General features: G+C 40.3%; 2 protein-coding genes across 3 annotated transcripts in view; both read left to right on the plus strand.

The window, feature by feature from the left end:
- Positions 1-3,712: 3,712 nt before the first annotated feature.
- On the plus strand, positions 3,713-48,784 carry nesd (nessun dorma). 2 transcript variants are annotated; one of them, XM_070104651.1, is made up of 14 exons: positions 3,713-3,759; positions 6,532-6,710; positions 9,241-9,389; positions 10,910-11,023; positions 15,184-15,278; positions 16,673-16,762; positions 28,843-29,076; positions 31,104-31,266; positions 34,129-34,273; positions 36,619-36,786; positions 40,297-40,469; positions 41,442-41,560; positions 44,424-44,584; positions 46,306-48,784. In XM_070104651.1, coding segments are annotated over exons 2-14 (1,761 nt in total). In that variant the 5' UTR covers positions 3,713-3,759; positions 6,532-6,562; the 3' UTR covers positions 46,308-48,784. The 2 variants fall into 2 exon arrangements, with proteins under 2 accessions (XP_069960752.1, XP_069960751.1); XM_070104650.1 differs by having other exon boundaries at positions 44,424-48,784.
- Positions 48,785-67,805: 19,021 nt separating this feature from the next.
- The window catches only part of l(1)10Bb (BUD31-like protein), a 5,349-nt gene continuing 1,065 nt past the window's right edge, over positions 67,806-72,089 (plus strand). The window contains exons 1-3 of the mRNA XM_070104652.1: positions 67,806-68,055; positions 68,681-68,803; positions 70,616-70,782. Of these exons, the coding sequence (XP_069960753.1) occupies positions 67,962-68,055; positions 68,681-68,803; positions 70,616-70,782 (384 nt within the window). The 5' untranslated portion in view covers positions 67,806-67,961. The remainder of the gene's footprint in view (positions 68,056-68,680; positions 68,804-70,615; positions 70,783-72,089) is intronic.

Genomic DNA, 72,089 nt, shown 5'->3' on the forward strand with positions numbered 1-72,089 from the left:
TCATTGTCTTTGATTCATGTTAATGTGGGATTTGCGAATTGTACCTGAGACTAGGTTAAGTCCTGTAATTATTTGCTGGCATTGTACAGGAAAGTGCTAGGTTAAGCTTTCACATCGATACTCATTTTGATTGGGATTTGAGAGCTAACAGTGTACATTTTAAGTCAGAGTAGAGTCAATATAACAAAGGGAATTGTTAAGCTTGTTGAGAAGCCTTGAGACTCGTTCATTCTTACCTAACACCGTGACGTGCTGTGGGATGGACTGGGTAAAGTACGATTAGTGTCACACTCCTCATTAAACTTCGACAATGGCAGATGGGAGTTCAGGAGAGTCTGGTTCAGTGTTAGCAAAATTAAAACGATCAGTAGCGGCATACAAAGGGCATCTGAACAGAACGCGTAACAGGTGCAAGGCTACTTGCCAACGCAGTAACGTAGACTGCGATGATTTGCAAGACTGCTTGAAGAGTTTGGGGGAAAAATGGGAAGCCTATGAACAAGCATTCTCAGCATATGAGCTACAGGCTATTGAGGATAATGAATCCCAGGGTAGTCTTCAGCAGGCTCTGGACGAATTCACTAAGGATGATGTAGATTGTCATCAGGAAATGAATATGTACAAAGATAAGTTAAGTACATTAAAGGCTAGTATTCCAAGGGTGGTGTCGAACACCGCAGGCACCCCAAACAGCCACACACCTGTCAATATGTTGCCCAGGTTGCCCCAGTTGAATTTATCGACATTTGATGGAACCCTAACTGAGTACATTGCTTTCTTGGATCAGTTTAAAGCCCAGATAGATGACAGGAACGATTTGTCAGATGCCGTCAAGTTGCAGTATTTGCGGTCGCAGCTCAAGAGTAAAGCCTTAGACCTGGTCCGGCACTACCAGATTACTGACACTAATTACCAACATGCCAAAGACCAATTAGAAGACATGTTTGGCAACACTGAAGAGATAAAGGTAGCTATACTTTATCGGTTGCTGGATCTAGAGGCTTGCCGACATGACCGTCAAAGCCTAGAGAAGTTCCGTATTGAAATTATGAGCTTGACAAATAGTTTCAGAGATTTGCATGATGAGGATGATTCAGAATGGGTCTTTAGCCAGGTGATTCAAAGGAAACTGGCTAGCACTACAGTGCATGAGTTACACTTAAAATATCAGACGAATAGGTTCACGATAAAACAAATTGTTGAGGGGTTGGGAGATCTCGTTTCTCATTTGAGTATAGGTGTGAGAGAAGAGTCACCACCATCGCCACATAAAAACCCAGAAAGTTGCTCAAAGATCTCGAGAGATCAGTCTAAAGCTCATACGACTAATGTTGGAGTGTACTATGGTAAAGAGGTGTCTAAGGTAAGAACCTCTAAGGCGAACCTCAGAGGCACTCATGCCAGAATATGCATGTTCTGCGAAGGCGAACACGCTAGCACGAGTTGCTGGGAGTATATAACACTGAGCAGTAGGCAACACAGACTAAGGGAGTTGAGACACTGCTTTAAGTGATGTGGGGAAAACTTTGCGAGAGACTGTGGTACCCAGCTCAGTGAGTGTTGAGTCTGTTGAAAAGGTAAGCACCATACCGCACTATGTCCCAATAATTTAAGGGAACCCCAGGCTAGTAGGGATATCTCTCAGGTAGAGATAGAAAGTGAGTCTGAGCCTGAAATGGTAGCCAGCGTGATTAGTGGGAGTGAAGTCTTTAATCCGAGTGAGAATCACGGAGGTGCTGCCCTACCTACAGTCATGGCAAAGGTTGTGAATGGGCACAGGTCCGAAACAACCCGATTATTCTTTGACCCAGGAGCACAAGTATCCTTGATAACAAAGAAGTTGGTGGCTAAATTAAAGTTGAAGGCCACAAGGAAAGTTACTATGATGTTGGGTGGGGCTATAAGTCAGGTCCCACCCAAATCTTATGATGTGGTGGATGTCACAGTCAAATTAGGTGGACATCGCAGAGACATTACAGCCTTGGTGGTAGAGACATTACCCACGGCAATTACAGCGAGAGGTCTTGCTGCAGCAGCTAAGCAATTTAAAGACCTTGACGTGAAGCTGGCAGACCAGGGAATTACCACTGACACAGTCAGAAATGTAGGTATCCTGGTGGGAGCCAATCATATAGATGACTTCCTGTCTACACGACGGACATTTAAGGAAGGAATTGGTTTATACAGATCCCCAGTAGGATACATCATAGGCGGCAGGATTCCACCTGAATTCCCTGCCACGCCAGATAGAGGAGAAGCTGTCCCCATGATAGCTGGGGGAGTAGTGATAATGAATACCAGTATACACGATGAAGCACCAGGGAAGCTGAACCAGGTAGGTAGTGACGAACACTCGGCCACCTTGGGAAAACACTTGTTCAGGGTACATAAAGAGGGAGATAGATTGCCATTAAATCCAGGGAACCTCGTAACAGTGAGAGGAAAGGCTACCAAGGTGTGTGGGCCACTGGGTGGGAAAGTACGGAGCCACTCAGTCAAGGCTAGACATACAAAAGACGTTAAAGTTAAAGGAAAGGGTGCTAAGACCACCGGAACCAACAAGTTTACACCCCCAGAGGTCCACGCAAGGGAAACTGGATGGTTGAAGTTAGACCGGAGTCTGCTCGATGAGAGTTGCCGGATGGCACTCGTGTCCAGGGTCCGCCATGGGGGCTTGCGGAAGGTGAACTTGATTTAGACTTAGAGCCTACCTTCGCCAGCAGGAGGATGTGGAAATTTATTTGGTCCCTAAAGTTCCACAGGACAGATCCAGCACGGCCGTAATGGAATGGCTCAGCTGTGTGGCCCTTAAACTCACCCAAACAAAGCATTCTTTTGAGTTGGCATGGATTGTTGGTAAGCTTATTTATTTATAGATTTACCCTTCAGGGAAGGAGTAGGTAGTTTTACTGTTAGTATATTAATATTAGGTTTACTAAGGCAACTGTAGATAATAATAATGTAGACCTAAGACCTTAACATAGGTAGTAATAGGCCGATAATGTAGGCAAACACTAGGATAAGTTAGCCCTAGTTTGAACGAAGAGACAAGGGTCTGGAAGAGAGACCAGCTCGTTCTTTTTAAGACAGACACCAACTGGACAAGACATACCGTGATCAGCAGACGGCGCCCCCCCCCACATGTCTTCACATTCGAGACCTGGGGAAATCTGGTAGAGGCACCTCGATGTACTGTAGATGACCTCTGTCAGGCCCATACAGTAAGACAAGACCTCCACTTTATATCGTAGATTTCTGGCCAGTGTCTGGGGAGAATTGTGAGTGAGTTTGATCTGTGGACCTGTGTTGCAGCTGGCAGTGCATGTCCAGTAAGTACCAGTGTCTCTTGGCAGTCTGGAAGCTAGTGTCTGTGTCTGCATAGTTATACTAGGGGATACATACTCTCTTGGATATAGGAATTTCTGAGGTGCAGGCAGGTCACTAATAACGATTTAATATTGCAGGAATTAAGGCTCCCTGAGGGGAAGTCCAAAGGGGCTAAGGCTAAGCTTAGGGAAGTTGAAGATCAGGATATATGCTGCAACATCAAGTAAGTTAGTCCTTTATATGTGCATGCAGGCGAGTGTCTTGCAACATCAATCATTTGTGAAAATCTGTCCTATAAGCCACTTGTGAGGCTGAGGTACCCACCTCAGAGCTCGGTGTCAACAGAGTTTGCCAGGGTAGGCGACTCACTTGGAGGCAGTCCACATGGTGGTGGGAGAGGTTATAACTGGCGTTTCGTCTTCATATAACCTTGTAAACATTATTACCTGACTATTGTTTATTTTCTACTTGTGTTGTTTACATCTAGCTGTGTTTACACTTGTATTTGGTGATGTAAACTAAGTAAAGTAGGATCAAGTTACTTCATGACCGCTGTGATAACACTGACGGTTCATATTTGAAGTTAGTAGGTTTATTTAGGTGTATGTGGGGGGTGTTCTAGGGGGGTTAGCGCCCCCGTGGCTTCGTCCATGACCAGGGCTAGTGGTGGGTCAGGGTCTGATCAACCAGGGTGTTAGTGCTGGCCGCATGTAAACCGACATACGAGTCACAGCCTGGTTGGTCAGGTACTGACTACGTGGCCTGGTGGCTAAAGCTCCCGCTTCACACACGGAGGGCCCGGGTTCGATTCCCGGTGGGTGGAAACATTTCGACACGTTTCCTTGCACCTGTTGTCCTGTTCACCTAGCAGCAAATAGGTACCTGGGTGTTAGTCGACTGGTGTGGGTCGCATCCTGGGGGACAAGATTAAGGACCCCAATGGAAATAAGTTAGACAGTCCTCGATGACGCACTGACTTTCTTGGGTTATCCTGGGTGGCTAACCCTCCGGGGTTAAAAATCCGAACGAAATCTTATCTTATCTAGTGCCTTATTGAAGACAGTCAGGGGTCTTGAAGACAACCAGGGGTCTTGAAGACAACCAGGGGTCTTGAAGACAACCAGGGGTCTTGAAGACAGCGAGGGGTCTTGAAGACAGCGAGGGGTCTTGAAGACAGCGAGGGGTCTTGAAGACAACCAGGGGTCTTGAAGACAGCGAGGGGTCTTGAAGACAACCAGGGGTCTTGAAGACAACCAGGGGTCTTGAAGACAACCAGGGGTCTTGAAGACAACCAGGGGTCTTGAAGACAGCCAGGGGTCTTGAAGACAACCAGGGGTCTTGAAGACAGCCAGGGGTCTTGAAGACAACCAGGGGTCTTGAAGACAGCCAGGGGTCTTGAAGACAACCAGGGGTCTTGAAGACAGTCAGGGGTCTTGAAGACAACCAGGGGTCTTGAAGACAGTCAGGGGTCTTGAAGACAGTCAGGGGTCTTGAAGACAGTCAGGGGTCTTGAAGACAGCCAGGTGTCTTGAAGACAGTCAGGAGTCTTGAAGACAGCAAGGGGTCTTGAAGACAACCAGGGGTCTTGAAGACAGGGGTCTTGAAGACAGTCAGGGGTCTTGAAGACAGTCAGGGGTCTTGAAGACAGCCAGGGGTCTTGAAGACAGTCAGGTGTCTTGAAGACAGTCAGGTGTCTTGAAGACAGCGAGAGGTCTTGAAGACAGCCAGGTGTCTTGAAGACAGTCAGGAGTCTTGAAGACAGCAAGGGGTCTTGAAGACAACCAGGGGTCTTGAAGACAGTCAGGGGTCTTGAAGACAGCCAGGGATCTTGAAGACAGCAAGGGGTCTTGAAGACAACCAGGGGTCTTGAAGACAGTCAGGGGTCTTGGAGACAGTCAGGGGTCTTGAAGACAGCCAGGGGTCTTGAAGACAACCAGGGGTCTTGAAGACAGGGGTCTTGAAGACAGCCAGGGGTCTGGAAGACAGTCAGGGGTCTTGAAGACAGCCAGGGGTCTTGAAGACAGCCAGGGGTCTGGAAGTTAGCCAGGGGTCTTGAAGACAGCCAGGGGTCTTAAAGACAGCTAGGGGTCTGGAAGACTGCCAGGGGTCTTGAAGACAGCCAGGGATCTTGAAGACAGCCAGGGGTCTTGAAGACAGGGGTCTTGAAGACAGTCAGGGGTCTTGAAGGCAGCCAGGGGTCTTAAAGACAGCTAGGGGTCTTGAAGACTGCCAGGGGTCTTGAAGACTGCCAGGGGTCTTGAAGACAGCCAGGGGTCTTGACAGCCAGGGGTCTTGAAGACAATGAAGGGTCTTGAAGACAGCCAGGGGTCTTGAAGACAGCCAGGGGTCTTGACAGTCAGTTGTCTTGAATACAATCAGGGGTCTTGAAGACAACCAGGGATCTTGAAGACAGGGGTCTTCAAGACAACCAGGGGGTCTTGAAGACAGCCAGGGGTCTTGAAGACAACCAGGGGTCTTGAAGACAGCCAAGGGTCTTGAAGTCAGCCAAGGGTCTTGAAGACAGCCAGGGGTCCTGAAGACAGCCTGTGGTCTTGAAGACAACCAGGGGTCTTGAAGACAACCAGGGGTCTTGAAGAAAACCATGGGCTTTTAAGACAGCCAGGGGTCTTAAAGACAGCCAGGGGCTTTGAAGACAGCCAGGGACCTTGAAGACAACCAGGAGTCTTGAAGACAACCAGGGGTCTATTGGTAATCCCTCTTATGTATGCTGGGAGGCAGTTGAATAGTCTTGGGCCCCTGACACTTATTGTGTTGTCTCTTATCATGCTAGTGGCGCCTATGCTTTTCATACGGGGAATGAGAAGAGCTTTTGATATGAGGAACAGGAGCTCCCCTGAACTTTCTTGGATCAAACCCCTCCAGGTTACCTCACACAAATTCTTAGAATCAAAACCCCTGCCAGTAGCATGTGAGACTCCCCAGGGTAGTATTATGAGCCCATTAGTGTCAAGTGAATGACTTGTCCATTAGTGTCATTCTGCCTGGGTGGGAAACGGCCTATAGGTTGAAAAAAAATGATAAAATATAGTTACTTTATTTTTATACATAGGCCTGGTCACAGACCGGGCCGCGGGGGCGTTGACCCCCGGAACTCTCTCCAGGTAAACTCCAGGTATGCCTGGTTGAGAAATAATATTATTGTTTAAAATTTATAATTGCTGAGTATTATTTGAATTATTCCAGGAAAAGGTGTTGCAGTAACAATAACCGAGTCATGGAGAGAGTTGGTGAGCAAACGAAGGAGTGTCGGAGTACGACAAGTACACCTCGAAGTGTAGACACCAGAGAGCAGCTGCCAGATGTATACCGTGCTACCTGGAAGCTAGAAGATCATGTCGCTGAGCTGGAGAGCATTCTTCAGGGTAATATTCTAATTTAATTGTGAAAAATTTTTATTATAATTATTTCTATGCTTGTGGAAATTTAATTTTTTTTTATTGCCCTTCTTTCACCTATTTTTCTATGATTTGTAGATTGAATTGCCAGGAATAAATAATCCTCTTTACCAGTAAATTTGCACCACCGTAATTCTGTAAGTATTCCATCACATTTCATACTTTTGGTGTCATTACCTTTGGAAAAAGATTCTCTGCTATTTCATAATATATTTTTTTTTTGACATTGAGAACAAGTTTGAGATCAGGAGTCTGGATGATGAAGGGTTAAACTGACTTATGCCTGGCTGTGTTGCAGTTTTTGAAAACAAAAGATCTTACTGTAGAGAATATATTCCTACGGTAATAACACCAAAATCAACGAAATCTTTTTGACACTTAGGAATTAATGGTACAGTGAAGTTGAAGGTCATGGAGCATTTAATGACAATAGTGGATAGTGTTGCTGGGTTCAGTGTTTCCTCTTTTGTTTTTTTAATTGATTTTCAGTATTATATCTTTTTGGTTTGGTTTCAATTTTTGAACTATGGACACTGATTGTGTTATTTGTTTTAGTACTCAGATTTTGTCACAAAAAAATTCACAGTGCAATTTATACATAAACATTAAACAGAATGTTTCTCTTCTTTGGTTGTCGACTGTTTCTGATATACATACACTATGTACCATCACTCTAGATGCTGTTAGAATTTTTGCAGTGTCTGGAACTCCTCAAAAAAAGGGCTAAGGCACAATGGTGTCTCATATCTATGTACTGTGGGAGTCTTTTCATGGTGTGAGCGCACACACTAGTACGTATCTTCTTTTCCATAAAAGTCTGCAGATTAGATGGAATTTATTTTTCATTGTGATGAGGGGAATGGGTGCTGCAGTTGTGGGTTGGCTGGGTTTGAGGTGGTATTATGGCCTTTTCCTTCACTGACATTTGTCTTAAATCTCTGGAACTCCACATCACAATCACTGTTCTCACTGTTAATGCCTGAAGGTGGTTAATTGTGATGGTAGTGAGGGATTTATATCTGGAAGCCATAGTTAGAAAAGGCTGAGAGGGTAGCTGTTCCTCTCATGCTCTGCATGGGGCAGGAATTTATATATACAGAGCACATCCAGCACACAGACCCATTCTCTCATTTTTAGTCCTAAATTTACCATTTGGGGCAAATTTGTGGCCGCTATGAATTATACATACTAGTACGTTACATACATAAGTCCCCTGGATGTACTTGTACATGAGAGACTAAAATTCGCTATTAGTAACTTCAACCTGTTATATGTAAGAAATAGTGATAGGATGGTAGACAGCATTCATCCTAGGAGCTACAGTAATACTTTCTGCTATACAAATGTGAAATGGTAGCCTGTTAATTATTTTTACATGCTGGTAGTAGGACAAGTGTAGAAGTCTTCAAGAGGAAACTGGACAAGTATCTTCACTAGGTGCCATGTCAACCAGGCTTTGATGGATATGTGGGGCTGTGGGCCACCGACAGCAACAGCCTGGTTGACCAGGCAAGCATCAGACAAGCCTGGCCCATGGCCGGGCTCCGGGAGTAGAAAAACTCTCGGAACTCATCAGAGGTATATCAGAGGTAAGGTATAAGGTTGGCAGACAGTTACAACATGGGAGTTAAAGTAGAACAGTTTTTTCATGTAAGTATGAAATGGAAGCCTGTTAAATATTGTGTATGGTTGTAGGTTGGTAGACAGCAAACATCTAGCCTCATATTTGTGTCTGTTCTCATTAACATTTCCTATTTGTTATTGTCTTTTTTTTTTTTTCAACACACCGGCCGTATCCCACCAAGGCAGGGTGGCCCAAAAAGAAAAATGAAAGTTTCTCTTTTTAAATTTAGTAATTTATACAGGAGAAGGGGTTACTAGGCCCTTGCTCCCGGCATTTTAGTCGCCTCTTACAACACTCATGGCTTACAGAGGAAGAATTCTGTTCCACTTCCCCATGGAGATCTTTCTTCTTTCTTTCAACACACCGGCCGTATCCCACCGAGGCAGGGTGGCCCAAAAGGAAAAACGAAAGTTTCTCCTTTTACATTTAGTAATATATACAGGAGAAGAGGTTACTAGCCCCTTGCTCCCGGCATTTTAGTCGCCTCTTACAACACGCATGGCTTACGGAGGAAGAATTCTGTTCCACTTCCCCATGGAGATAAGAGGAAATAAACAAGAATAAGAACTAGAAAGAAAATAGAAGAAAACCCTGAGGGGTGTGTATATATATGCTTGTACATGTATGTGTAGTGTGACCTAAGTGTAAGTAGAAGTAGCAAGACATACCTGAAATCTTGCATGTTTATGAGACAGAAAAAAGACACCAGTAATCCTACCATCATGTAAAACAATTACAGGTTTCCATTTTACACTTGCAAGGACGGTAGTACCTCTTTGTGTGGTTGCTGTCTACCAGCCTACTACCAACAGTTATTGTTATGTAAATATTTCTACTTTTATAATAGTTGTGGAACTTTTTATTTATGCTCAGGTGTAACAGCAGATCAAGTTGAAAATCGTTTGGTTCAGTATGTGGAAAACAGTATCGAGCCTACTGGATGGAGAGCAATATGGAGGCCCTCTTCTGATCTCTCTGAATCTGTTCTGAACTTTCAGAAACCTTCTGATATATATGTGGATGTGAGTGCTGAAGGGTATTTATAAATTTAATTAACCATATAACTATATTATTTTCTCCATGGGGAAGTGGAACAGAATTCTTCCTCCGTAAGCCATGCGTGTCATAAGAGGTGACTAAAATGCCAGGAGCAAGGGTCTGGTAACCCCTTCTCCTGTATGCATTACCATGTTTAAAAAGAGAAACTTTTGTTTTTCTTTTTGGGCCACCGCGCTTCAGTGGGATACGGCCAGTTTGTTGAAAGAAGAAGAACTATATTATTTGTGCATGGCTTATGGAGAAAGAATTCTGATCCATTTTCCCATGGAGAACTCAGTAAGCATATTCCCCTATAATTTTTACAATTTTTTTTCCCCCTTCCCATTATATAAAGGAATTATACATGCTCTGCCAATTCCTAGGTACCTTTCCTTCTTTCATACATTTATTGAACAAAAGTACCAACCATTCCCAAAAAAATGTCTCCCTCCCCCTCCCCTGCTTTTAACATTTGTCATGATCCCATCAGTTCCAGCTGCTTTACCCCCTTTCATTCTACCTAATGCCTCCTGCACCCTCTACACTGGAATGTAAAGTAATTAATTCTGATTATTAACATGGATTATTAGTATAAAGTATAATACACTGTTTAAACTAAATTAGATTCACTTTAGCACATGATTGAGTTGTTAACAGTACAGTTTTCCATCAATAATATCAATAAACTAATATTATTAGAAAACATTTAATAATCCATTCATGGAAAATAATCTTTGGTGAGGTACTGAAATTACCCAAAAATAAAAACTTACTGCAATGAGAGATATTGGATGAATTATAGAATATACCCACTGTAGCACATCTAAGGATTAGTGCTCAGTTTGATAATATATTATTACAAATAGGACTATACAGCCTCTCCTCACTTAATGATGGAATTCTGTTCCTAAGATTGTGTCAGTAAACAAATTCATCGCTAAGTGAGGAGCATACTATAATGGTAGTGGGTTTGTGCCAACCATCTTTGATAATGTTTTAATGTCACCTTTGCACCATTTATAACATTTTTAGTATATTTTTAAATGTTTACACAGTAGTGTACTGTATATTGTAATAAAACAGAATAGAGGAAAAGGGCTCCAATATAAATTATTTAGGTATGCATACTTGTCAGAGAGCCCATCGTAAGCCCGAGTCGTCGGTAAATGAGTACAGTGGACCCCCGCATAACGATTACCTCCAAATGCGACCAATTATGTAAGTGTATTTATGTAAGTGCGTTTGTATGTGTATGTTTGGGGGTCTGAAATGGACTAATCTACTTCACAATATTCCTTATGGGAATAAATTCGGTCAGTACTGGCACCTGAACATACTTATGGAGTGAAAAAATATCGTTAACCGGGGGTCCACTGTATGTAGCTAAATGAGGAGAGGCTGTATTATGAACTCAGAAGTGTAGTTATATCATGAGTATTGTGAAGTAATAACACTGGTTTAACATAAAGTACACAGCACTCTGCTCGTTGTTTTCTTTTTGCAGGTCATTAATGTGAGTCGTGAAAAACTACTGGCAGAGGTAAAAATTTTGAAACCAGTCGAAAATGATCTTGCAGCAGATGATTTAAAACTAATAGAAGAGAACAAGAACACTCAGGTAAAAAAGTTCCCTTGCTTCCTGTTAAGTTATCTTTTTCCTATTATCTTTTTTTATTTCTCCCAAAAGTTGATAGATACATTATTACCTGATGCTGACTCGACTTACTGTGGCAGCGGACTTTGGAGTGGCCTGAGTGACTTAATAAAAATCAATAGAAAGGAGATTTTCTCACAAATTTGGCTGCAACTTTAATTTATGACTTTCACAACAAATTATGGATTTTGTTTCAGTGCCAGTAATAAATTGTAGAAAAAGACTTATGTATGGTTCATGACATTTATTAGAGAAAATGTCTTGCCACCAGTGGCTTCTTCAGTCCTTACTGCATGATGGGCAGAGTAATACTCTGCCATTGTATATGGTACAAAATATCTACTTTGAGGTGTTTCCTAGAATAGTTTTTATGGTTTTGTTGGCTTTCTTGGTATTATTTGATAGAATAGAAAATACTACTGAAATAGAGATGATTTTTGTTGGTTCCAAGACTAGAAGTAGTTTGAAACTGAAGGAAATATTCAATTTTTGCTGATATTCCTGAGGACGGATGAGGCCTTTCCTACACCCCGGCCTGTTTTATGGATTTTTACTAGGTCTGATCAATTATTGAGATGCTGTAAACCATGCTGAATCATTCTTGGTGACTTCACTATTAACCCTTTGAGGGTTTTTGTCGTACTAGTACGTCTTACGCGTAGGGGTTTTTGACGTACTAGTACTCATAAATTCTAGCGGCCTCAAATCTAGTGGGAGAAAGCTGGTAGGCCTTCATATGAAAGAATGGGTCTATGTGGTCAGTGTGCACAGTCTAAAAAAAATCCTGCAGCACACAGTGCATAATGAGAAAAAAAAAACTTTGACCATTTTTTTTTAATAAATCAGCGACTTTGCAGTGTATTTTCGTATGGTATTTATTGTTGTATTCTAGTTTTCTTGATCTCATTTTATAGAATGGAAGACATATTACAGAAATTGAGATGATTTTGACTGGTTTTACAAAGAAAGGTGCCTTGAAATTGAGCTCAAAGTAGCAGAAATGTTCGATTTTTACCAAACTTCAAAAGTAAACAAATCGTTCCAAGCGTGCAATACACGTCAACTGGTGAGTCTAATATTCTTTCACAAGTGCACCAATAATATTTATACCATTTTTTACACTAATGCAGTAGTCTGCATAACAGTAAATCTTATATTTTTTGTGAAAATAAAAATTCAAAGTGGAAAGCAAAAGAATATAAGAGGGGCCTTGAGACGTGACTAATGACTAGAGGAAATGTCATTTTAGTGCCAGGAATGTCTTTCTTGTTTATTCTGAACCCTATTCGGAAATTGGCATCTTTTGAAATTTGTGTGAAATTGGCAAAATTGCTAAATTCTGACCACTGTACTGGATAGTTGAATTTCATAAATGAGTGGTTTCTTGCACCCATTCGATAGAAAAAATGGAGTTCTAGCGAAATATTCATGTTTTTTGTCGACTAGTACAGTGAAATTGGCCGAAAATGGGGCTCAAAGTGGGCAAAATCGCCGATGCGTAAACATCGCCGAGACCGCTAACTTTGCGAGAGCATAATTCCGTAAGTTTTCTATCAAATTTCAAACTTTTGGTGTCTTTGTGATCGGGAAAAGATTCTCTATCTTTTCATAAGAGAAAATAATTTTTTTTTTTTTTTAAATTTGGCCGACCCTGAGAACGAGTTTCGGAGAGGGCCTGTCGACCCTCAAAGGGTTAACCTTGGTAAAGCTGAAGACTCACCAGTAACTGACTTTATCAGTAGTATGAACAATTTATTGCTCAAAGCAGCCATACTCAGTATGACAGCTGTGAACATTTTTTTTTTATACCAACCATACTTGGTAGGCAGCACACATGCCTTGCTCTTCACTTTGTGTGTAACTACAGCACTACTCTGATAACATCTCAAGATGATCACGTGCTAAACTCCTGAACTGACTTGTTTAAATGGTTTTTTACCCTCATTGTCTGGCCTAAGGCTAGGCTTTCATACTGACTGGTGAAGCAGGCTATTGCTGCTAGCATCCCATGTGGGCTTTCTTATTGACTGCTTGGTCAAGCAGGCAACAACCATCAGATGTACTTAGTCATCAAAACCTAGCTAATCAGACACTTGTGATGTAATGCTTTAGAAAACTGACAACTTGAAGAATGAAATGTTTTTGCAACATTTTAATCTTTATTGAAGAAATGCTTCACCAGCCAGTGGCTTCCTCAGTCCAGTACAGACAAAAATGGTAGAAGATGAGGAGAATGAGGTAATCAGTCCCCTCAGCCTGGAGCCGACTAACCACATTGACTCCAGATTGAGAGACTGATTATCTCATTCTCTTCCTTATCTTTCACCATTTATCTCTGTATTTAATTGAAGAAGCTACTGCCTGGCAAGACATTTCCTTGGTAAGAATATCCAAATGTTGCACAAATGCCCCATTCTTGAATCAGACAGTTGATGCAGGCAATAGTCCAGATCCCAGTTGAAGACTACCAGTGTTCTGTTAACACAGAATGAAGAATAAAATGGCACAATACTGTGACTGGAACAATACATAGATAACCAGCACATAGGAGACTAGTAATTGGTCCAAGGCAGACAGAAGCATCAGCAGAAGTTTATCTCCTGTGTGTGGATTATTTGTGTATGGAACATAGCTTGAGTTTCTGAGAGCTGTTGTTGCTATTATAATGCAAGGTTCCCTGAAGACTTCACTGTCATAGTCAATACTGCACTTATGAGTTACTGACAACTTCACTGTCATATTCATGCCTCCACTCTAAAGTTACTGAAGTCTTGGCTGTCATATTCACTCCTCCAGTCTGGAGTTACTGAAGTTGTGGCTGTCATATTCACTCCAGTCTGGAGTTACTGAAGACTTCACTGTCATATTTATGCCTCCAGTCTGGAGTTACTGAAAACTTCACTGTCATATTTATGCCTCCAGTCTGGAGTTACTGAAGACTTCACTGTCATATTTATGCCTCCAGTCTGGAGTTACTGAAAACTTCACTGTCATATTCACTACTTCTTCTTTCAACACACCGGCCGTATCCCACCGAGGCGGGGTGGCCCAAAAGGAGAAACAAAAGTTTCTCCTTTTACATTTAGTAATATTTACAGGAGAAGGGGTTATTAGCCCCTTGCTCCCGGCATTTTAGTCGCCACTTGTAACACGCATGGCTTATGGAGGAAGAATTCAGTTCCACTTCCCCATGGAGGTAAGAGGAAATAAACAAGAACAAGAACTAGTAAGAAAATAGAAGAAAACCCTGAGGGGTGTGTATATATATGCTTGTACATGTACGTGTAGTGTGACCTAAGTGTAAGTAGAAGTAGCAATACGTACCTGAAATCTTGCATGTGTATGAGACAGAAAAAAGACACCAGCAATCCTACCATCATGTAAAACAATTATAGGCTTCCGTTTTACGCTCACGTGGCAGGACGGTAGTACCTCCCTGGGCAGTTGCTGTCTACCAACCTACTACCTAAGATATTCACTACTATAGTAGTGAAATATAGAGACATCTGGAGACATTGTAATAATGAGTAAAGCTTTCTCTATTTCTTCTCAGAATTTAGAGAAAACAAAACATAACACTGCATGATGATATATTTATTTCATGGACAGGAGTGAAGAACATTTAGTCTGATGTAGTACCCATGATGCTTGTGTAGTGTCTGGAACTCTTGTATGAAAGTGAGTTAGGCTTCCCACATAGTTCTAGTGAGCACACTGGGTGTCTGTATAATGTTGGAACTACCCACCTGGTTCTAGTGAGCACATTACTTGTATAAATAACAAAAAGGCACAATACCGTGACTGGAACGATACACAAATAACCCACACATAAAAGAGAGAAGCTTACGACGACGTTTCGGTCCGACTTGTATAATGATGGAACTACCCACCTGGTTCTAGTGAGCATGCTGGTTGTCTGTATAATGCTAGAATTACCCATGTAGTTCTAGTGACCACCCTGGTTGTCTGTATAGTGTTGTGACTACTGGTTCAGTTTGCAGTATATATTACACATGTTGCAGAAAGCAAGTCACAAAAAAATTAAGCATTGATAATATGGAAATGTTAAATACTGTACTGCACTTGTATATTGTGATTGTAACATTTATTATTTAATTCTTTAGATTATGGTGCCTTTAATGGAGTTGTACCCTCTAGTGGAACAAGAAAATGACGTCTTAGATATTGCTACTACTACAGAGGTTGTAGATCAAATCAGGTAAGGATTCCCAAGTTGCTAGCAATAAGTTGGAATAAATAGCAATAAATTGGCTACATCTTGACAACTTACTAGGGTATGCAACCATTCATAACTGCAGATCAGAGCAAAAGAGAGGTGGCGCTACCCTTCATTATACCACTGAGATGCAATGCATGACATCAACGTTTACCAGAGATAAACACAGGGAATAAATATTTGCTTAATTTACAGCTAAAAGCTTGTTTGTCCCAATAATAATAATAATAATAATAATAGTAAACTTTATTTCTAAAAATACATGATACAACTTATATAGATCTAGCTGACATCAGTGACATACTATATAGAAAGCCCCTGGTTATGCAGAACATCTCGGGCAACTACTCTTGTCCCATAGGATATGACCCCCCCTCCAGTCAGCTAATACCCAGGTACCTGCTTACTGCTAGGTGAACAGGGACAGCAGGTGTGAGGAAACATGCCCAGTGTTTGCACCCTAACTGGGGATCGAACCATGGACACTCAGTGTGTGAGCTGAGTGTGCTACCAACTGAGCTATGGGACACGACAGGTGTTGTCTACAGATCTCTGCATACAATCCTAAGCATCAAATCATACATTAAGCATCAAATCATACATTATTTTTACTACTCAAGCACTTAATTAATTCCATCCTAAGCATCAAACCATGCATTAATTATTGCCATCTAAAGCATCAGATCTTACATTAATTATTGCCATCTTAAGCATCAAATCTTAAATTAATTATTGCCATCCTAAGCATCAAATAATACATTATTTTTACGAAACAAGCACTTAATTATTTCTGTATTTCTTTGCAAAGGTTACAGTGTGTGTTTACATTTCATAATTTCATTGGTACAAAGAAAGCCACTATCATGCTGGGGCATTTCAGGCAGACTTAACCTAATACTTGTAGACTACTTAACTCTAGACAGGTAAAGAGCGGTAAATTTCAAATATTCAATATTTTGCTCTATTATTAATGTGAGGTAGTACAATTTATGATACAAACATACATTTTTAGGTTGGTACGGTTGGTACTAATGGTAGACAAGGGATAATAAAATATTTGGGACATCATTTTTTTTTTTTTAACAAGTCGGCCGTCTCCCACCAAGGCAGAGTGACCCAAAAAGAAAGAAAATCCCAAAAAAGAAAATGCTTTCATCATCATTCAACTCTTTCACCTCACTCACACATAATCACTGTTTTTGCCGAGGTGCTCAGAACACAACAGCTTAGAAGCATATATGTATAAAGATACACAACATATCCCTCCAAACTGCAAAACTCTAAACTGGGACATCATACATTAGTAAATTTGCATGAAATGGTTTAAGTTCCTTTTATATTTTTACAAGTAATTTATATCATCATTATTTTTTCAGGTTTTTTTACAAGAATGTTTGGCGGGCCTGGGATTTAGAAGAGGAAAAATGCTGCTACGATTACTATCTCATTAATTCCCGCCTAAAATTGTAAGTTAACAGTTATCATCTATGACTTTTTTACCTTTTTCTTTTAGCAGAACTGTTTCCCATTAAGGTAGAGTGACCAATAAAAGGAAGGTCATTCACCATTTTTCATTCAAAGCTATTTTCAAAAAGTTTGTGAACATTTCAATACACAGGTCCTTCAAACTACAACATTCCCACCAATCCCTCATAGTGCAGGCACTGTTCTTCCTGCCTTCAGGACTGGAGTCCCTAAATCATCGGCAGCGGCAGCGGCAGCAGCGACTTCCAAGCTCCGTATTTTTCTCCAACTACCAGAGCTACAAATGCTCCTATGATGACCTAGTTACAAGCAAAACTGCACTACCCAACGTAGCACCCAGAATGACAAAAGATTACCAACAGTGAAACCTACAAATCGAAAAAAAGAGAGATCAAAGGAAGACTGCACACAAACCGAAAGCAACACCCCGCTGCCAGCCGAACAACGTAACCCTAAGCTTTGTATACTACAACTTCTTCTTAACAACAACAATTCCTGTAGTATTATGAGGCGCAATCTAAGAGGAAACAACACCAAGGCCAGCAAGAAAACACCGAAAAATCAACTATTCAACAAGTGTAGCCAGGAGGACGCCGGCCCAGCAACCACCCCACTCACCACCACTCAAGGCGACACCACAACAATAACAACAAACATGGCTGCCACCAGCCCATCCTCCCCTCTCTTCCCCGGATTCAACCTACCTAGTAGTCTCTCAGGTATGACCAACGATCCAGATACCCTAAAGTCATGCATCTCCAACTTAGTTATTGAAAATATGAATCTTCGAGAGACGCTAACAAAACAAGACACCAGGATGACACAACTCGAGAACAAAATCCTCAGTCTTGAACAAAAGTTATCAACACCTGGAATGACTAACTGTGACAAGACCATCCAAACAGTCATAGATAGCCATACCCAACAAATAATATCTCTTAATACAAAGGTTGAAGAAGCAGTAAAACAATGGAAGAACAACTTAGATAACCAGTTCAGTGACTACTTTGCTCTCCAAGAAGATAAAACTGAGCAAGAAAAACTATCGGACGCAGTAATAGTTAACAGTCCACTTTTTCCCAGTGATATGAACCAAACAAACAGTAAAGAAATTACTCTGCAGATCATAAAGGACCAAACAAGTGTTATTGTACCAGAGTCTGAAATAAAAGAAGCCAGATTACTAGGATCCCATGGTAGAAAAAGTGTTATGCTTAGATTCAACTCACATGATAGGAAAAAAGACTTAATTATTGCATCTATTAAAGTAAAGAAAGAGGTATACATAAACGAGTGTCTTACCAAAAAACGTCAGAACCTCCTGTATAGAGTCAGAAAACTTAAGCGGGAGAATAATGACACAATACACCAATGCTTCACACGGGATGGGAAAATTCTAGTTAGGAAAACAAATGTAGGTCAACTGTACACAATCACGAACGAGAATGATCTATCACGATTTCTCAGGGATACTAATCTTACAGAGAATAACTAAACAATGTCCAACTTAAAAGTCTACGTAGTGTAGTGTATGTTTTGCTCCATTATTGTTCAAATTTCATTGTACAATCTCTTAGTATTTAAATAATCAACTACCTCATTTTGTGATTTTACTAGTAAGCATAAATCACCTTATGTGATTTTCTTATTTACTATTGTTCGCTTGAACATTAGCTGAATTGATACTTTCTCTGTCCATATTACTACCTCATATTTTTTTTAAATACTACAATTGATATTACTTACTAAAATTAATAAATATCATTTTTACTAAAATTTCAATTTACTCTTAACATTTTTGACATTTAATAACCATTACTTGACTAATTACCTTTACCTGTTTTAATACCACATTTACTATCCTAGATTACTCTTAATTACCTTGTACTGCCATATAACCTCAAGTATAACTACCAGTGCAATATTGAATGAAATAAACATTACTATTTCACTTTTTTGTAATCATTATTACTTACTAAAATTTTATTAAACACCATATTTACTACCAGTCAATTTTACTTTTGTACATTAAACATTATTTTATACTTCCCATAACATTTTGTTGCCAAATTTTCAAGTTTTTATATTCAACCTCAACCTTGTATTATCCTTTGTACCTGTGTACCTGGGTACCTGTCTACCATCTTACTATCATATTATAACCAAGACATTACCATTGTGATTTTTTACTATTATTCTTTTGTACTTTAATTGTGAATTTTATTTTGTCAATTTAAATCTATAGTTATAACCTTGATCTTGTCAACAACCCATACCAGACTCTAGTGCAATTGCAAGTACCATTTCAAATTGTATTTTTATATTATAAGTTTATATTATAATTCCTACCATCTGTCCATTTAACTTTGCTTACCATTACTTAATTTTAGTCCCTTTTATATTTTCTCCTTTATTTTAGCTTTATATAACTATCCTAGTTTATATATCCACAACTGTTAAAATAATCAAGGTGCTATTCTCAGGTGCTAAAGTAGAATAAGCTCACAATCTTGCCATTATATTCCAAAGCTCATTTATTCACAACCTATATTAGTCCCTTTTTATTATAATTTTAAACTATAATTATAACTTTAAAAAATTACCTTTATAGTACTACCTACTATCATATTCCCAAGCACTATTATATGATCATCACTTTATTTATATTAGTCCCTTAGCTCATTATTTTACATTTGTTAAATAATTCAGGTGCTATTTTTTAGCTTAAGACTATTTACTTTGTTTTATACTTAATTCTAACTATAGATTCACTACAAATCTTATGATTACAAGCATTGATCCTGATACCAACCTCTTATTTAATGACTTAAATGAATCAAACAGTTACTGTAATTACTACACTGCAGAACAATCAAAGGCACTTCTCAGTGCCAACAACAACATAACTATCTTTAACTACAATATCAGATCATTAAGCAAGCATTACGATGACCTCATAGCATTACTAAATTCCTTACATGCCAATATGTCCATCATTACACTAACTGAAACCTGGCTAAAGCCTGATAGTACAGATGTCTATGCCATTCCTGGTTACACAGCCATACACAACTGTAGGCCAGACCAACAAGGGGGTGGCACAGCCATATACTACTCAGACCAACTAGAATGTATCACTAATACTTGCACAAGGGATGAACATGGGGAATATATAATAGCTAAATTCAAATCCAAATACCTACAAAAACCTCTCACATTGATAAACATCTACAGAGTTCCACAGTCAAACATTAGCCAATTTAGTCAAAATCTAGGAAGTATGATAACTGATGCACGCATGAACAAAGATCACTTACTACTCTCAGGTGACTTCAATATAAATCTCCTGCAAGACCAGGACCCACACGTTACTGAATTCACAAACACAATGAGTAACTGTATGTTACTACCAACAGTAACAAAACCTACAAGAGTTACAGAGACTAGTGTTTCCCTACTTGACCACATCTGGACCAACACCATATCCCCTTTAAAATCAGGCATAATTACAGATAATACCACAGACCACTACCCTACTTTCCTCATAACAACTCTTGGTAAACTACCCCAAGACACTACTAAAGTCACCTTCAGACTTCACAATGAGGCAGCCATTAATAACTTCGCAACAGCATTAGCAAACATTGATTGGCACACTGAGCTAGAAATCTATACAGATATTGACGAATGTATTAATAATTTTCTAAAAAAGACCCAATACCTCTATAACAAGCACTGCCCTAAAAAAACTAAACAGATGACAGCAAAGAGACTGAACAGTCCCTGGCTAACACCCAGCATTCTCAAATCCATAAATACAAAACACCAATATGAAAAACAGTACAGAATGGGTCACATAACCAGAGACCAAACAAAACGTTACTCGTCAATCCTAACCAGCCTGATAAGAAGGGCAAAAAAATTGTATTATGAGAACAGATTATCCAACTTACGAGGTGATATAAAAAAGACCTGGAAAACACTATCTGAAATTCTGGGAACAAAAAAGATATCACGAAATAGCGAAATAAAATTAGCAAAATCAGATGAACCCCAACTCCCACCAACAGAAACAGCAAACAGACTCAATGATTTCTTCTCCACTATAGGACAAAACCTTGCCCATAAAATCCCAAGCTCAGATACCCCACCAAATAACTACCTCACCGGCAACTACCCGAACACACTGTTCCTAGCTCCGACTAACCCATACGAAGTCTCCCTTATTATCAATGCACTAAAAAACAAGGCAGGAGATTTAAGTACCTTACCACCCTTTATATATAAAAAAGTGTCACAAGTGCTATCTCCAATCATTGCAACACTCTTTAACAAATCCATTGAATCCTCCACCTTCCCTACAGTACTCAAAATAGCAAGGGTCACCCCGATCCACAAAGGAGGAGACCAAACAGAGTTGAATAACTATAGGCCAATATCCAACTTACACCCTCTCTCAAAAATCTTTGAAAAACTAATTCATAAACGAATCTACTCCTACCTTATCTCCCAGAACATACTCAACCCCTGCCAATTTGGATTCAGGCCTAATAAAAATACTAATGATGCTATTATACACATGCTAGAACATATATACACTGCAATAGAGAAAAAAGAAGTCCCACTGGGGATCTTCATTGACTTACGTAAAGCTTTTGATACAGTTGACCATGACTTGCTCCACGTAAAATTGTCACACTATGGTATAAGAGGGCACTCCCTCAATTACCTCAAGTCATACCTCAGCAACAGAAGCCAATATGTGTACGCAAATGGGGCAAACTCTTCTGCGCAACCAATTACAGTTGGTGTCCCACAGGGAAGTGTCCTTGGCCCTCTTCTCTTTCTCCTATACATAAATGACCTTCCAAATGCTTCGCAATTACTCAAACCCACACTATTTGCAGATGACACTACATACGTCTTCTCTCACCCGAGCCCAGTCACACTAGCCAATACTGTAAATACCGAATTACAGAAAATATCTACCTGGATGAGGACTAACAAACTTACACTAAACATTGACAAAACCTACTTCATTCAGTTTGGTAACAGAGCTACAGATGTCCCTCTTAACATAATGATAAACGGATCACCTATCACAAAGCTAACAGAGGGAAAATTCTTAGGAATCCACCTTGATAATAGACTCAAATTTCATACACATATACAACAAATTTCTAAGAAAATTTCCAAGACTGTAGGCATACTATCGAAGATACGGTACTATGTTCCACAGTCAGCCCTCCTGGCCCTATATCACTCTCTTATTTACCCCTATCTCACCTATGGAATTTGTGCATGGGGCTCAACAACAGTTAACCATCTCAGACCACTAATTACCCAACAAAAGGCTGCAGTTAGAATGATAACAAATTCTCACTACAGGCAGCACACTCCACCAATATTCAATACACTAAACCTACTCACCATACAAAACATCCATACTTATTACTGCACCTATTACATACATAGAACACTTAACTCTGATATTAACCCTCCCCTCAAACATCTCCTTGCCAACCTCAACAGAACACATGACCATAACACAAGGCACAGATCACTCTTTGATGTTCCTCGTGTTCATCTCACACTATGCAAAAACTCAATGCACATAAAAGGCCCTAAAATCTGGAATTCATTACCTGTAAATATAAAAGAAACACTACCTGTTTATAAATTCAAGTCTCTACTCAAAGATCACTTACTCACCCAAAACCAAATAAATACTGAATAACTGAACCTTATAAATTGTATATCTTAAATGTTTCTCACAATTATATCACATAAATGTTAAACCTAAAACCCAATCTAACTTTATTATTTTTTAAATACACTACCTAACAGAATCCTTCATATGACCTGTCTTTGTAATACTCACTTGTGCTTTATAGTAATCTGTTTACATTAATGTTTTATCACTGACTTCATCATTGCTTAATTAATCTTAAGTTAATTTTAAGCCAGCCCGTAATGCTATGCATAGTATAAGTGGCTTTGGCATACTGCTCTTATCTGTATTTTTTTGTACCTCTGTATGTGTGCACAAATTTATAGATGCTCACGCCCCAACAGTATTTTGAATTTAAAAAAAAAAAACTTCATCTCCACTCACAATGATCTAACACTTGCCTACTGAATTCTCAAGGCACCACCACTCAGAAACCTCACCTCTCTCCCTCCCAACTGTTCCTGGGATGGCTGCTACCCCTCCTTATGTCAACCCTGGATTTATACACCCTCTTGGTCGATCTGTTTTGCTCTATCCTTTGTAAATGTTCTGAACAAATCTTTGTAAATGGCCAAACCTTTTTAACGAAGGTGATGATCGGCTCTACTCTCCCTCTCCCTTAGCCTTTGTTTGCTCACTAAATTATACAATTTTCATAGCACCACATTGTCTTCTATATTCTAAATTCTAATAATATTCACCAATTATGTTCATTCATATCCGAAGATTTATTGTGCAGTAGGCATCATAAATGTGCACACTTAGGAGTATCTGAGAGAGTTAGAACTAAGAAAGGGGTAGCAGTAATGTTGAAGGCTAGGAGAAAAGGGAATATAAATGTATAAATCCAAGGATTATGTGGATCAGAATAAGGGTAGGATGCACAATAAGTGTTTATGCATCTGGAGAAGAGTGTAGAAGAGAGAGAGAGATTTTGGGAGATGTTAAGTAAGTGTTTAGGGAGTTTTAAACTAAGTGAGAGAGTAATTGTGATAAGAAACCTGAATAAAGTGGGAGAAACTGTTATAGAGAGTAGTAGGTAAGTTTGGGGTGCCAGGTGTAAATGATAATGGGGTGCCTTTAATTGAACTTTGTATAGAAGGAAGTTTGGTAATAGATATTTTAAGAAAAAAGGATAAATAAGTGTACAAGATATGATATAAGACGTAATGACAATAGTTTTTTGGCATATGTGTTAGTGGATACAAGGTTGATGGGTAGACTTCTGGATGTGCATGTTTATAGAGGGGCAACAGACATATCAGATCATTTTTAAATTGTAGCTACAGTGTGAGTAAAAGGTAGATGAGGTACAAGGAGAATGGTAAAAGAAAGTAAGAGAGAGGTAAAGGTTTATAAACTAAAGGAGGAGGCAGTTAGGGTAAGATATAAGCAAGTTAAAGGAAGGCCCCACATACACAGCATCTTTTCACTGTTCCATGTTTTTGTTGACTTCAAACTGAGCCATTGTTTATTATGTTCCACCCACTGGCAGTAGTCACTGCTGACTTTTTCTTACCACTTTCTCTTTACCTTTTCATTCCACTAATTGCTCCTCTTCCCTCCTGCACCCAGGAATAAAAGGGGATGTAAATAACATGCTGAAAATATCTAATCAAGACAGGATTTGCAGCAGTGAGTTCAAGTTGGAAAAGATTTATATTCAGAAAGTATAAAGGAAAGCAGTGGTTTAGTAATAGAGTTGTGGACGAGTGGAACAAACTCCCGACTAGTGTCATTGAAGCGAGATCCTTGTTGCTTTCAGGTACTTTTGAGGCAATATTACCCAATGCACTTCTTGGACCCATCTGGTCTTTTTTTTCTCCAGGAATGAGGAGGTGGTCGATGACCCAAACAATTGAGTCAAAGACCTAAAATGACTGCAGGTGACATATTTGGAGGCACCAGTGTTGTGTGTATTAGTACATCGTCTGCAGTTTGGTCCCATGTATACTAGTATGTCATGGATAGTTAAAGGTTAAATCAAGGAAATTTCTCATGTGATATCAGATTGGTTGAGTTAAATCACTCAAGTCATCCAGTCACAGATGTATTAACAACTTATTACATTAACTAACACTTATTACATTAAACAATAGTTTAATGTAATAAGTGTTAGGCACCTTCTGATTGTATATTCTGTAAAAAACATAGATGTCAAACTTGTTGTACATGAATGGTATATAATGCCAGCATGATGAAGAATTAGACACATGTGCAACATTTGCGTAGCTTTATTTGTAAACGTTTCACCATCCAGTATCTTCCTTATAATACAAGAACAGACCTACATCCCTGCTGCTGCCTCAGTACCCTACCTCTCTCAAGGGCAGGCACCTTACATGCCTCACACACCCACCACCTCAAGATGACCACATCATGAGGAGCCAGTCTATCAGCATCCTGTCGGCCAACATTAGAGGTTTCATTACTAATGTTGGAGAGCTCACACATAGTTTTGTGAACACTCGACATCCCGACATGATAGTTGTTGTTGAAACATTTTTGGACGACAGGACTCCAGAAAATTTTGCAAGAATTGCTGGCTACACCTCATGGATGAGAAGAGACAGGCAAGGGCAAGCAGGAGGTGTTGCTGTGTGCTTCTCTAAAAGTGTTCATGCCCAGCACATTGATGTTGCCATCCCTACTCATCTTGAAATGATGTTCTTCAAGCTCTGCATAAACACTAGTACCTCTGTACTAGCATGTGCAATGTACAGACCTGTGGCAACATGCAGACCCTATCAACTTCCTAATGGAAAATATGGACTCCCTTCTGCTACAACACAACTGTCAACATATAATTGTTGGTGACCTCAACCAACACCTTATACAGAGGGACCTTGATGACCTTCTTGCAGTATTTGACATGAAAAACTTTGTTGATTTCCCTACTCACATCTCTGGCTCCTCCCTTGACCCAGTAGTGAGTGATCTGGCAGAAGGTATAGTCACTTGTCAACCTCTCGGCTACATTGGATCATCTGACCACAAGGCTGTTTTTACGACACTTAAGATCCCAACAGAACGAGGTGAGGAGTCCACACGCACAACCTGGCTATGGGAAAGAGGTAATTGGCCAGCCCTGTGCTCTGAGCTCGCCACCACCGATTGGAATGCTCTTCTCCAAGGGGATGTTGACAACCAAGTGAAAGCCTTCACTGGACACATCCTTAATCTACAACAAGAACACATTCTTCACCGGCAAAATGTGACGAAGCCTACAGATCAACCTTGGTTTGGCTTTCGTTGTAGAGAGGCTGCTACTGCTAAGTACAAAGCATGGCGAAGGTATAAGAGACATCCTACCACCTATAACAGGAACTTGCAGAGGCAAGCCTGTAGGCATATGGGTGATGTTCAAAAGTGAGCCATTGCTAAATGGGAAGTGGACACAAAAAGAAAGCTAGCATCAGGTAGGGTAGGCTCCAAAACCTGGTGGTCCCTGGTCAAGGACAGACAAGGTTATCTGCCTGATGAACTCATTCCACCTCTAAATCGGCAGACTGGGACCACCTATACTAATAGTCAAGAGAAGGCGAACCTCTTTGCCGAACACTTTGCTACCAAAATGCAAGTTCCTGATTGCTGAGAAGATGTGCAGACCAGCTAGCAGCACCTCTAACTGCCTAGTACAGTGTAAATGGCCCTCTCTATGGAAAGAAGGCAAATGTAGTCCCTGTTCACAAAAAGAAGAGCAGAGTAGAAATTGGCAACTACAGACCAGTGTTACTCCTGTCAATCACTGGTAAGATTCTTGAGACAATCTCAAGACAAATGACAGAGTTTTTTGACTACCACTCACAACTTTGTGATCGTCAATATGGCTTCAGGAAAGGTTACTCTGCTGCTGATCTGTTGTTAAACCTCTCCACTAAGTGGCACCAGTCACTGGATGAATCCGAAGTCAGCTGTATGGTAGCACTGGACATTGCTGGTGCTTTCGACCGGGTGTGGCACCAGGGCCTCTTAGCAAAACTTCAAGCACTGGAAATTGCAGGCTTTACGCTATGTCTCCTCAGTGATTACCTTCATGGTAGATCTCTAAGGGTAGTTCTCAGTGGAATAGAATCAGCAAGACATCCTATTGGGGCAAGTGTTCCACAAGGAAGCATGCTGGGACCATTGTTATGGAATGTCTACTTCAACGACCTTCTTCATCTCATCCCAGAATCCCATGTATATGCAGATGACTGTACACTGACATTCACTTATCCAAGAGAAGAAATGCCAGCTGCTCTAAGCTACATCAATCACCAGCTAAGTGCTATATCAGCTTGGGGAAATAGATGGCAAGTAACATTTGCAACTGAGAAAATGCAAATGATGATGGTCTCTAGGCACCATAATGGTAATGCTGGTGCAGTAGTAAGGATGAATGGGAGGGTGTTGGCACCTGGAGAAGAAGTTGATATCCTTGGGGTGAAGTTTGACTCCAAACTAACCATGAAGAACCATGTTGTAAATCTTGCAAACAAGGCAGCAGGAAGCTTACAGCACTTCACCGTATCTCGCATCTGCTTGACAGTAGGGGTTGCAAGATTCTGTACGAGGCACAAGTACATTCACACCTTGAGTATGGTCCACTTTCTTGGTTTGCCTGCCCCCCCTCTCATCTGCGACTGCTTGACAGAGTAGAGAACAGAGCAAGACGTCTCATCTCTCGCATGGACCCATCCTGGATAGATCTGTCATTTCAGAATGAGCCTTCAACACAGGAGGGATGTGGATGGCCTTACTGTTATGTACAAGGCCAATATTGTCAAAGTACCACACTTGATCCACTTCGAGGACAGCGTGAAACAAGCTTTTATGCCACAAGACGGGCAGAAAGCAGCAACTTCACTCTGGCTGTACCCTTCTCCAGAACATCACTCCATCTGAGATCATATATAACCAGGATGACTTGAGTATGGAACACATTCGTACAGCATAATGATGTCAACGAGATAAAGTCAGTTGATCAAATGAAAATGCTGGCCCACAGATGGCTCCAACTTCATCCTGTTCCCTATTTGTATGTCTCATAATAAAAATGCTTTCAAATGAGCTGATGTAGGTAACAGCTCTTAGCTTGCCAATAAAGTTAGGAATCCTTAACCTGTAAATAGCTTGTCAATAAAGCTAGGGATCCTTAACCTGTAAATAGCTTGTCAATAAAGCTAGGGATCCTTAACCTGTAAATAGCTTGTCAATAAAGCTAGGGATCCTTAACCTTGTCAAACCCTGTGTAAAAAAAAAAAAAAACATAATGGGAAGAATGTAGAACTGTATACAAAAGATGAGGTAATTAGTCCCTCAGCCATAGATATTCTTCAAGACTGCGGTACTCTTCACCAACTTCAAGGCTGAGGGTCTGATTACCTCATCTACATTCTTCACATTATGTCCTGTATCATATTGATAAAGCCACGAAAAATCTACAAATAAAGATACCCAGATGTTGCACACTTGCCTAATTCTTCAACTCTTATTGTAAAGAGCTGAAGAATACAAGGCAGAATACCATGGCTGGAACAGTTCACACCTAACCAACACTTAGGAGAGAAAACTTGAGACAAACTTTTTGTATGTTCTTGCCTGTAATCATATGTTCTGACTGAAATTTCTTCTGAAGTTTCCTCCTCAGATTGTGGGTTGTAAGTTCTTATAAAGCTGTGTGCAGGTTACCATAAATTATGTTTCAAGAGACATTATATCTATCATGATAATATTTAAAGTTTGTACTCTGCTTGTAACAGTAATGTGTCTGCCTAACACACATGTGGGGTTAGTGGTTGGAGGCCTGTATCTACTTCACACATGTGGGGTCAGTACAGTGGTACCTCGGGATACAAACTCATTTCGCTCCAGGAGGCTGTTCAAGTGCTGATACCAAACGAATTTGTTCCCATAAGGAATAATGTCAATTAGATTAATCTGTTTCAGATCCCCAAAAATACACTTACAAAAGCACTTACATAAATACACTTACATAATTGGTTGCGTTTTGAGCTGTTCGTATCCTGAGGTACCACTGTACTTGGAAGCCTGTGTCTGCCTCACACATGTGGGGTCAGTGGTTGGAAGCCTGTATTAAACATGCTCATTACAACATGACCTTTAGTGAGGGCTGCCTAGGTGATTACCTCTCATTCTCTATGCTGTATAACTCTTATGGGTTTCATGTTTCCCATGAATATAATAATGTAGGTTGCAGGATCAGTATTGTATTTTAAGTTTATTCTTTATGAACTGATGTCAGTAAGGTGAAGTTGTGAGTTTTTTCAACCATTCTGCTACTGTGTCATAAATCTACTGAGTTATTAATCAGAAGCAATATTTCAGGTATCGGGACATAGACAGTGGCATCATCCCTGCCAGTGTTGCCTCAGAACTTAGAAGTCTGGTGAAGCAAGCTAACTTCATGCAACAAGAAATTAAGAAAATTGAAGCCAAGAGTGAATGGGAAGGACTTGACGGGGAAGTAGATGAACTAGATGTTGCTCGCCTCATTCAGCTTCACAAAGATTTAGAGCAACTCAAAGTACGCTTTGAAATGCTTCAAGACCCAGTTTTTCGGTAAGAATAGACAGTCAAGTTTTTCGGTAAGAATAGACTGTCAAGTTTTTCTCTTTTGTAGCAGAGACAAAATGCTACAATATTTTTTGTGATGTGGAAAATTATAATATTAATAACAGCCTTGGTCTGTATTAGCAGGGGCTTCTGAGGCTTGGGCACTACTGTCCTGTTATTTGAGCATGAAATGGAAGATTGTTAAAGATCAGTAATCCTACTCCTGTAGGATTATTGATCTTTCACAAACTTTTGCCTACATTTAGTAACTATACACATATACAGTGGACCCCCGCATAACGATTACCTCCAAATGCGACCAATTATGTAAGTGTATTTATGTAAGTGCGTTTGTACGTGTATGTTTGGGGGTCTGAAAGGAATAATCTACTTCACAATATTCCTTATGGGAATAAATTCGGTCAGTACTGGCACCTGAACATACTTATGGAGTGAAAAAATATCGTTAACCGGGGGTCCACTGTATTTACTTGCCTTTTTTTTTTTAACACAACAGCCATCTCCCACCAAGACAAGGTGACCCAAAGAAACAAAAAATTTTTCTTCTTTTTTACATTTAGCAATTTATACAGAAGATGGGGTTATTATCCCATTGCTCCCAGCATTTTAGTCACCTCTTACGACATGCATGGCTTATGGAGGAAGGATTCATCTCACTTCCCCATGGAAGTTGCTTCCCTTTATGCTTCTTAACCCTTTCAGTGTCCAGACTTCTGATCTGAGAATTGCTCTCACTGTCCAAGAATCCCCCCTCCCTAGATTCTTGTGAGATGATAGACGAAATTTGATGGAAAATTGATGAAATTACGCTTTTGTAAATTTTGATATACAGCGATATTTACACATCAGCGATTTTACCCACTTTGACTTGTATTTTAGGTTAATTACATTGGTCAGGTCATTCTTAGCTATTTCATTAGTATCCTTTCCATTTTATCGATTGAGTGCAAGAAACTGCCCAATCAGTTATTTCAGTTACCCAATAAAGTGATCAGAAATTGATAATTTGTCCAGTTTCACACAAATTTCAAAATAGGGTCCAGAATAAACAATGCAGGCATTCCTGGCACTAAAATAATATTTCCTCTGTTCATTTGTTATGTTCCCAAGCTTTACACATGAATTCCATTTTGAATTTTTATTCACAGAATTTTTATTAAAAATATAGAAGATTTACTGTTATGTGATATTGTACTAATTGTATAAATAATATCAGCATAGTCATGAATGCATATTAGACCCACCGGTTGGATGTGTATTAGACGAGTGCCGTGATTTGTTTATTCTTGAATATTGGCAAAAATCGAACATATCTGCTACTTTGAGCTTTATTTCAAGCTGTTTTCAGTTCTGAAACTAATGAAAATCATCTCTGCATCTGTAATATATTTTCCATTCTATCAAATGAGACTAAGAAACTAAGAATACAACCATTAAAAAACCATATGAAAATACACCACATAGTCACTGTTTTAAGTCAAAAAGATGGTCGCAATTTTTTTTCTCATACACTGCATACTGAAGAATTTTTTATATGGTGCACACTTACTGCATAGACCTATTCTCTCATATTTAGGTCCAAATTTACCACTCACAGCTTATCTGAGTGAGCTGAGCTCATGATGTAGTATTACAGCACAGACAGTGACCTCAAACCCGTAGGACTATGGCACGGACGGCGAAGGGTTAATAATTTTACTCTTGTAAGTCACTGTGCTTTTCTGCACTCTAAAGGAGGGGTCTGGGATATTTGCTGTTCAGAGGGTCATTTGTAGTATCTGGGCACCTCTGGCAAGACAGTGATAGTGTGAATGATGGTGAAAGTGTTTCTTTTTTTTGGGTCAGCCTGCCTCGGTGGGAGACAGCCAGTGTGTTAAAAAAATTACCTCCCATACTCCAGGTGCTGTGAATCCCTTATTGGTTTAGTGGTGTCCATCAGTATACCTGTAATTATTCTTTGTTTATGCCTTTATAATAGCATTTGAATGACTAAGCATGGAGTTGATTTGCAGGGAGGTGTTGATCCATCAGCAGCAAGTAGAACGTTGTGAGATTGTGAGTCTGGATGGTGGAGCCAGTACTGCCAAGGTGAAGCTGGTAGCAAACTCACTCACTGTTACAGCCTTGGCGTGTCACATGGCTAAGTTACCTTCCATCATTAAATCTTTGCCACAGGTGAGACTGTACTGACTTCATCAATACTTTGATGTTTGACATTATAGTATCATTTGGGTCTCGTTAAAATGGATATAATGAATGACAAGTCAGTGCTTAGAACAGTTTCAGAATAAGTAAAAAATTTTTATCTTTTTTTCTATGTACACTCATAATCTTACAAAATCACATTCATTATAATCCATACTTGATAAATTATAAATATATTGTGATTGTAAGAATTTACAGCTACTGTAATCCCAATGGAAATGAAAATTGGACAGTTGTAAAGTGCTCAAGTCTTTGAAACTTACCTTGCTTGTCCTGACCTTGGCTGTCTCCATTATTTATACAGCTAATAAATAACCCTCTGGTTCCATGGCTGGACAACAGATGTAATGTTAGAGGATGGGTACATATATTTAAGAACATAAGAAAGAAGGACCTAGGTAGTAGGTTGGTAGACAGCAGCCGCCCAGGGAGGTACTACCATCCTGTCAAGTTAGTGTGAAATGGAAGCCTGTGATTGTTATATATGATAGTAGGATTGCCAGTGTCTCTTTTCTGTCTCATAAACATGCAAGATTTCAAGTACATCTTGCTACTTCTACTTCCACTTAGGTCACACTACACATGCATGTACGTACAAGCATATATATACATACACCCCTCTGTGTTTTCTTCTCTCTTACTAGTTCTTCTTGTTTATTTTCCCTTATCTCCATGGGGAAGTGGAACAGAATTCTTCCTCCGTAAGCCATGCGTGTCGTAAGAGGCGACTAAAATGCCAGGAGCAAGAGGCTAGTAACCACTTCTCCTGTATATGCTATTATTATTTTTTTTTTTATTATCACACCGGCCGATTCCCACCAAGGCAGGGTGGCCCGAAAAAGAAAAACTTTCACCATCATTCACTCCATCACTGTCTTGCCAGAAGGGTGCTTTACACTACAGTTTTTAAACTGCAACATTAACACCCCTCCTTCAGAGTGCAGGCACTGTACTTCCCATCTCCAGGACCCAAGTCCGGCCTGCCGGTTTCCCTGAATCCCTTCATAAATGTTACTTTGCTCACACTCCAACAGCACGTCAAGTATTAAAAACCATTTGTCTCCATTCACTCCTATCAAACACGCTCACGCATGCCTGCTGGAAGTCCAAGCCCCTCGCACACAAAACCTCCTTTACCCCCTCCCTCCAACCCTTCCTAGGCCGACCCCTACCCCGCCTTCCTTCCACTACAGACTGATACACTCTTGAAGTCATTCTGTTTCGCTCCATTCTCTCTACATGTCCGAACCACCTCAACAACCCTTCCTCAGCCCTCTGGACAACAGTTTTGGTAATCCCGCACCTCCTCCTAACTTCCAAACTACGAATTCTCTGCATTATATTCACACCACACATTGCCCTCAGACATGACATCTCCACTGCCTCCAGCCTTCTCCTCGCTGCAACATTCATCACCCACGCTTCACACCCATATAAGAGCGTTGGTAAAACTATACTCTCATACATTCCCCTCTTTGCCTCCAAGGACAAAGTTCTTTGTCTCCACAGACTCCTAAGTGCACCACTCACTCTTTTTCCCTCATCAATTCTATGATTCACCTCATCTTTCATAGACCCATCCGCTGACACGTCCACTCCCAAATATCTGAATACGTTCACCTCCTCCATACTCTCTCCCTCCAATCTGATATTCAATCTTTCATCACCTAATCTTTTTGTTATCCTCATAACCTTACTCTTTCCTGTATTCACCTTTAATTTTCTTCTTTTGCACACCCTACCAAATTCATCCACCAATCTCTGCAACTTCTCTTCAGAATCTCCCAAGAGCACAGTGTCATCGGCAAAGAGCAGCTGTGACAACTCCCACTTTGTGTGTGATTCTTTATCTTTTAACTCCACGCCTCTTGCCAAGACCCTCGCATTTACTTCTCTTACAACCCCATCTATAAATATATTAAACAACCACGGTGACATCACACATCCTTGTCTAAGGCCTACTTTTACTGGGAAAAAATTTCCCTCTTTCCTACATACTCTAACTTGAGCCTCACTATCCTCGTAAAAACTCTTCACTGCTTTCAATAACCTACCTATTACTAAATTTAAAAAGAGAAACTTTTGTTTTTCTTTTTGGGCTTTCCTTCCTTGGTGGGATACGCCCAGTGTGTTGAAAGAAAGAATAATACTATAGTAGTTAAGGCAGAGTTGTCATTGATGTGTAAACTTAAATCTACCACTCACTTTTTTGGTGCTTCTTAAAAAAAACTTAATACACCCACAATTTAGAGATGGAACTGTAGATAGTATTTTGGTTCATCAGAAACTATTATGTTTTGACTTGTGGTAAATTGATAATGTTCCAGGATGAATCAAACCTTAAGCAAAAGTTTCCTATAGGGACCCTGTGGATCAATAGTTAAGTGTTCCAGCTATGGTATTGTCTTAATATTCATAAACAATTTGCATTCATAATGTGGTGAGATTCACATTTTATTCTATAATTGGTAAATAGTATATTTTGTATAAATAACAAAAAAGGTACAATACCGTGACTGTAAATGATCCAAGTCGGCCGAAACGTTGTCGTAAGCTCCTCTCTTCTATGTGCGGGTTATTTGTGTAATGTTTTGCATATGGAATGATTTGAAATTAATGTCTTGATCAATACCTGTGTGTCTTTTACTTATAACTAAAGAATGTGAATCTGAATTTCAGATTGACGCAAGCACTTTTGGCAAGACAGCTACTGAATGAATGACGATGAATGTTTACTTTTTTTGGGTTGCCCTACTTTGGTGGGAGTTTGGTAAAATAATAGCATTAAAGTGTAAATTGAAATCTTGTTGTTTCTCTATGTAACACTCTTAGGTGCCAGAGGATGCTGCCTGTCAAACATTTCCCACTCTGCAGCTGGCACTAGATATGGCTGTGCAGGGAGATGTGGTGGTTGTGTTGCCTGGCAATCATTCTCTCATCCACTTAGGATTAATAAGTGTTGGCGGAACACTTATAGGTAAGCGCACCATAAATATTATTTAGTTTTATTTGCCAATTAAAAAACAAGAATCCTAATTTAACGAGATATTTTCAATTGCTATTTTATATGGTGCTTAACCCTTTGGGGGTCGGCAGGTCCTCTCAGAGACTTGTTCTCAGGGTTGGCCAAATTTCAAAAAAAAAAAATATTTTTTCTTATGAAAAGATAGAGAATCTTTTCCCGATCATAATGACACCAAAAGTATGAAATTTGATGGAAAACTTACAGAAATATGCTCTCGCGAAGTTAGCGGTCTCGATGATGTTTACGCATCGGCGATTTTGCCCACTTTGAGCCCTATTTTCGGCCAATTCCATTGTACTAGTCGACAAAAATCATAACTATTTTGCTAGAACTCCATTTTTCTATCGAATGACTAGAAGAAACCACCCATTTACCGATTTCAACTATCCAATACAGTGGTCAGAATTTAGCAATTTTGCCAATTTCACACAAATTTCAAAAGTTGCCAATTTCTGAATAGAGCCCAGAATAAACAAGAGAGACATTCCTGGCACTAAAATAACATTTCCTCTGGTCATTAGTCACGTTCCTACGCCCCTCTTACATTGTTTTACTTTCCACTTTGAATTTTTATTCTCACAAAAAAATAGAAGATTTACTGTTATGCAGACTACTGCATTAGTGTAGAAATGGTATAAATAATATCGGCACACTTGTGAAAGAATATTAGACTCACCAGTTGACGTGTATTGGACGCTTGGCATGATTTGTTTACTTTTGATCTTTGGTAAAAATCGAACATTTCTGCTACTTTGAGCTCGATTTCAAGGTACTTTTCGTTGTAAAATCAGTCAAAATCATCTCAATTTCTGTAATATGTCTTCCATTCTATAAAATGAGACCAGGAAAACTAGAATACAACAATAAATACCATACGAAAATACAGTGCAAAGTCGCTGTTTTAATCCAAAAACACGGTCAAAGTTTTTTTTTCTCATTACGCAATGTGTGCTGCAGGATATTTTTTATACTTCGCACACTGACCACATAGACCCATTCTTTCATATGTAGGCCTACCAGCTTTCTCTCACTAGATTTGACGGCGCTGGAATTTATGCGTACTAGTACAGTACGTCAAAAACCCGTGCTTGTAAGCCGAACTAGTACGGCCGAAACCCCGAAAGGGTTAAGCTAGCAAAAGGGTTTTTAATAAACATGCCTTCAGTGTTGTCTGTCATTATCCCTGACTTGAGGTGAGCTAGTATATTTGTCCATTTATGGTCATTTATGTTTGTATTCATCTCAGCCTTGTTGGTTTAGTTATAGCTGGTACGAGTAGTGTATTGTTCATACTGTTAATGAAATCTATTACCAGTTGATCATCTGCTAGGCCAAGGTTAATGATGAAATCTCTGGCTTATATTAGGTGTGCTTGTTCATTTGTTTGTTATTAATTGTTTTTTGTTTAAAAGTTAGGATATTAGTATGAGGCATCCTGTATATAGCACCAACTGTAATAGGAGTCTTAAGATTTTTATTTAGGTAAGGAAATGTGGCTTTTATGTTTACCAATGTTTACATGATTACTTAAGGAGTACATAAGTACCCCTGTCTTCTTATAATATGTTTCCTTTTCCATTAATCTACTTTGTCCATAATTACTGTCGCATTTGCTTTGTCTGTTTTGAAGGGGTGAAGTCTAGGATCTTTCTTTAATTCATGGTATAACTTAACAGTTGTGTTGGAGAGGTCTGAGCTTTGCTCAGACCTCTCCAACACAATTGTCTTCAGAGATTTGTTAAGTTATACCACAAATTAAATAGAGATCCTAGACTTCACCTTACAAAACAGACAAAGCAAATGCGATAGTAATTATGGGTAAGGTAGATTATACTGGAAAAATAAACATGTTATTACATGCCTTTTAATACTGTGTAAGCTGCAGGTGGTCCTATGAACTTTCAACATGAAGAAGAGGGCAGCTGATGCTGCCAGCGAGTCATCATAAACCTCAGTACATCCATCTAAGCTCGTGGGACACATTAACTCTCACCACACTCTTCAAATGCTGCTAACTTATTTTTTCACATATTCTTAACATCAGTTCGCACAAACTGAGATTAGACACTGATTTTCAGGAATGTAACTTGCTCGTTGATTGAATGAAGGGGATCTTCATACAGTTCCAGGTGAATGAGAGGTGTAGGGGTAATACAGTTCGATCCAGGAAAGTTAAGCATAGACTCAAGTTCTTGCTTCACTAGCAACATAAAAATGGGACTTGGGGTAAGGAAAGTGGGCAGGACACTAATATTTCCATGTCAAATTGCTATTTATTGAAACGTTAATATTTTCAGGTCTTGGTAAGGGAGTGAACATTAAAGGGGGTGAAGAAGCCGGTGATATCTTGATGGATACCTCTGGCAATTTTACCATGAAGAATATAACTCTACAACCTTCCCGAGGGCAAGTGGGTATTGTACACCATGATGGTATCCTCACTCTGCACGATGTCACTATTGAAGGTAAAGTTCCATTTATCCAGGGAAATATTGTGGTAACACTTAATGAGGTAGATTATTATTATTTTCATGGGGAAGTGCTAAACCTGTAGGTTCATAATTCATCAAGCACTTAACTCATGGGATTCATATTTCACCTTGGGAATGGGAGACAATCAGGTTTGATACAGGTACTTCACAATCTAACCCCTAAATTTACAAGATCTTATTTCATGTTCTCGTACTGATGAGCCTCCAAGTTCTCTGCAATATTTATTTATTGTTATTATTATTATTATGTACCTGAATCCCTCTTCTATGTGGACATTAAATAAGTTTATTTAGGTACTGGAACACATAAGTACAATTGCCATACATAGTATCATGTATAAATTACCTAACATAACCCAAAAAAAAGTTGGACAAAGTGGCTTATTTCATTCTTTCTCAGTAATAATAACCCAAGTAAGGTCATATTTAACCCTTCCAGGGCCAGAAACCCCTGATACGAAACCGGCTCTCAGGGTTGGAGAATTTAAAAAGAAAAATTCTTATGAAATGATAGGGAATTTTTTCCCAAGGTAATGAAATTAAAAGTACGAAATTTGATGGCAAACTTAGGGAATTACGCTCTCACAAAGTTAGCAGTCTCGGCAATATTTATGCATCAGCAGTTTTGCCCACTTTGAGCCTTGTTTTCCAGTTGACCAGACTGTTAGCTATTTCACTAGTATTCCTTCTGTCGATTGAGTACAAGAAACTGTCCATTTATATATTTCAGCTACCCAATAAAGTGATCAGAAATTGGTAATTTGGCCAGTTTCACACACTATTAAAAACTGCCAGTTTCAAAATAGGCTCCAGAATAAATAATGTAGAGATTCCTGGTATCAAAACAACATTTCCTCTGTTTGTTAGCTACGTCCTTGGGTCTCTCCTATATTACGATTGCTTTCCATTTTGAAATTTTATTCATCCAAATAACAGAAGATTTGCTGTTATGCAGAATACTACATTATTGTAATAATTGTATAAATAATGTCAGCACATTTCTGAATTCATATTAGACTCACCAGTTGGACGTGTATTGGACGAGTGATGTAATATGTGTACTCTGGAATATCGGCAAAAACCAAACATTTCTGCTATTTTCAGTTCAATTTCAAATCACTTTCATTTCTGAAACCAATCAAAATCATGTCTATTTCTGTAATACATCTTCTCTATCAAATGAGACTAAGAAACCGAGAATACAACTTTTAAAACCATATGAAAAACACCGCAAAATCCCTGTTTTAAATAAAAAATAGAGTTGCCGTTGTCTTGCCATTATGTACTGCGTACTGCAGGATTTTTTTATATGGTGCACACTTATCACATAGACCCATTCTCTCATATCTAGGCCTAAATTTACCACTCACAGCTTGTCTGAGTGAGCTAAGTTCATGACATAGAACAACAGGACTGACTCATGTTTCAGGGCAGTAGAACAGCGGAACCCACCCCGAAAGGGTTTAAAAAATATGGCTTCTGAAATACAAGATTTAGTGTAATTGGTGTACTTTACTACACAAGTTATTACTTGTGTGTCTAAACAGAGGTATTAATATTAATTCACATAGCTTAAAACACTTGTACAGTTGAATAAATAAATGCAAGTGTGTTAATTACTTTTATTTCTAGTTTAAATAATATTTGTACACTTTTTTTTTTAACATGTTGGCCGTTTCCTACCGAGGCAGTGTGACCCAAAAGAAAGAAAAAACCTTCATCATTATTAAAACATTTTCACCATCATTCATTGTCTTTACAGAGGGGCTCAGATATGACATTTAGGTGTCACTCCAAACAGCCAATCCCAAACCTCTCCTTTAAAGTGCAGGTATTGTATACTTCCCACCTGCAGGACTCAAGTCCAGCTAACTGGTTTCCCTGCATCCCTTCACAAAATATTACCCTGCTCACACTACAACAGCTCGTCAGGTCCCAAAAACCATTCATCTCCATTCACTCCTATTTAACATGCTGACACATGCCTGTCCAAGCTCCTCGCACACAAAGCCTCTGTTACCCCCTCCCTCTATTCAGCAACATTAGTATATTATTTTTAGGATATACTGTGTAAGGGTCATAGGAGCAGCTGGAAGTATGAAGGTCATGCATTAACTGGGGAATGGGAGGAAATAGTTTGATCCAAGGAGGGGGAGGGAATAGCTTCACCTCCTTGGCTCAAAAGTCATTCACCATAAGACAGCCACCATGAAGGGATTCTTTTCTTCTTTCAACAAACCGGCTGTATCCCACCAGGGCAGGGTGGCCCGAAAAGAAAAACAAATGTTTCTCTTTTTAAATTTAGTAATTTATACAGGAGAAGGGGTTACTAGCCCCTTGCTCCCGGCATTTTAGTCGCCTCTTACAACACGCATGACTTACGGAGGAAGAATTCTGTTCCACTTCTCCATGGAGACAAGAGGAAATAAACAAGAACAAGAACAAGAACTAGAAAGAAAATAGCAGAAAACCCAGAGGGGTGTGTATATATATGCTTGTACATGTATGTGTAGTGTGATCTAAGTGTAAGTAGAAGTAGCAAGACATACCTGAAATCTTGCATGTTTATGAGACAGAAAAAAGGACACCAGCAATCCTACCATCATGTAAAACAATTACAGGTTCCCATTTTACACTGACTCGGCAGGATGGTGGTACCTCCCTGGGCGGTTGCTGTCTACCAACCTACTACCTAGGACCATGAAGGGATGTTGTATATAATTATGTGGATTTTCGTGTAAAAAATAGACATTGTTACAATAATACACCTACCATCTGACTTACGACCTGCTCGACATATGGCCATTCGACTTACAACCGTGTTTTTCTGTGCCAAATTTCTGGGAAATAAATAACTATTTGTGTTGTACACAGTGTTTATCCTAAACCTTATAGTATAAAATACAGTAATAACAACATAAAAAGTAAAGTAAAAAATGAAGTACCAAAATAAAACAAAATAAAGTCATTACAAAAATGTGATGTTGATATTCAGTAGTAAGGTTCGACTTACGTCCATTTCGACTTACGACTGGTTTGTCGGAACCGAACTTGGTCGTAAGTCGGATGGTACCTGTAGTATAATTTACAATATGTTCTTTCTTCTTTCTTTCAACACACTGGCCGTATCCCACCGAGGCGGGGTGGCCCAAAAGGAAAAACGAAAGTTTCTCCTTTTACATTTAGTAATACAGTGGACCCCCGCATAACGATTACCTCCGAATGCGACCAATTATGTAAGTGTATTTATGTAAGTGCGTTTGTACGTGTATGTTTGGGGGTCTGAAATGGACTAATCTACTTCACAATATTCCTTATGGGAATAAATTCGGTCAGTACTGGCACCTGAACATACTTATGGAGTGAAAAAATATCGTTAACCGGGGGTCCACTGTACTATATACAGGAGAAGAGGTTACTAGCCCCTTGTTTACAATATGTACTCTCATATATAAAATATTAATCTAGTTTGTACGTTAACAGGTGGTACTGGTGGATTTGTTGGTCTTGGTAAAACAGAATTACAAGTTAACCAAGTGACAGTCAGAGGGAGTAGCGCCATTGGAATGGATTTCCGAGAAGGAGCAAAGGCCTCGGTGTCTTCCTGTATTGTTGTTGACTGCACCATTGGTATACAGATGGAACAAGAGGCAAAGGTAGACTTGAGTTTTGTAGTTTATTATCTTAGATATTTCTTTCATTTAAAATTCCTCTTATCACTCCCATCAGCTTCAACCTTTCAGGAGAGATTGTTTGATGCTATTGAGGGGCTCTTGATCCAAGGAATTATAGCTACCTTCCCTTACTCTGATTAAACCTGATTACCTACTATTCTTCAGGTACTTTATGACCCCTACAGGTTTGGTGCTTCTTCATTAATAGAATCATCAACTTTAAATATTCCCAGGCCACTATAATTTTGTCTGGTTACAGTTACCTTTTCAAGAAGAAACAAATGTTTTGATGCTGGTGAAGGCCTCTTGATCCAAGGAAATAGATAAATCCTCCCTTCCTCTTCTATTCAACAAATCTGATTATTCCTTCCCCCCTATCCTTGTCCTATTCCCCCAACACTATTTTTTTTTTACACAGGGTTTTACAAGGTTATGGTAAGGATTTTTAACTTTATTTATAAGTTAAGAGCTGTTACCTACTCATCTCATTTGAATGTTTTTTTATTGTTATGAAACATACAACTCCATGGGGAAGTGGAACAGAGTTCTTCCTCCGTAAGCCATGAGTGTCGTAAGAGGCGACTAAAATGCCGGGAGCAAGGGGCTAGTAACCCCTTCTCCTGTATATATTACTAAATGTTTTTCTTTTTGGGCCACCCCGCCTCGGTGGGATGCGGCCAGTGTGTTGAAACAAACATACAAATATGGAACATAATGAAGTTAGAGCCATTTGTGGGTCGTCAATTTCATTTGATCAACTGTTTTTGTTTAAAGTTTCCCAGAGAATATAATAATGCAAGTAATAATAATTGCTTATATTTTTCAAAAAAAAAAAAAAAGCTGTATGGTGGGCCATAGGAGTTTAACTTTTTTGTAAACATAAATTAACAATGTGCAAATAATTTTAATATATGGGTTCCTTTTGTATTTACTCGCTGGGTGAATGTGTTTCAGGTGTCACTGTCAGCTACTAATATTAAGGAGAACAAAGAGTGTGGTGTTGTGGTGGTGTGGCCGGTTGCTGCTGACACCTCCAGGCTCAACAACATCCCTAAACAGGCGCTTCTGGAATAGTAAGTCAAACATGACTTGAATGGTGTATTTAAGACTTTTTTTTTACACAAATTTTACAGGCTAAGAGCTGTTGTTCAACCTCAAGTCATTTCAAAGCTCCAGTCATATCAGAGGTATACTACCACTTCCCAGGATGCCACCCACACCAGTTGGCTAACACCCAGGTACCTACATGGTGCTTCGTGAACAGGTGTAAGGAAACACAGCCAGTGTTACCACTTGTACCAGGGATCAAACCACGGACACTCAGATTGTGAGCTGAGTGCACTACCAACCGAGCTAAGGGACTTCTTGAATGTTATGTCTAAAACTTATTGAATGATATGCTAAAGACCTCTTGAATTACAAGTCAACTTCTTATGTCTTATTTGTTCCCCTCAATTTTCTTTTTTTAAATATTGTTTTCATAATCATTTTTTTTTATTATATATTATCACTTCACCTTATGGTTTCTGTATTCCTCAAATTCTTCATTGTACTTTTAATTCAGAAAATTCCAAGTTATAAACAAGTTAAAGTTCTGGTCTTTTCAACATATAAACAAGTTAAGTTCAAAGTTTTCAACTGAGAGATGAATTACATTCCTCTTTCTTCTGTTTACAAATTAATTGCATTCCTATTTTCTTTTGTAAATGAGTTGTGTATCTGACTTTCTATTTGTAAAGTGAGTTGTTTATATAAAAAACAATATATTTGCACTATAACTCAGCAGTTGTAGAGTTTAAATGGGTTCCAAAGTATCTTGTATACAGTAGGGCTCCACTTTAAGGCGTTTTCCCTTACGGTGTTCTGCTAATACGGATATTTCAGATTATGATCAAAACTCAAAATACAGCTGCCCCACCTGACTTTCTAATACGGTCACAGCACCCCACCCAGTTTGTTTGCAGTCTCTGTGAGCACAACTCCATTATGTCTTGAAACTTTCCAAAATTTCAAGTGTTTTAAAGTTATTTCTTTCAACAAACCAGCCGTATCCCACCGAGGCAGGGTGACCCAAAAAGAAAAGCAAAAGTTTCTCTTTTTAACTTCAGTAATGTATACAAGAGAAGGGATTACTAGCCTCTTGCTCCTGGCATTTTAGTCGCCTCTTACAACACGCATGGCTTATGGAGGAAGAATTTTGTTCCACTTCCCCATGGAGATAAGAGGAAATAAACAAGAACAAGAACTAGTCCGAAAATAGAAGAAAACCCAGAAAGGTGTGTATATATATGCTTGTACATGCATTTGTAGTGTGACCTAAGTGTAAGTAGAAGTAGCAAGACATACCTGAAATCTTGCTTGTTTATGAGACGGAAAAAAAGACACCAGCAATCCTACCATTATGTAAAACAATTACAGGCTTTGGTTTTACATTCACTTGGCAGGACGGTAGTACCTCCCTGGGTGGTTGTTGTCTACCATCCTACTACCTAGAAAAATGGCAGATATATCATAAAATATTTTATGTGCTTACCAGTATTTTTTTTTTTTTTTTTTGCAGCAGCAGTTTCTTTCTTTCAACACACCGGCCGTATCCCACCGAGGCGGGGCGGCCCAAAAGGAAAAACGAACGTTTCTCCTTTTACATTTAGTAATATATACAGGAGAAGGGGTTACTAGCCCCTTGCTCCCGGCATTTTAGTCGTCTCTTACGACACGCATAGCTTACGGAGGAAGAATTCTGTTCCACTTCTCCATGGAGATAAGAGGAAATAAACAAGAACAAGAAATAGTAAGAAAATAGAAGAAAACCAAGAGGGGTGTGTATATATATGCTTGTACATGTATGTGTAGTGTGACCTAAGTGTAAGTAGAAGTAGCAAGACGTACCTAAAATCTTGCATGTTTATGAGACAAAAAAGACATCAGCAATCCTACCATCATGTAAAACAATTACAGGCTTTCATTTTACACTCACTTGGCAAGATGGTAGCACCTCCCTGGGTGATTGTTGTCTACCAACCTACTGCCTAGAAAAATGACAAATATATCATATAATATTTTATGTGCTTACCAGTATTTTTTTTTTTTTGCAGCAGTTCTTATTGTAATATTATTTCCTTTCCAATTTATGAGGCATAGTTTGAGACAAGGCCATGGGAACAGTGATTCCCAGAGCTTTAGAAACAATGCTACAATTTATGTGACCATTTACTTCAAATAGTAGAGTTGTGTAAATTCTAAATATTTTATTTTTTTTTTTATTATCACACTGGCCGATTCCCACCAAGGCAGGGTGGCCCGAAAAAGAAAAACTTTCACCATCATTCACTCCATCACTGTCTTGCCAGAAGGGTGCTTTACACTACAGTTTTTAAACTGCAACATTAACACCCCTCCTTCAGAGTGCAGGCACTGTACTTCCCATCTCCAGGACTCAAGTCCGGCCTGCCGGTTTCCCTGAATCCCTTCATAAATGTTACTTTGCTCACACTCCAACAGCACGTCAAGTATTAAAAACCATTTGTCTCCATTCACTCCTATCAAACACGCTCACGCATGCCTGCTGGAAGTCCAAGCCCCTCGCACACAAAACCTCCTTTACCCCCTCCCTCCAACCCTTCCTAGGCCGACCCCTACCCCGCCTTCCTTCCACTACAGACTGATACAGACTGATACACTATTACTGTAGTTGGACCTTTCAGAGATAGTGCTTTGTTTCTGGTGAAGAGATCTTCATTCAAGAATTTTGAATTATTGTCCCCTTTTATGAATTAAATCTGATTGCCTTCTGTTCCCAGGTGCTGTATGACTCATATGGGTTTACCACTCCCCATGAACTTCATAATAACACAGGGTGGAATATTCTGTAATTTAAGATATTAAGTGTAGTAGTTTACGAGTATTAATGTATATTATGCATTTCAATTTGGCCAGCCTACTGGAGGAGTGTGTGGGCAACGATGTAAGGAATAATAAAATAGACGTTTATGTTGTGGGTCCCCTGGAGAAGCAAGTGCAAGAAGCCAGCAGCATCCCCACCACTGACTCTTCTGACCAAGCATCTCATACCTCTAGTGACTCCATGGACTCGGGCTGTGAGTTTATTGAGAATGTCAAGACTGATTAATATGTGCCTAAAAATGCTGTTTACCAAAGTGCATGTTTCTCATACCGGTTTGTGTGTCATTGCAATTAATTATATATTTATATATATTATTCATTCTGTATTTTGCAGAAGTATGGTAATAGGATTTAAATTTTTTAGATTTTAAGCAGTTGAGACACAAATTTAGCAGATAATTAAATCTGATAGTTTTCCGATGTTATTATTTTGTAAGAAGCGTTTCCTATGCTTTAACTAGTTTGTAACTGTTATAAATGCCCATTTTGTTGCATGTTGGAGGCACTGTATGGAAATAAAAAAAAAATCCAATTAAAAACAGATTCCAAAATGAACGCTGTAGGTTGTGCAAGAAAGGTATAAAATACCGACAATATGAAAGTTAAGACACATGTGCAACATCTGGATATCTTTATTGTAGACGTTTCGCCATCCAGTGGCTTTATCAATACAGATTCTAGGACATAATATATATAGTATAATATATTATTTTATTTATTATCACACTGGCCGATTCCCACCAAGGCAGGGTGGCCCGAAAAAGAAAAACTTTCACCATCATTCACTCCATCACTGTCTTGCCAGAAGGGTGCTTTACACTACAGTTTTTAAACTGCAACATTAACACCCCTCCTTCTTATTATGTCCTAGAATCTGTATTGATAAAGCCACTGGATGGCGAAACGTCTACAATAAAGATTTCCAGATGTTGCACATGTGTCTTAACTTTCAACGCTGTAGGTATTCCAGATACTAAACCAACATTTTCTGTGCACAATCATCATGTTCCCTAGCCTCTCTTATATTACACTTATCAGAAAATCAAAACATTTCCCTATTTCTTGGATAAAAAAATATTAGGAACATTTCCCTATTTCTTGGATAAAAAAATATTAGGAACATTTCCCTATTTCTTGGATAAAAAAATATTATCAGGATCAACCAGGCTGTGATGGATATGTGGGTCAGCGGGCCTCCAGCAGCAACAGCCTAGTTGATCAGGCAAGCACCAGACAATCCTGGTCAACCAGTCTTGTTTGGTATATCAAAGGTATCAAAGGAATGATTTATCATGGTTTACATCACCTCAGTAATTGAATCACACCTAGTAAAAACCCATAAAGCAGATCAGCAAAAATCAAATATTTCTGCTAGTTTGAGGCTGATTTCAGGCTACTTCCACTCCAGCAACGAACCAAAATCATCTTTATTTCAGTAGTCAGTCTTCCATTCTATCAAATGATATCAATAAAACCATAAAAACTTTCCTAGAAAGCACCTCCAAGTTGCTATTTTAAACCGAAATCAAGGTCCGAGTTTTTCTTTTCCCATCATGCACTGCATGGGGCAGGATTTCTTTTATACAGTGCACACTCACTACACAGACCCATTCTCATATCTAGACCAAAATTTAACGCTCATGGTTTATCCGAATGAGTTGAACTCATGACGTAGATCTTCATGAGGGATCCTGGTGTCATTAACAGCTCTACGTGACAGCTAGTGGAAGTGTTAATATGTTATCTGAATGATAGGGCATCTGACATTATGATACTCCAGTCTTTTACATGTTACTTTTATTATATGAGAAATGTCCTGTGTTTTGTATCCAGTGCACCTTTTGAGTTCTTCATTCTTTCAATATCTGAGCAGTTAGAAATTTGTCTTCATTGACTATCATGTTATTTTCCACAGAATTAGACATGCCTGCAGCATCTGGGTATCTTTATTTCGTAGATGTTTTGCCATCCAGTGTCTTTATCAATACAATATTGAGACATAAATGGAAGCCTGTAGAAGAGGAGGTAATCAATCCCTTAGCCTCGCAGAATTAAATGCAGAAGAAAGTAGAAGATAAGTGAATCAGTCCCTCAACCTAGGAATGGTGTTGAACACTGCAGTGTTAATGAATCTGAAGCACAGGCAGGAAGATGAGCACTTATATACTGGAGTCAGATGAGGTGCAGCAGATGAAGGTATTGTTAGGCAGGACCCACCAGTGGAAGTAGGTCATGCCCATGAGTTTGGCCAGAGATTAAGTAGGTTGAAGAGATTTCCTCTTTACCAAGATTCCATGTTGCTGTGTACATATATATTAATAATATACAATACTGACAAGTTGGTGAGTTAAACACGTTTCTAATTCATTAACTTGTCAGTATTGTATACTATTAATATGTTGTTATCTATTGCCCATTGGAAGACACTGTTTACATCTGCTTTCATATCTTTGTCTTCTGCCAAATCAGCTTTCATGCTTATTTTGTTACTACTTTCAAAGGATGATATGAAGCTATGGCTAGTGTTTTTACCTGTGCTACGATGATGAGAAACAGTGAAGGTGTTAGAACTGTGCCTTGTGGTACCAACTTTTGCCAAGGCTGGATTTTGCTTGTGTACTAATACTACTCATTGTGTATTTTTGAAAACTGAATATCCATTTTTCTAATTTTTCTTAAATATCTGTTGACCTTGGCTATCCATGACCGCATTTTGGCTTTCTTGTTAAACTTCTATAATTTTGTTATAATGGTTTAGTAATTATGACAAGTATCGTCTACTCTAAATTCATGTTGATTTGGGTCGTGCAAGTTATTATTTTCTATAAAATTTGTAAAGTATTCATTTCATTATCCTTTCAAAGATTTTTCATGATGTGGTGTTGGTGCTACTGGACTGTAATTTTTTTTGCCAAAACTCTACTGCTTCCTTTATTTTATTTTATTTATTTTTTTTTTTTCAACAAGTCGGCCGTCTCCCACCGAGGCAGGGTGACCCAAAAAAGAAAGAAAATCCCCAAAAAGAAAATACTTTCATCATCATTCAACACTTTCACCATACTCGCACATTATCACTGTTTTTGCAGAGGTGCTCAGAATACAACAGTTTAGAAGCATACACATATAAAGATACACAACATACCTCCAAACTGCCAATATCCCAAACCACTCCTTTAAAGTGCAGGCATTGTACTTCCCATTTCCAGGACTCAAGTCCGACTATATGAAAATAATATAAAATATAATATAAAATATAGGGGAATTATATATGCTCTTTTTAAATCCTTTTGGGATTTTACATAGATCAAAGACTGTTCTCCAAATGATACAGTGTTCTCACTAGTGGGATTTTGCACATCTTTATAAGTATAGAGTCCCGTGGATCAGGCCTCGGTAACGCACGTGTTGGCATGTTTTCTATTTCCTTTTCAATTCTGGAGAAAGCAGAGTCATACTGCTTATAGTAATGAAGGGCGTTTTTTTTTTTTTTTGCGTCAAGTTTAACTTTCTTTGTATTTACATTATTTGCACTTGAACTAAACACAAATAACTCATGCTTTAGAGAGGAACCTTTAAGCAAACTTTAGGTCTTTTTTGGACCATTATCATATCTTAGATTGTTACTTTATAATGGACCAGTATGAATCAAAGCGTTATCTAAAGTTTCCCGTACAAAGCACGGGTAACTTACGTATGGTTCACGTATGGTACTGTGACTTATTCTACTGCTTGAATTATAAATTAATAATGCGCTAAAATATTAATAGGAATGTACATACTGTATTTACATATTTTCTTGGTTACTGTTGGACATGTTGTTAGAGATATATTTTTATGTTGATATTAAGGAATGAGCTGTAGAAATATTGTTCATTACATGAATCTCAATTAGGGCACCAAATTAAAATTGAAATTAAAAATAAAGCATAGCTCTATTTGCAATAAAAATGTTTTGATGTGGTTACCCAACAGCTATAAAATGTGACATTTTCTTCATAATTTTCCAGTAGCTTTTAATGATGATAAATTAAAGTAAGAAGAACCATTCCCTGTAAGTTAGTACAGAAAGCTATTGTTAAATTAGTTCATATGAATCTGTTTCAGAACATTTTTACATGTCTTTCATTAGTGTATTCCATAGTAATAATAATAATAATAATAATAATAATAATAATAATGATAATAATACAGTGCTTTGGGACTGCAGGATAAGTAAGTTTAATCTTTAATTCCTCACTAGAAATCTCAAGACAAAATAATATTTATGGAAAAATATTATTTTGCTGGAATTATATATAACAGACTTTGGCTACTGAGTAATCTTCTGCTGTATTATGTGATATATTGTATTTTTATAAATTTAATATTTTATTACTTAGAGGAAAGCTTTAAATATATTTATTATAATTAATGATATGACTTTGATTTGATTCCTGGTGTCTGAGGTTGTCTCTTTTCTTATTCTGTTTGTGCTTGTAGTGATAATGAAGGAAATTTGGTTAACTATTAATGTTTGCTTAAGTTCAGATGTCTCTGGCTTTATACAGCAGATGTGTTGAAGGTTCATACCAGCTGTACTAAGCTCACTCAGGCTATCAACACTTAAATTCTATATAAGATTCTTCAGTATATTTTGTGAACCTCACTCCTCTGTTATAATCTATGTATATTGCACATACAAAATTACAAATGTTAGTTTAATATGTTTGTTATGCACCCCATACCCATCCTGTGGGCAGTAGTCAAAAGAGTACAGAGGTACATAATGGGTCCAGGGACTGAACCCATAATGTACCTCTGAGCAAGTTACAAAGGTAATGAATTCCAGGTATATCTGGTCACAATCATGACAACAGATGGAAATGGAACATCACATAATACTGAATTTTTGGAAGGCCAAACTGACTTAAGAAAGAGAAAGCTATATTGTATTGCCAGTACATCATATTTCATCTACCAGCATGATAGCAAACTGACAGTTGATCCAAGTCTTCCTACTCATCCATAATTATATGCTACAATTCAAATACAGTGGTCCCTCGTTTTTCGTAATTAATCCGTTCCTGGAGCCGTTACTATAAACGAAATTTACGATTTACGAATCAATTTTCCCCATAAGAAATAATGTAAATACAATTAATCCGTTCCTGACACCCAGAAGTATTAAAACAAAAAATTTTTTTACATGAAATATACATGTAGTACATAAACAACACAATGGGAAATGATGAATGAAACATTAACAGCATAACACTTAACTTTATTGGAGATTCTTCTTAGTGTATGGGAGACTGGAGGAGGAGAGAGAGTGGATTGTTTATAGTTTGGAAGGGGAATCCCCTTCCATCAACACCTCAGGTACCAATTGCTTTTCTGGGGTTGCTTGTCTTCTCTGTTTCTTAATGCCACTAGGACCACCTTGAGAGTCAATGGAGTCCTGTCTCGCAAAATAACTGTGGAGAGAGCTCTGTTTCTGGCGTCTCTTTAACACTTCCCTAAAATGGCCCAAGACTTTGTCACTGTACATGTTGCCAATATGGCTTGCAACAACCTTGTTAGGGTGATGTTTCTCCATAAAGCTTTCCATCTTACCCCACATAGTAAAAATCTCTTTAATTTCTGAAGAAGGCACCTTCTTCCATCTCTCTTCCTCCTCCTCTGCAGCAAGATTCTGAGCTGCGATGTGTTGCTCTTCCTGCTGAAGCTCTTGCAGCTCCTCAGTGGTGAGCTCTTCGTTGTGGTCTTCCACCAATTCTTCCACATCCTCCGAACTCACATCCAACCCCATGGAACTCACCAGTGCCACAATTGATTTTACAGCAGACATAGGCTCATCAGGGTCAGTCCCAAACCCTTCAAAATCCCTCTTGTCGACACAATCTGGCCACAATTTTCTCCAGGCAGAGTTCAAAGTCCTGGTAGTCACTCCCTCCCAAACCATACCTATAAGGGTTATGCAATGGAGGATGCTGAAGTGTTCTCTCCAAAATTCCCTTAGGGTCAAGTGAGTGTCTGTGGTCACAGTCAAGCATCTGTGAAACACTGCTTTTGTGTAGAGTTTTTTAAAGTTTGCAATGACCTGCTGGTCCATGGGCTGGAGGAGAGGAGTGATATTCGGGGGCAAGAACTTTACTGTGATGAACCCAAACTCCTCAAAAATTAGGTCATCCAAGTTTGGAGGATGAGCAGGTGCACTGTCCATTACTAGCAGGCACTTGAGATCCAATTTCTTTTCCAGGAGATACTCCTTCACACTTCATTGAACCTCTCGACGAAAATTTCCCTCGTGACCCATGCCTTACTATTAGATTTCCAAAACACACACAATTTACTCTTCATAACATTGTTTTTCCTGAACACTCTGGGATTTTCAGAATGGTACACTAGTAATGGCTTCACTTTGAAATCCCCACTAGCATTAGCACAGAACATTAGTGTCAGCCTGTCTTTCATAGGCTTGTGTCCTGGCACTGCCTTTTCCTCTTGTGTAAGGAAGGTCCTCTTTGGCATTTTCTTCCAAAAGAGGCCTGTTTTGTCACAATTGAACACTTGTTCAGGTTTCAGTCCTTCAGCCTCTATGTACTCCTGGAATTCATGCACATATTTTTCAGCTGCCTTGTGGTCCGAACTGACAACCTCACCATGCCTTACCACACTGTGTATGCCAGTACGGTTCTTAAATCTCTCAAACCAGCCTTTGCTGGCCTTAAATTCACTCACATCACCACTATTTGCAGGCAATTCCTTTACCAAATCTTCATGCAACTGCCTAGCCTTTTCACAAACAATCGAAGTCATAAGAGTATCTCCTGCTAATTGTTTCTCATTTATCCACACCAATAATAACTTCTCAACCTCTTCCAGTACTGGTGATCTCATTTTTGTCAGCATAGTTACTCCCTTTGCAACAACAGCATCTTTGACTCAAGAAATCGTAATGACACGATTGCAAATAAACCATACCCCCGGCCGGGATTGAACCCGCGGTCATAGAGTCTCAAAACTCCAGCCCGTCGCGTTAGCCACTAGACTAGCTAGTGGCTCTATGAACGTGGGTTCAATCCCGGCCGGGGGTATGGTTTATTTGCAATTGTGTCATTACGATTTCTTGAGTCATGTTGACGGCAGTGAAGGGACTTGAGCTAGAGTTCGTCACGGCCACGCTAGCTGGAGATTCGTCTGTAAAAACTTGCATTTGTGGTCACAGAGGTGCCTGTGCTAACTTTCCTATGGTGTAGAAATATACCTAGTTGGATGAATCTTATGTGGCTAGCTGGTCTAGTGGCTAACGCGACGGGCTGGAGTTTTGAGACTCTATGACCGCGGGTTCAATCCCGGCCGGGGGTATGGTTTAACAGCATCTTTGATTTCCTTTTTCTTGGCCACTATGGAACATAAAGTTGTGTCGAGTTTCTTATACATCCTGGACAGTTCGGCCACATTTGTACCACTTTCATATTGTTCAATGATGGTTTTCTTAAATTCAATCGTATTTCTCACCTTCTTTACCACAGGCTTAGCACTAGGAGCTTTCTTTGGGGCCATGGTAGCTTATTTAGTACTTGCAAGCACTAAAATAAATGGAATATTATGAAATATTTCGCTGGAGCACGTGAGGGGACCTTCGCTCACTGGTAAACAATGCCAGACTGGTTGCCGCCACGGCTCACGCCATGGGTACGCATCCCGGACGAACTACGACTCACGAGTCAACCTATGAAAAGCGAGTCCATGTTTATACGAAAATACCCCTATGATTGGCGAATTTTACGATTGCCGAGAACTACGAAAAGCGAGGGACCACTGTATTAAAATTCTTACTTCAGCAAATTGGCCATATCCCACCGAGGAAGGGTGACCAAAAAAGAAAAACGAAAGTTTCTCTTTTTAAATATAGTAATGTATACGGGAGCAGGGGTTATTAGCCCCTTGCTCCCAGCATTTTGGTCACTTCTTACAACACGCATGGCTTATGGAGGAAGAATTCTGTTCCACTTTCCCATGAAGATAAGAGGAAATAAATAAGAAGAACTAGTTAGAAAATAGAAGACAACCCAGAGGGGTGTGTATATATATGCTTGTACATACAAGTGCAGTGTGCCCTAAATGTAAGTAGTAGCAAGACATACCTGAAATCTTACGACATACCTGAAATCTTACATGTTTATGAGATAGAAAAAAGACACCAGCAATCCTACCGTCATGTAAAACAATTACAGGCCTCAGTTTTACACTCATTTGGCAGGACGGCAGTACCTCCCTGAGCAGCTGCTGTCTACCAACCTACTACCTAAGAATATTAAAATTATAAAGTATTATTCTTGATAACGTGAGGGTAGGGGCTAGTGGAGGTGGGGGACAAAAATAAAAAGTATTTTTGTCTTCGTCTCCACCAACCCCTACCCTCGCACATCCTACCCCTCACTCCTAACCTTCATATTCCTGGTTTTGCATAAATATCCCTACATCTCTGTGTGGTTGATTTTGGAAGATGGCAACTGTGTTAAAAAAAGATGCGTTATGTATGTCTTCCTCTGCTTTTTTTCTTCTGTCACGTTGTCTATCTCACCCAAAGGTAAGGTGACCCAAAACAAAGGAAACATTCACCATTATTCATTTAATAGCTGTCTTGCCAGAAGTACACAAACATCACATTTTAGAGGATCCTCTGAACCGCAACATCCTCGCTTCTTCAGGCTGCAGGCACTCTACTTCCCACCTTCGGGACTCAAAGTTTGGCTAACCAGTTTCCTTGAATCCCTTTATTACTATTACCTTGCTCACTCCAACAGCACACCAAATCTTCAAAAAAAAATAAAAAAACGCTTTCTTCTTTTTCTATTTAACACATGCATATTCTTCGCAACTGCTTTACTGCCACCTTTGTTGAGTGGGGCTATATCCATTATTTTTAGTGACTGGGATTAAGGATGACCCCCCATATCTAGGCTCCCTCTCCATAGATTGTTTGATTCATGTTAAGCACTAAACCCATATAGGTCATTCAGCACAGGATATGGTGGAGGCTTGATCCTCCGTCTGCTGAGCGTGAGACAGACCCATTTCCTATTTGTACTCACCTATATGTTCCTCCCTCTCCACAGAATATGTAAGGCACACAGAAGGGGTTTCTCTACAGTTCTTAATGAACAGAAAGCTCCACAAGTTTGGGCCTGGGGTAGTCATTGGGGAAGCCAGGTATAGATACTCAAAAATTATGGACAAAGGAATTAATGTACAATTGCTATGGATCCCATCACACATTGGATTACTCCTTCATGATAAAGTTGATATGTTAGCCAAGAAGAGTACCCAGAAGGAGAATGTAGAATATAACTTTGGTATAACTGTGTCTAGCATTAGGAATAATATTAGGAGAGAAGTAAATAATGAAAATGATTGTTATAGGAATGCAGTTAGAAGCCTGAGTAGATCTATAACCCACTATGATAACATGAACGTAGATAAGTATGTTTATGGAGCAACTTGCAATGTGAACAGACTGACTGATGTTGTAGTGGCCAGACTTAGGCTTGGTTACAAGTACTGACTGATGTTGTAGTGGCCAGACTTAGGCTTGGTTACAAGTACTGACTGTTGTTGTAGTGGCCAGACTTAGGCTTGGTTACAAGTACTGACTGATGTTGTAGTGGCCAGACTTAGGCTTGGTTACAAGTACTTCTGGCAGTTTGGGAGACACACAGATGATGATCAAACTAAATGTAAATTATGTGATCAGGCATATGGTCACTCTCTTGAACACTATGTGCTTAATTGTCCACTTATTGAGGAATACAGAGACAGACAGTATAATAACCTATGTGACATGTCAAAATATCTTATTAATGAAAATAAGATACCAGATATACTAAGCAAATTTCTTAAATTTGCTTGTAACAGATAAGTGAACTATAGATATGTAGATATAAATCCATATGTATTCCTGTTAACCCTTTGGGGCCTAGTTCCTAGGCCTTTTGTGTATCCATATGCTCTCGCGCTACCGTCCACAGGATGGATATGGGGTGCACAATAAACTAGCCACTTCGGTGGCAAAATCTAATCTAAATCCTTCGTCGGGTGTGGAGAGTCTCTCTCGCCTCAGTATCAGTGACAAATTTCCCCTGTTCTCTCTGGCATGCTTGTCCTCATCTGTGCCTGCCAAGCACATTACAAGAGGGACACATTACAGAAGGGACACAATACAGGAGGGACACATTGCAGAAGGGATGCAATACAGGAGGGACACATTACAGAAGGGGCACACTACAGGAGGGACACATTACAGAAGGGACACAATACAGGCGGGATACATTACAGAAGGTATACAATACAGGAGGGACACATTACAGAAGGGATGCAATACAGGAGGGACACATCACAAGAGGGACACATTACAAAAGGGGGACAATACAGGAGGGACACATGACAGAAGGGACACATTACAGGAGGGATACATTAAAGGAGGGACACATTTCTGGAGGGACACTTACAGGAGGGACACATTACAGAAGGGACACAATACAGGAGGAACACATTACATGAAGGACACATTACATAAGGGACACATTACAGGAGGGACACATTACAGGAAGGACACATTACAGGAAGGACACATTACAGGAAGGATGCATTACAGGAGGAACACATTACAGGAAGGATGCATTACAGGTAGGACACATTACAGGAGGGACGCATTACAGGAGGGACACATTACAGGAAGGATGCATTACAGGAGGGACACATTACAGGAAGGATGCATTACAGGAGGGACACATTACAGGAAAGATGCATTACAGGAGGGACACATTACGGGAAGGATGCATTACAGGAGGGACATATTACAGGAGGGACACATTACAGGAAGGACACATTACAGGAGGGACACATTAAGGAAGGACACATTACAGGAAGGACACATTACAGGAGGGACACATTACAGGAAGGACACATTACAGGAAGGACACATTACAGGAGGGACACATTACAGAAAGGATGCATTACAGGAGGGACACATTACAGGAAGAATGCATTACAGGAGGGACACATTACAGGAAGGACACATTACAGGAGGGACACATTACAGGAATGACACATTACAGGAGGGACACATTGCCTTACAGGAAGGATGCATTACAGGTGGGACGCATTACAGGAAGGACACATTACAGGAGGGACACATTACAGGAAGGACACATTTCAGGAAGGATGCATTACAGGAAGGATGCATTACAGGAAGGACACATTACAGGAGGGACACATTGCAGGAAGGACACATTACAGGAAGGACATATTACAGGAAGGACACATTACAGGATGGACACATTACAGGAGGGACACAATAGAGAAGGGACAAATACAGGAGGGACACATTACAGGAGGGACACATTGCAGCAGGGACACATTACAGGAGGGACACGATGGAAGAGGGACAAATACAGGAGGGTCACATTACAGGAGGGACACATCACAGGAGGGACATATTACAGGAGGGACAAATACAGGAGGAACACAATACAGTCAGCTTCATTTTTCCGCTCTTCGGATAATTCTTCAACGGTTTTGTTGGGAAGCCGGTTACTAAACTCAGGTGAAGTATGGGCGTCACACACTGCTGGTGCTCCACCTGATGTAATTTGAAACTTATATTTCCTGTATCTATTTACAAAGGAACTTTTGTTCCTTTACCCTTCATGGCCCAACTTTGGGAAATAAATCTTCCCCGAACATGCTGAGTGTTAAGACAGAGTAAAACAACTGAATTTATAATATTGTTCACAAAGTGTCAAGAATACGTATCTTGCTGCTAATTTTGTCAGGTCTGGGAACCAAAGCAATCATAGTACTAGGGAGAGAGAACACGACTTTGTAGTACCCACAGTCATTGGCCAGGCTTCAAACACCTGTTATTGTACAGCAATAAAGGAATGGAACAGACTGCCTGCACATGTCAAAGCCAGTCATAGCATGAACCAGTTCAAGAAGAGTCAAAAGGTACCTAGTGAATGTAGCAACAGGAAGGGAGGAGAATGATTGATTTTTTTATTTTTTTTTAGTTAACACACATGTTAGTTTAATATGTTTATTATGCACACTATACCCAACCTGTGGGCGGTAGTCAAAAGATTACAGAGGTACATAATGGGTCCAGGGACTGTACACCAACATTACAGAGGTCCATAATGGGTCCAGGGACTGTACACCAACATTACAGAGGTACATAATGGGTCCAGGGACTGTACACCAACATTACAGAGGTACATAATGGTCCAGGGACTATACACCAACATTACAGAGGTACATAATGGGTCCAGGGACTGTACACCAACATTACAGAGGTACATAATGGGTCCAGGGACTGTACACCAACATTACAGAGGTACATAATGGGTCCAGGGACTGTACACCAACATTACAGAGGTACATAATGGGTCCAGGGACTGTACACCAACATTACAGAGGTACATAATGGGTCCAGGGACTGGGGCCCAAAGTTTTGATAGCTGAACAAGTTACAAACGTAATGAATCATGTGAGTAAGTAAACTTACTTACGTTTATACATGGCTACAATCATGAACAAATTATAGAGTAATGAGCAATTCACACGTCCACACCCGGTCACAACTGTAATCAGTTATTGGTGCAAATATTAATTGTTGCGTCACACACACGAGTATACATACACGAGTACAAGCACTCACACATATGAGTACACAAATACACATGCAAACACACACAAGCACACTACACACACACATGCACACTACACACACACAGGCACACTACACACACACAAGCACACTACACACACACACACACACACACACACACACACACACACACACACACACACACACACACACACACACACACACACACACACACACACATACATACACACACACACACACACACACACACACACACACACACACACACACACACACACACACACACACACACACACACACACACACAGGAGGAAATGAAAAAGGAGAGCAGAATAACCCAGGATCAAATGGAAGGACAAGCACACCCCCCAGAAACACCTGCAGAAGGACTCCAGCCACGACACCCCCAAGGCAACTGAACAATCCAAACCAACCGTCACACACCGATCCCTCTGTTCCCCCCCCCCGCACCACAGTTACAGTATTAGAACAGAAGTTGAAGGTTTGGTACACAAATGCAGATGGATTAACGAATAAACATGAGGAATGGCAAGAAAGAATCGATGAGAAGTCCCCAGACATCATAGCAGTTACAGAATCAAAACTCACGGAGACAATAACAGATGTAATCTTCCCACCAGGATACCAGATCATGAGGAAAGATAGAAGGGGCAGAGGGGGAGGTGGGGTTGCTCTGCTCGTAAAAAAACAGATGGAAATTTGAGAAAATGGAAGGCATAGATGAGACGGGAGAGACTACATAGTAGGTACACTTCAGTCTGGGGAACACAAAGTGGTCATTGCAGTGATGTATAATCCACCACAGAACTGCAGGAGGCCAAGAGAGGAATATGAAGAGAGCAACAGAGCAATGGTGGGCACACTTGCTGAGGTGGCAAGAAGAGCTCACTCCAGCAGAGCAAAGTTGCTGGTTATGGGGGATTTCAACCACAGGGAGATTGACTGGGAAAACCTGGAGCCACATGAGGGTCCCGAAACATGGAGAGCCAGGATGTTGGACGTGGTGCTAGAAAACCTCATGCACCAACATGTTAAGGACACTACCAGAGTGAGAGGGGAGGATGAACCAGCAAGATTGGACCTTGTGTTCACCCTGGGCAGCTCAGACATAGAGGACATCAAGTATGAGAGTCCCCTAGGAGCTAGCGACCACGTGGTTCTGTGCTTTGAATACATAGTAGAGCTGCAAGTGGAGAGAATAACAGGAGTTGAATGGGAAAAGCCTGACTATAAAAGAGAGGACTACATAGGGTTGAAGAACTTCCTGCGGGAGATCCAGTGGGACAGAGAACTGGCAGGAAAACCAGTAAATGAAATGATGGAATATGTAACAACAAAATGCAAGGAGGCAGTGGAAAGGTTTATTCCCAAGGGCAACAGTAACAACGGGAAAACCAGAACGAGCCCATGGTTTACCCGACGGTGTAAGGAGGCAAAAACAAAGTGCAATAGACAATGGAAAAAGTACAGAAGGCAGAGAACACACGAAAATAGGGAGATCAGTCGCAGAGCCAGGAATGAGTATGCACAGGTAAGGAGGGAGGCCCAGCGACAGTATGAAAATGACATAGCATCGAGAATCAAGACTGACCCGAAACTGTTGTATAGCCACATCAGGAGGAAGACAACAGTCAAAGACCAGGTGATCAGATTAAGAACAGAAGGCGGAGAACTCACAAGAAATGATCAGGAGGTACGTTAGGAGCTGAACAGGAGATTTAAGGAAGTTTTTACAGTAGAGACAGGAAGGACTGTGGGAAGACAGCACAGAAGGGAACATCAAGAGGGAATATACCAACAAGTGTTGGATGACATACGAACAACCGAGGAGGAGGTGAAGAAGCTCCTAAGTGACCTTGACACCTCAAAGGCGATGGGACCGGACAACATCTCCCCATGTGTCCTTAGAGAAGGAGCAGAGATGCTGTGCATGCCTCTAACCACAATCTTCAATACATCCATTGAAACTGGGCAACTACCTGAGAAATGGAAGACAGCTAATGTAGTCCCCATATTTAAGAAAGGAAACAGAAACGAGGCGCTAAACTAGAGACCTGTGTCTCTGACATGTATTGTGTGCAAAGTCATGGAGAAGATTATCAGGAGGAGAGTGGTCGAACACCTGGAAAGGAACAAGATTATAAATGAAAACCAGCATGGGTTCATGGAAGGCAAATCGTGTATCACAAACCTCCTGGAGTTTTATGACAAGGTAACAGAAGTAAGACACGAGAGAGAGGGGTGGGTAGATTGCGTTTTCCTAGACTGCAGGAAGGCCTTTGACACAGTTCCCCACAAGAGATTAGTGCAGAAGCTGGAGAATCAGGCGCATGTAACAGGGAGGGCACTGCAATGGATCAGGGAATACCTGACAGGGAGGCAGCAACGAGTCATGGTACGTGAAGAGGTATCACAGTGGGCGCCTGTGACGAGTGGGGTCCCACAGGGGTCAGTTCTAGGACCAGCGCTATTTTTGATATATGTGAACGACATGATGGAAGGAATAGACTCTGAAGTGTCCCTGTTCGCAGATGATGTGAAGTTGATGAGAAAAATTAAATCGGATGAGGATGAGGCAGGACTGCAAAGAGACCTGGACAGGCTGGACATGTGGTCCAGTAACTGGCTTCTCGAATTCAATCCAGCCAAATGCAAAGTCATGAAGATTGGGGAGGGGCAAAGAAGACCGCAGACAGAGTATAGGCTAGGTGGACAAAGACTACAGACTTCACTCAGGGAGAAAGACCTTGGGGTGAACATAACACCAAGCACATCACCGGAGGCACACATCAACCAAATAACTGCTGCAGCACACGGACGCCTGGCAAACCTGAGAATAGCGTTCCGATACCTTAATAAGGAATCGTTCAAGACACTGTACACTGTGTATGTTAGGCCCATACTGGAGTATGCAGCACCAGTCTGGAACCCACACCTGGTCAAGCACGTCAAGAAGTTAGATAAAGTACAAAAGTTTGCAACAAGGTTAGTCCCAGAGCTCAGGGGAATGTCGTACGAGGAAAGGTTGAGGGAAATCGGACTGACGACACTGGAGGACAGAAGGGTCAGGGGAGACATGATAACGACATACAAGATACTGCGGGGAATAGACAAGGTGGACAGAGATAGGATGTTCCAGAGAGGGGACACAGAGACAAGGGGTCACAACTGGAAGCTGAAGACTCAGACGAGTCACAAGGACGTTAGGAAGTATTTCTTCAGTCATAGAGTTGTCAGCAAGTGGAATAGCCTAGCAAGTGAAGTAGTGGAGGCAGGAACCATACATAGTTTTAAGAAGAGGTATGACAAATCTCAGGAAGCAGAGAGAGAGAGGATCCAGTAGCGATCAGTGAAGAGGCGGGGCCAGGAGCTGAGTCTCGACCCCTGAAACCACAATTAGATGAGTACAATTAGGTGAGTACACACAGACGCACACACACACACACAGACGCACACACATACACAGGATGAGCCCATGGTTCACCCAAAGGTGCAGGGAGGCAAAAACCAAGTGTGCTAGGGAATGGAAGAAACATAGAAGGCAAAGGACCCAGGAGAATAAGGAGAGCAGTCGTAGAGCCAGAAATGAATATGCACAGATAAGAAGGGAGGCCCAACGACAATATGAAAACGACATAGCAGCGAAAGCCAAAGCTGACCCGAAGCTGTTATACAGCCACATCAGGAGGAAAACAACAGTAAAGGACCAGGTAATCAGGCTAAGGAAGGAAGGAGGAGAGACAACAAAAAATGACTGTGAAATATGTGAGGAAGTCAACAAGAGATTCAAAGAAATGTTCACAGAGCAGACAGAAAGAGCTCCAGAAAGACGGAGAGGTGGGGTACACCACCAAGTGCTGGACACAGTACACACACAACCGAGGAAGAAGTGAAGAGGCGTCTGAGTGAGCTAGATACCTCAAAGGCAATGGGGCTGGATAACATCTCTCCATGGGTCCTGAGAGAGGGAGCAGAGGTGCTATGTGTACCCCTAACAACAATATTCAATACATCTATCGAAACAGGGAGATTGCCTGAGGCATGGAAGACAGCAAATGTAGTCCCAATCTTTAAAAAAGGAGACAGACATGAAGCACTAAACCATAGACCAGTGTCACTGACATGTATAGTATGCAAAGTCATGGAGAAGATTATCAGGAGAAGAGTGGTGGAACACCTAGAAAGGAATGATCTCATCAATAGCAGCCAACATGGTTTCAATGACGGGAAATCCTGTGTCACAAACCTACTGGAGCTCTATGACATGGTGACAGCAGTAAGACAAGAGAAAGAGGGGTGGGTGGATTGCATTTTCTTGGACTGTAAGAAGGCATTTGACACAGTTCCACACAAGAGATTAGTGCAAAAACTGGAGGACCAAGCAGGGATAACAGGGAAGGCACTACAATGGATCAGGGAATACTTGTCAGGAAGACAGCAGCGAGTCATGGTACGTGGCGAGGTGTCAGAGTGGGCACCTGTGACCAGCGGGGTCCCATAGGGGTCAGTCCTAGGACCAGTGCTGTTTCTGGTATTTGTGAACGACATAATGGAAGGAATAGACTCCGAAGTGTCCCTGTTTGCAGATGACGTGAAGTTGATGAGAAGAATTCATTCCATCGAAGACCAGGCAGAACTACAAAGGGATCTGGACAGGCTGCAGACCTGGTCCAGCATTGGCTCCTGGAGTTCAACCCCACCAAGTGCAAAGTCATGAAGATTGGGGAAGGGCAAAGAAGACCACAGACGGAGTACAGTCTAGGGGCCAGAGACTACAAACCTCGCTCAAGGAAAAAGATCTTGGGGTGAGTATAACACCAGGCACATCTCCTGAAGCGCACATCAACCAAATAACTGCTGCAGCCTATGGGCGCCTAGCAAACCTCAGAACAGCATACCTGGAGTTTACCTGGAGAGAGTTTCGGGGGTCAACGCCCCCGCGGCCCGGTCTGTGACCAGGCCTCCTGGTGGATCAGCGCCTGATCAACCAGGCTGTTGCTGCTGGCTGCACGCAAACAAACGTACGAGCCACAGCCCGGCTGATCAGGAACTGACTTTAGGTGCTTGTCCAGTGCCAGCAGTGCATTCCGACATCTTAATAAGGAATCGTTCAGGACCCTATACACCGTGTATGTTAGGCCCATATTGGAGTATGCGGCACCAGTCTGGAACCCACACCTAGCCAAGCACGTAAAGAAACTAGAGAAAGTGCAAAGGCTTGCAACAAGACTAGTCCCAGAGCTAAGAGGTATGTCCTACGAGGAGAGGTTAAGGGAAATCAACCTTACGACACTGGAGGACATGAGAGATAGGGGGGACATGATAACGACATACAAAATACTGAGAGGAATTGACAAGGTGGACAAAGACAGGATGTTCCAGAGACTGGACACAGCAACAAGGGGACACAGTTGGAAGTTGAAGACACAGATGAATCACAGGGATGTTAGGAAGTATTTCTTCAACCACAGAGTAGTCAGTAAGTGGAATAGTTTGGGAAGCGATGTAGTGGAGGCAGGATCCATACATAGCTTTAAGCAGAGGTATGATAAAGCTCACGGCTCAGGGAGAGTGACCTAGTAGCGATCAGTGAAGAGGCGGGGCCAGGAGCTTGGACTCGACCCTTGCAACCTCAAATAGGTGAGTACAAATAGGTGATTACACACACACACACACACACATACACACACACACACACATACACACACACACACACACAGAATGGTCTGTAATATACCACTGTGGATAAAATGCTTAGACATATCTTGAACATTTCTGAGTGAGTTGTCTCTGAATTCATACAAGAGAAATCCACAAGGTTTTTTGTTGTTTTGTTTCCTAATAGTACACGATGGATATAAATGGTATAAAATACCTACACAATGGAAATATAAACACTTAAGCAGTATAATGTGATTCTTTATTGACAACGTTTCGCCCACGCAGTGGGCTTTATCAAGTCAAACCATACCCCCGGCCGGGATTGAACCCGCGGTCATAGAGTCTCAAAACTCCAGACCGTCGCGTTAGCCACTAGACCAGCTAGCCACAATAAGATTCATCCAACTAGGTATATTTCTACACCATAGGAAGGTTAGCACAGGCACCACTGTGACCACAAATGCAAGTTTTTACAGATGAATCTCCAGCTAGCGTGGCCGTGGCGAACTCTAGCTCAAGTCCCTTCACTGCCGTCAACATGACTCAAGAAATCGTAATGACACGATTGCAAACAAACCATGGTTTGTTTGCAATCGCAATCGTGTCATTACGATTTCTTGAGTCATTTATCAAGTCACATACAGATCTACCTGGGTAAGACATACATGGCTATATATAGGATGGGAATGCTGGGTTAGGAGTAGAGTGAAGTCTAAAAACTTGGGTAGCTCTTAAAAGAGATTGGATAAGTATATGAGTAGATCTTCTCCAGTGTTCCTCCATTCTTATGTGGAATAGCGATGAATAAGTTTGTTAGGTAAGACACATATGCAACAGTTAGGTAACATTATTATGAAACGTTTCGCCTACACAGTAGGCTTCTTCAGTCAAGTACAGAAAAGTTGATAGAAGCAGAAGATACTTGAAGACGATGTAATCAGTCCATCACCCTTAAAGTTTTGAGGTGGTCAGTCCCTCAGTCTGGGGAAGAGCATTGTTCCATAGTATGAAACAATATGGAGAAGAAGTGACAGGATGGAGCTTTTTATAGCGCCAAGAGGTGAGACGTAGGAGAGGTAAGAACTCAGATGTTGAGAGGTCCCTCTCAAATCCAGCCCCTCTCACTAGTGGAAGTTGTCGAAGTTGATTGCAGGTCTGTACCAAGATACCCTTGTGTTACCTAACTGTTGCATATGTGTCTTACCTAACAACCTGTCGGTATTTTATACTACATGAATAAGTTTCTTGGCAAGAGGTTCAGCTATGTTATAGAAGCCGTTGTTCTGGTTAAAGTTGCTGGATATACAGATAAGTGATGATTCCAGGATTCTTCAGTATTGAGTGTTGTCTTCTCTGGCGATAAGTCCTGCAATTCTACTTACTTGAAATAGAGGGAGAGCTTCACTTCCTTACTCGATACCTCAGAAATTGACGAGCTACGATGTTACCTTCCGCCATTAATCACCCGGCAGGACGTCCACGTTTTAACAGTAAAACTGGTTTAGAAAGACACGTAAGCAAACACTATAACATATTTATCAGAAAACGTTTCGGTCCTGGGACCTTGATCAAGGTCCCAGGACCGAAACGTTTTCTGATAAATATGTTATAGTGTTTGCTTACGTGTCTTTCTAAACCAACTTGTCGGTATTTATTACCAAGGTTTATACCAACAGTAAAACTGGCCAGTAATGCTGAGTAAAACGTAAACCCGGTCCGCTGGGACTTGAAAGGATATTAACAGTTATCCTTGGGGTTTGAGGAAGCTTCGTTGGCAAAAAGTTCATCTTCCTTGGTAAGAATTGCCGGTGTCCTGGCTTCTATCACACATCTGAACTTGACCTGTGTATTCTGATTAACCAGCGTCTCTCTTGATCTCAGCCCCTCAAGGGAGGTTCCTTGATGCTGGTGAGGGGCTCTTGATCTAGGGGATTGGATCTGTGCTCCAGTTCCCTGAATTGTCTTAATACCTTCCATTCCCCCCACATGCGCTGTATAATCCTACGGGTTTAGCTCTCCCCATGAGTATAATAATAATCCTGATCACAGATTGAATTCTGGAAACACTGGCTACTATCTCTACTACTGTATTAGACCTATTTCTGTTCTAGGTCCTATAACGATGTTTGTGGAAAATTGCATTTATCTGAATGTAACTCATTATGTACATAACAGTAAATGATAAAGATAATTATTATTTATCAGTTACATAGACAAGTAGGAATTTGGGACACCTAGGTCGCAAAAATGTCCCCCTTCGATACCTACCACTGTCATAACCACAAGTTGCTCTGGACCTATTAATTACAAATGAAATATGTATCACCAGGAATTCTGGTAAATATATAAATTTGTGGACTGTATATTAAAATTAAAAAAATATTATATATATACACATATACATAACAGAAGAATATCTTAAACTCACTCACCAATTTGACTGGAGATCAAGGTGTATCATACTCAGAAAACCTCAGTCTATACATGCAAATAATAACTGGCCAGAGTTAAAACATCACAGACTTATCTGAGGTTCCTGGAGCTGCCTTACCAGTCGCCTGATATCTCAAGTTATGCAGGAATGCATGTCCAACAATTTCGCCTCCTATTTGAGAGGTGTCAGCCCAATTTTACTTCTAGAGCACGAAAAACTCTTCCCATTATTAACTAACGTTTGTGTTGATTCAAAACAACAAATGGCGAGTCTCTTCTGCGCAGGCGCAGGCTTCCGATTTTCGATAATATATTTCTTTCAAAAATACAATATAGGGCATCTATTTACCTATAAATTACCGTATTTCCGGAAAATATACAGTATTTTCCACAATGTTATTTTCTCCTAAGGTTATTGCATACTCTACTTAACTACTTAAAAATGTAAAATGTCAAATATTATATATAAGTCATACCCCCGGCCGGGATTGAACCCGCGGTCATAGAGTCTCAATCCCGGGTTCAATCCCGGCCGGGGGTATGGTTTATTTGCAATCGTGTCATTACGATTTCTTGAGTCATTATATATAAGTGTTTATGTAAGCGGTTATATTAAGGGCTGCTTATGCTTACACTATAAAAGTTCCGTGGAATGAGTTTCCACATATACTTAATGAGTTGAGATCATTTATGGATGATAGAGAATCAGTTACAATTACCTGGAGAGAGTTTCGGGTTTCAACGCCCCCGCGGCCCGGTCTGTGACCAGGCCCCATGGTGGATCAAGGCCTGATCAACCAGGCTGTTACTGCTGGCCACATGCACTCCAACGTACGAACCACAGCCCGGCTAGTCAGGTACTGCCTTTAGGTGCTTGTCCAGTGCCTGCTTGAAGACAGCAAGGGGTCTTGAAGACAGCCAGGGGTCTTGAAGACAGTCAGGGGTCTTGAAGACAGCCAGGGGTCTTGAAGACAGCCAGGGGTCTATTGGTAGTCCCCTTTATGTATACTGGGAGGCAGTTGAACAGTCTTGGGCCCCTAACACTTACTGTGTTGTTTCTTAACGTGCTAGTGGCACCCCTGCTTTTCTTAAAATGTCAGTCATAGATACATGGGCTCACTTGAGTACAAGGAGTATTACAAACAGTTCTGCCAGGACCTGGGGTTGATAACCTCTACTAATAAATCAAAGATACTCAACAGGCGTCCACCTCGACAGAAGCACAGTTCACCAGATCCAATAACATGATGGGTCTCTTCTAGAATATGTAACCAGATACAGGTATTTAGGCTTTGACGATCATGGCAAAGATCTACCTGGAGTTCATTACCTTTGTACCTTGTTCAGCTATCAACTTTGGGGTCCAGTCCCTGGACCCATTATGTACCTCTGTAATGTTGGTGTACAGTCCCTGGACCCATTACGTACCTCTGTAATGTTGGTGTACAGTCCCTGGACCCATTACGTACCTCTGTAATGTTGGTGTACAGTCCATGGTCCCATTATGTACCTCTGTAATGTTGGTATACAGTCCCTGGACCCATTATGTACCTCTGTAATCTTCTGACTACCACCCACAGGATGGGTATAGTGTGTATAATTAAGATATTAAACTTAACTAGGCTTTGAGGTTCCACTACTTGGACCTGTTATAACGAGACTTTGTCACCAATGCAAAGAAAGGCTGAGAGCACTTAGAGTTGTGGCAGGTTTCCATCCCAGGTATGGAGCCAATGTTAAAATTGTGAAAATAATGTGTCTCGCTTATATTAGATCATTGGTTGATTATGCTTCGCCACTACTTGCTCTTGTGTCTGACTGGAAGCTTGATGGACGGCTGGAAAAACTGTAGAACGAAGCAAAAAGGATCATTTTAAGATGCCCTCGTACTGCCAAAATTTTAAATATGCAGAAAGAACTTGATATTTCAAGCATTAGAGATCGTGTTGCTGAAAGATATATCCTAACTGGGTTAATATAACACACATGTAAATATAAATATCACCTTTATAGTATAATAACATACTATCTCCTTTATAGTATAATAATAAGGTATTAAAAGGACCCCAATGGAAATAAATCACTTTGACTTTTTTGTGTTATGCCAGGTTGTCTACACATATGTTGCTATGTATGATGATATATATAACTGTTTGTGTATAACTGAATATACTTGCTTACTTACTGACTGACTTGCTTGCTTGCTTACTTGCTTACTGACTGACTGACTGGCTTACTGACTGACTTACTGATTTACTGACTGACTGACTTACCGACTGACTTACTGACTGACTTACTGACTGACTTACTGACTGACTTACTGAGTGACGTACTGAGTGACTTACACTAACTTACTGACTGACTTACTGACTGACTTACTGACTGACTTACTTACTGACTGACTTACTGAGTGACGTACTGAGTGACTTACACTAACTTACTGACTGACTTACTGACTGACTTACTTACTGACTGACTTACTGAGTGACGTACTGAGTGACTTACACTAACTTACTGATTGACTTACTGAGTGACGTACTGAGTGACTTACACTAACTTACTGACTGACTTACTTACTGACTGACTGAGTGACTTACAAGCAAGGTAGTGGTGGCAACACAGTGTAAGCTGTCACTGGTCCTTATAACCCCAACAAACAACAACAAACAAGAGTGCGCATTTAAACCCATAACACAGCTTATTTAAACCCATAAGACAGCGCATTTAGAGCTCCAAGGAGCTCAACAAGTTGTACAGAGCTTACCAAGTGAGGTGTGGTAGTGATGCCTAAGGTTCGACGCAGCAGGAAGCCTCCGCCAGAGGGCTGGGAGCTGATAGAGCCCACCCTAGAGGAGCTCGACCAGAAAATGCGTGAGGGTGAGGCTCCACTTCCCCCCCCTCTTCCCGAGAGCTTTTAATCCAAGGGGGTGGAGCTGGTCTTTGCAACCCTCCTCCAGAGCTCTTTATCCAAAGAGTTGGAGCTGGTCTTTGCACCCCTCCTCCTCCAGAGCTCTTCATCCAAGGAGGTGGAGCTGGTCTTTGCACCCCTCCTCCTCCAGAGCTCTTTATCCAAGGAGGTGGAGCTGGTCTTTGCAACCCTCCTCCAGAGCTCTTTATCCAAGGAGGTGGAGCTGGTCTTTGCACCCCTCCTCCAGAGCTCTTCATCCAAGGAGTTGGAGCTGGTCTTTGCACCCCTCCTCCCACCCAGCCCCCAAGAGCTCTTCATCCAAGGAGGTGGAGCTGGTCTTTGCCTCCATGGAGTGGAGGATAGTGTCCCGTAGAGGCTGTGAGACTCTCCCCTGTGGGTTTAGAGCTTTAATAAATGAGTAATAGGTGTTTACCCAAGGAATTGGCAATGTCCTCCCCTTGCTTGGATTATAAATATTAATATTATTATTATTAATTTATTGTAATGTAATTATTATTAACAATAATAATAATTATTATTATTGTTATTTGTTATTATTATTACTTTTATTAATTACATGTTGTTTACCTCCAGCGGAAACTGAATCACATGAGGGTAAGCGTAAAGTGGAGTCGTTGTGGCCAATCTTCCGCATCCATCACCAACGTTCCCGCTACATCTATGATCTTTTCTACCGCAGGAAAGCTATCAGCCGGGGTGAGACATTAACATTATCTAATTTAACCTAGTTTAGCTCCTTGCACATATGATGTTAATATTTAGTTTTACGCAGTACTGTGGAAATTATTTTTTTTGTGATTAATATCCTTATATGCATATACAGCCTCTCCTCACTTAATGACGTGCTCATTTACTGACGACTCGGACTTACGACGGGCACTCTGACCAGTATGCATACCTAAATAATGTATATTAGAGCTGATTTCCTCTATTCTGTTTATTACAATATATAGTACACTACTGTGTAAACATTTAAAAAGTACCAGAAATGTTATAAATGGTGCAAAGGTGACATTAAAACAATATCAAACATGGTTGACACAAACCCACTACCATTATAGTATGCTCCTTATTTAGCGACGAATTCATTAACCGACGTGGTCTCAGGAACAGAACTCCGTCGTTAAGTCAGCAGAGGCTGTATATATAATGTTTGTTACCCTTATAGTCTTAAGTTAGGCTTAAACTTGCCCAAAATGCTCTGTATAACCATGGGCTTTCTACATGTATTATTAAGTGTCAACCATTTCTGCACAAACAATGCTATATCATGTAGGAATAAATTTTGAATTTGAATATAAAATAACTGTATTCCAATATAATAATATGTACTGTATTACAGTATAGTACAACTGTGTTCCAGTAGTATATTTCAGTGAATGTATCTTCCTACACAGCAATATCTTGCATAGTACGTATGGTTAATGTGTCAAAAAAATACCGTACTGATGAAGGTACATATTACATTGTTCATATATTTTAAAAGCCCTTGGTAATGCAAAGCATTTCAGGCAAGCTAAATGTTTATTCACAAGTTAACAGCTCTGCCATATACCATATACCAATTCTATTTGCAGATGACACTACTGTACTTATGTCTTCTCTCACTCAAACCTGACTATGCTTAGTGACCCTGTTAACAACGAGCTACAAAAAATATCTACATGGCTGATGACCAACAAACTCACTCTCAGTATAGACAAAAGCTACTTCATGCTGTTTGGAAACAAAGCTTTAAATATCCAACTTAACATATTGATCAATGGTTCTCCCATTACAAGACACACTGAGGGAAAATTTTTAGGTCTTCACCTTGACTGTAACCTTAAATGTCAGACCCACATCCAACATATAGCCAAGAAAGTATTCAAAACAGTAGGCAAAAATAACCTTTAATTTTAATTAATAATGGCCCCATAGTGCAAATGTAGTGAAGTACTTCCCTTCAGTGCATAAGTCATAATTCTCAACTTATTGTGCATAATTTATCAATTAAACTTTATCATATGTATGTACTGTAAACAAAAAATGGCATACATAGGGTTCGCTACTATCTGAGGTTTTGGGTATCCACGGCAGGTCTTGAAACGTATTACCCACAGATACGAGGGGACTACTGTACTGTAATCTTGTCTCTCACTTCTGGAAATGGCTTTTAATCCAAGGTATTGGAATTACCTTCCCCTTCCTTAGATCAAACCTGATTACTTGCCATTACCCAGGTGCTGTATGAACCCTGAGGGGTTTGGGGCTTCCCTGTGAACATAATAGTTAAGGTGTCTTATTGCATTGTACGTATCATCTTTCATAACAGCAGTCATTCTCACACTTGTAACTTAACTATTCATAACACTGTGCTACTTTCATCATTGGTTATTCCAGATTATTATAGTATATTCATAGCTACTTCTATCACTGATTATTCCCAGCATACTATTGTGCAGTATATACATGCCAGAAATATACCTGAGTAAAGAACATGCATTAAGCTCCATTCTTCTATTGCAGAGTTGTATGACTATTGCCTGAAAGAGAAAATTGCAGACCAGAATCTCATTGCAAAGTGGCGCAAACAAGGTTATGAGAATCTGTGTTGCCTGCGATGTATCCAGGCTCGAGACACAAACTTTGGTACCAACTGTGTCTGCAGAGTGCCTAAGAGCAAACTTGAAGAGGTATGTTGAGTTAACTCCAACTGTATGATCCATACAGGTTTAGCATTTTCAGTAAACAGTACTTGTACTTGTAATATGTTAGACTAATTTGAGAGGTGGTTGTGGGAAGTACAGTGGTGGAGGTGGGAAGTTCATACAGTGGTGGAGGTGGGAAGTACAGTGGTGGAGGTGGGAAGTACAGTGGTGGAGGTGGGAAGTACAGTGGAGGAGGCAGGAAGTACAATGGTGGGGGTGGGAGTACATGTACAGTGGTGGAGGTGGGAAGTACAGTGGTGGAGGTGGGAAGTGCAGTGGTGGAGGTGGGAGTACAGTGGTGGAGATGGGAAGTGGAGGTGGGAAGTACAGTGGTGGAGGTGGGAAGTACAGTGGTGGAGGCCACTCTTATGATCCTGATGATCATACTGTCACTTATGATCCTGATGATCATACTGTCACTTATGATCCTGATGATCATACTGTCATTTATGATCATACTTTTATGATTCTGAATATAAACTCGGGTAGTTCTTCATTGTTCCTGTTACATTTGTGACTTAGTACACAAGCTTCTGGATTTTTGGGAAAGAAGAGAGAGAATTGAGAATTAGGCAGTGTTGTCTCTGCCTCAGTGGGAAGCAGCCACTGTGTTAGATAATATTTTGTTAGCCTGCTAGGATATTTTTGGTACAAGATTACAAATTTTCTTTGGTCAAGGGATGGGCAAATGAATGAATGTTTGAGTGATATGAAAAATCTGTCATACATCTCTTAAGGAAGCCTTAATGTTAGTGAGGGGTTCTTGATCCAAGGACCTGGATTTGCCCTTGTCTTCATAGGATTGAACCTGAATGCCTCCCAGGCAATGCATGACCCTGTTGGTTTAGTGCTTCCCCATAATTAAAATGAAAATATTAAATGTCATATGACTTTCTTAAATGTTTTAATACACCATCTTCTACAAAGGTATAGTGACCCAAAAGTGTAATTGCTTCCATCATCATTCATTCAATCACGGTCTTGCCAGAAGCAAACTGACATTAGATGGCCTGCTGAACTACAGCATCTCCACCATCCTTCAGAGTGCAGGATTCAAGTCTGGCTAACTGGTTGCCCCTGAATCTCTTCATAAATGTTACCTTGCTAACATTCCAACTGCACATTAAATCATAAAAACCACTTGCCTCTACTCACTCCTATTTAACATGCTCACATGCAGTTGTTGGATGTCCAAGCATGCAGAACCTTATTGACCCCATCCCTCCAATCTTTTCTGTGATGACCCCTACACACCCTCTCCACCACAGATTTATCCTATTCTATTTTACACC

This window comes from Cherax quadricarinatus, chromosome 93 (assembly GCF_038502225.1).
Source record: "Cherax quadricarinatus isolate ZL_2023a chromosome 93, ASM3850222v1, whole genome shotgun sequence".
Taxonomy (NCBI): domain Eukaryota; kingdom Metazoa; phylum Arthropoda; class Malacostraca; order Decapoda; family Parastacidae; genus Cherax; species Cherax quadricarinatus.

Bases quoted from the DNA above. Each gene is read 5' to 3' on its own strand.
- nesd (XM_070104650.1), top strand. From the start codon at position 6,563: ATGGAGAGAGTTGGTGAGCAAACGAAGGAGTGTCGGAGTACGACAAGT. The intron at 11,024-15,183 runs GTAAAAAAGTTC...TTAATTCTTTAG, and splicing joins AAGAGAACAAGAACACTCAG to ATTATGGTGCCTTTAATGGA. The intron at 16,763-28,842 runs GTAAGTTAACAG...GCAATATTTCAG, and splicing joins ATTAATTCCCGCCTAAAATT to GTATCGGGACATAGACAGTG.